Raw genomic sequence first — 72,089 nt, 5'->3', positions numbered from 1 at the left:
GAGTATAGTTCCCTGTGCTATATAGTAGGTCCTTGTTGATTATCTATTTTATATATAGTAGTGTGTATGTGTTAATCCCAAACTCCTAATTTTTCCCTCCCCCCTCCCCTTTGGTAATCATAAGTTTGCTTTCTATGTCTGTGAGTCTATTTCCATTTTGTAAGTAAGTTGATTTGTATCTTTTTTTAAAATTCCACATATAAGCGGTATCATATGATATTTGTCTTTCTCTGTCTGGTTTACTTCACTCATATGAGTTAGGAGGCAATGGCCTTCATTTAGCATCAACACTGTACTAATTATACAGCAATCTTTCTTCGGAATCTTGAAGTCATAAGCTGAACTTCAGTTATCTCTATCTTGTGGAAATATGGAAGTTGAAGTATCTAGTTGATAATATTCTATCAGTTGTGATGAGTAGTGAGTTAACTAATTACAAAGATTTGGTGTGAATTTTCCTTTCTTTCAACTTAATCTTTCCATTACACCCATCAAGCAAACCCAGATGATTCTGGCTGGAGCTGAGATTAGCTTTCCTCATGGATCCAAGCCCAGGTGGCAGATTCCTGAGAAAAATAAATTATTGTTGTTTTAAACCACTAAGTTTTGGGTAGTTGTTACAGAACAGCATTACATTATAATATTTAAATCTAAAATGCAGAATAGCAGGATTGGAAAATATACTCTAGCAGTTATCAAGCTAACCTTTTACGTTTCATGAACGGCATTACTAGGTTCAGAGAAGTTAAGTGACCTGCCTATTATCAAGGTGATAGAACTTACACAACTAAAACATACACGATTTCCATTTCCTTTCCATTATTTAGGAGCTTTTAATTGGCTGTCCCCATTGTTTGTGCCTTCTCTTGTTTTCTGGACTAATTTTAACTTATTTCAAATCTTCTCCTTCCCCAAATAATTCAGGATGTATTTTGCTTCAAGTTAAGCCTTTTTAAAAGGGATAATATACTTGGTATATGTTTTGGGTTTGTTTTTCTTTTTTTAACTTTGGTGACCCATAGTTACAACCTGTTCTGCATCACCTACATCAGAGACAAAACTGGCAGAAGAAAGGGATTTTTCATAGTTTCAAGTCAATATTTTTCACCGTCAAGGCAAAACCACAAAGTTTAATGTTCCCAAGAAAGAATTATGACAGAGGGGAAATACCCTGCCAGAAAGTGAAAAGCAAGGTAAGCCTGCTCTTTCTAGGCTAACTGGGATGTAGAGGAAGATCATGGGAAACATATGTCCCAACTCCCCCTCTTTGTGCCAAAATCCCAATTAGGAAAGGCATTTTATAAAGGCTTAGGGAAAACTGAAAGCAAATGATGCTTCCTTCTGTTCTGCTTTGAACATTCAACATTCCCAAGAGAACCTTGGGAAGAGCTTTCTGGGATGATTGACTCAAAGCCAATACGAAGCACTGCAGTATAAGAGAGTAGCTCAGAGAAATGACTAGAGAAATAAATCTCTTGTTCCTGACAGCCTGCACAGGGCATGTGGAGACAGAGAAGATTCTGGGTGCCTTGAGGATGGAATGAAGAGATGTTGAGGGAACCAGTGTCTGATGAGACCTGGGAATTAGGCCCAAATGACACAGAAAAGTTATTATTGGTAGCAAACAGCCAGGACCACAGCCTTCAGGAATCAGTGTAGAATAAATCCAGACCAACCTCCCCCTAGCAAAGACCCAAGAGGAGCCAGAGGAAACTGCATGAATCCACAGTCTTCTCTCCCCATCATGCACTCAGAGGCCATATTGCCAGAAAAGAGAAAACAGCTAAGAGCCTGAGCATTTAACCAAAAGAAAAAGAATGATTGCAAAGAGATCATTTAAACCAACACTTTTAAAAAAATTAATTAATTTATTTTATTTATTATTTTTGGCTGCGTTGGCTCTTCCTTGCTGCGTGCATGCTTTCTCTAGTTGCAGTGAGCGGGGGCTACTCTTCATTGCGGTGCGTGGGCTTCTCATTGCGGTGGCTTCTCTTGTTGTGGAGCACGGGCTCTAGGCACACAGGCTTCAGTAGTTGTGGCTCACGGGCTCTAGAGCGCAGGCTCAGTAGTTGTGGCGCACGGGCTTTGTTGCTCCACAGCGTGTGGCAAATTCCCAGACTAGGGCTTGAACCCTTGTCCCCTGCATTGAGAGGCTGATTCTTAACCACTGCGCCACCAGGGAGTTACATTTAAATTTACTAAACACTTGACCAAAATAATCAAAAGGGAGTGAATATTGAGTCAATGTATTCTGCTTTCCAATGAAGCATGAATTCATATAGAAGATCAGAGGCTATAGAAGAGCACACTTCAGATTAAGCCTGGCATGTTTATCCTACTGGTTTATTAATTATTCCCCATGGAACGAAAAATCAAACAAACAAAACATTTAAGGAATAAAGAAGGTATATACGCATAAGGACAAGTAAGACCAGGCAAACAACAGCAGATAGGAGATGTCAACAAAATTTTGGAAGCTTGAAAACAGATGGAAATTTGATAGCTGATCTGGAAGACCAAATGAGGTGGAAAACCAGGACTGTAAGGTGGGCGACTAATAAGAACGCACTCCAATTTTCACCACAGAGCTCTAAAAAGTTCAAGGATTGGAGGGAAGTGAACATGCAAGTTGCTGTTGTGAGTGGGTCTAAAAACAAGAGTTGAATTATTCACCCAGACCCGGTCATTCTCCAAGGAATCAGAGCTTTCCTCTCCCAGCATGGGGTCAACTGGAGCTGAAACAGATGAGTCCTGAGTTTGCAGGATCCCCGACTGGGTTGAGAGGCATTTTGTCTAGTGGAAAATAAGGCCATGGTGTGTGGGAACAGACAGGAAGTTGGGAGCAGATGGGAAAGGATAAAAAAAAGGACTGTAGGGAAGCCATAAGGACTGGGAAGAACACAGAAAGAGGGAAGGATGGAGGTTCCTGTGGGACACCCTCCAAAGACCTACTTGACAAGGCCCTGTCCTCTTGTATGGAAAAAAAAAAAGGAATAAGTTAGATATACCAGGCACAATCCTTAGGCTCTTGATTATGTAGTGTTTCAAGATATTAAAATAAATGATTAAGCCTCCACAGGGGTCCACTGATAAATTGTCTTGGGTACATGGAAACAGCCCATTAACCCCCAACTCTGTAGCTGTCACACAGACACTGGCCCACCCCACTGCAAATTAGTAGGAAAGAAATAGGATTGAAAAGCAAACAATACCAAGCCAGAGACCTTGAGTCCAATTCTTTTGACTACCACCATCCCCCAAAGTGACTAACAGCTTCCCCTGCAGATCAGAAAGAGAAGTCTCTGATCCAAAATTTGTACTATTAAAGTTATTATAGTTTTGTAGTTAAAAGTAAGCATGGGGCTTCCCCGGTGGCGCAGTGGTTGAGAGTCCGCCTGCCGATGCAGGGCACACAGGTTCGTGCCCCGGTCCGGGAGGATCCCACATGCCGCGGAGCGGCTGTGCCCGTGAGCCATGGCCACTGAGCCTGCGCGTCCGGAGCCTGTGCTCCGCAACGGGAGAGGCCACAGCAGTGAGAGGCCTGTGTACCGCAAAAAAAAAAAAGTAAGCATGGGGGTTGGAATTCCTAAAACTAGTTTTGAGTCCTGTGTGAGAGGAACTTAGAAAGGGCTGGGGCTTAAATAGCACCAGGACATGCGAGGTGTGACTTAGTACTTATGGAAATCTCTCTGGCAACCGCTGAGATGTTTTTGTTCCTACTGAGTCTTGAGTCTTGAGTTCACACCAATCACTGTAGTTGTCCTTGGTCTCCAGCTACACAGCTCTTTCAAGGCCAGATTACCATTAACTAACTTTGTCCCGCTATGAAACATGGGATTATTCCACTGCCCAAAGTGGGGATTTCAGAAGTGTTGATGCCAAGGATTGGGAAATGGGAAGGAGGAAAAGGTTATCCAATGTGTAGATATTAAAGAACTGATAGATCAAGGTATGGACTGGTTCATTTAGGTGGATCATACAGTTATCATAAATGATGAGAGGACTAGAGGTGGAGAGGGAGATCAGGAGCCAGAGAAGGAGTTTCTTGTCTTCAGGGAAAGAAAGGAGAGAGCAGGAGGCCAGTAGTCAGCAGCAAGGGTACGAATGATGATAGCATAGTTGAACGCACTGAGGTTCCAAGGAGCTGGGTGTTTGTTTCTTTGTTTTCACTGGTTTATTTGTTCTGATGTAGGAAAAAAAAGAAGTGGCCTGGAAGCAGCGTTTGAGAGTCAGGGATACACTTACATCACTTTCTGGCCTTGAGGTTTATGAGATGTGAGAGAGAGAGACTGAGTCCTTGTTTGAGAGAGGAATGAGAGAAACCCTATCCTCACAGAAGAATCAGGTTAAAGGAAAGGCAAGGATGTGGTTCAGAGAACCATTTGAATATAAAGACAACTCAGCACATTGCAGACCAGTGGAGAGAGGAAGCTGGGACTGGGTGAGTTTAGCGGTTGTACAGAGTAGTGAGAGATGAGCTTCCAGTCAATCACAGATGACAGGGAGGCATAGATGTGTGACCTTCCCAGATCACTTAATCCCCTGGAGCCTGAGTGGCTTCTGTGGGGAGTGGGATGAATATATGCACCCCACTCCACACAGAGAGATGTGAAAGTTAAATGGAAGTGCCGGGAAATATTTATATGCCCAAGCCCATGAGGCATGGCAGAGGATCAAATACGGACACCCCCGTCACCCAAATCAAAACAGCCTGAGACAAATGTTACTCCAGAATAAAGTGTCGAGTTAAATCTCAAATGTCCAAGGGCTGTGGAGCTTCAGGGGGAAGAGCAGGCAGGGAAAGCTTTGGTATCTACTGAGTGAGGGTTTGTGTGTGATGTGGAAACTCACCTGGCACTGGAAAATGGGGTGAAATTAGTACAGAGAGAGAAGAGGACATTCCAGATACACTAATCTCAAGTATTTCCCTTCGTTATCACCTCTTATGAATGTTAAACTCTGGGGTCCTCTTACACATGGTTATTTCCTCTGAGTATCTTGCAATAATGCTCTCTTTTATCAATCCCACCTTTTCTCTGGATCTGATTTCCAGATCAAATTTGTTCAGAGCTTCAAAGCCAAAAAGGCTCATCCTTGTGCTCTCTTTGACATCCTAACATCTACCAGGAGAGTTCCCTTTCACACATCATTTTTCTCATCCATATCCCCTCTTTTCATTTATTTCTCTTTAGATATGCATTTTCTTTTTCTAACCATAAAAGAATATATATTTATTGTATATGATTCTATGGAACATAGAGCTAATATTTAAAAGAATGAATTAGATCCAAGTGTATTAATCTAGTCCAAGAGGGCTACACTTGGCGTGTATATTTTTTAAATTGAAATATAGTTGCTTTACAATATTGTTTTAGTTTCAGGTATATAGCAAAGTGATTCCATTATATTTTTTCAGATTCTTTTCCCGTATAGCTTATCACAACATACTGAATATAGTTCCCTGTGCTATACAGTAAATCCTTGTTTATCTATTTTATATATAATAGTGTGTATCTGTTAATCCCAAACTCCTAATTTATCTCTCCCCTCCCTTTCCCCTTTGGTAACCATAAGTGTTTTCTATGTCTGTGAGTCTGTTTCTGTTTTGTAAATCAACTCATTTGCATTATTTTTTATATTCCATATAGAGTTGATATCATATAATATTTGTCTTTCTCCGTCTGACTTACTTCACTTAGTATGATAATCTCTAAGTCCATCCATGTTGCTGCAAATGGCAACATTTCATTCTTTTTACAGCTGAGTAGTATTCCACTGTATACATATACCACATCTTCTTTATCCATTCATCTGTCGATGGACAGATTAGGTTTAGATTTCAGTTGCTACCATGTCCTAGCTATTGTAAATAATTCTGCTATGAACATCGGGGTGCATGTTAGATATACATTTTCTATTAATGCATTAATAGAGTTTGATGCTGTATTTTTTACAGGATATTTGGTTCCAAATTATAAAACAATCAGGGGCTATAAAGGCAGAAGAACGTTTTCAAATATTTCTTTCAAAGCATGAGAATCTCTTCATTTTTCTCTGTAGTTCATGATTAAATTAAAATTAACCACCTCCCATTTAGAGCTCACTATGTGCCAACCACTGGATGAAGCATCTCATCTCATTTAATCTTCACAAACAGGCCATGAGGTAAATGTTACTCTCTTTACAGTTTTGTTGAGAAATAATTATATCACTGTATACGTTTAAGGTATACAGCATGATGGTGTGATTTACATATATTACAAAATAATTACCACAATAATTTCAGTTTACATCCAGCATCTCATATAGAAACTCTTAGTATCCACTCTCTTAACAACTTTCCTCTATAGCATACAGCCATGGTAACTGTAGTCATCATGTTGTACATTATATCTCTAGTACTTATTTATCTTATAACTCAAAATTCATACCTTTTGACCACCTTCATCCAATTCTCCTTTCCCCATATACCCTGCTTCTGGTAATCACAAGTCTGATCTCTTTTTCTGAGTTTGGTGTTTTAGGGCTTTTTGTTGTTGTTGTTGTTTTAGATTCCTCATGTACGTGAGATCATACAGTATTTGTCTTTCTATGTCTGACTTATTTCACCTAGTATGCCTTCAAGTTTCATCCATGTTATCACAAATGGTAGGATTTCCTTATTTTTATGGCTGAATAATATCTCATTGGGTAAATACTCCTCTTATCTCCATTTTCTTAGTTAAGAAATTGAGATTCAGAGAGGTTAAGTAACTTGCCCAAGACCACACAGCTAGGAAGGGGTGAATCTGGGGCTAGAGTCCAGAGCTGACACCTATCCTCTTAACCATGCTATGCTATTTGAGAGTCAGTACGAGTTGTGAAAATACGACCCTCAGTTTGACACCTATGACTGAAAGTGAATATATGTACATACTCTTGAATCCACAGGCAACCAAGATCAATTTTCCAGACCTTCAAGGCTTTGAATAACAGATCACAACAGGTGACTAGAATGATTGAAGGGTTAGTTGAGGAAAGTTAATGGAGAAGCCACTTGGGCTTTCAAATATATGCTGCAAGTTGTCGCCTAAACAATCGCCACCAGGATGAAGAGCATTGGCCTCTTATTTTTCTTTATTTTTTATTTCTTTTTATTGTTTTATTTTTTTTATTTTTATTTTTTGCTTTATAACAAATTTAATCAGTTATACATATACATATGTTCCCATATTCCCTCCCTTTTGCATCTCCCTCCCACCCTCCCTATCCCACCCCTCCAGGCGGTCACAAAGCACCAAGCTGATCTCCCTGTGCTGTGCGGCTGCTTCCCACTAGCTATCTACCTTACGTTTGGTAGTGTATATATGTGCATGCCGCTCTTTCACTTTGTCACAGCTTACCCTTCCCCCTCCCCATATCCTCAAGTCCATTCTCTAGTAGGTCTGTGTCTTTATTCCTGTCTTACCCCTATGTTCTTCATGACATTTTTTTTTCTTAAATTCCATATATATGTGTCAGCATACAGTATTTGTCTTTCTCTTTCTGACTTACTTCACTCTGTATGACAGACTCTAGGTCCATCCACCTCATTACAAATAGCTCAATTTCATTTCTTTTTACGGCTGAGTAATATTCCATTGTATATATGTGCCACATCTTCTTTACCCATTCATCCGATGATGGACACTTAGGTTGTTTCCATCTCCGGGCTATTGTAAATAGGGCTGCTATGAACATTTTGGTACATGTCTCTTTTTGAATTATGGTTTGCTCAGGGTATATGCCCAGTAGTGGGATGGCTGGGTCATATGGTAGTTCTATTTGTAGTTTTTCTAACATGTTCTAAAGCCAGTTGGAAGATAACACCTAAAATAAAATTACAAACAAAATCCTAGGAAGAACATTGTTCTGCATCTGAGATCGTACTTTCAAAGGCATTGCTGTGCCAGCATCAAGTTCATTCTTATTAGAGGAAAAGAAACAGCAATCTGATTGTGATGGGCCCTGAAACTTTTGGATCTCCTACCTGCCAGGCAATTTTGCTTTCTTAAGCATTTTGATAAGTTAACTTTGCTCTCCTGCCAAAAGGCTTCTGCTGAGAACACCTAGTTATTAGTACAAATCTAAGGAACTATTACCCTATCCTATTTTCAATTTAACTTGACCTTGAAGAAATATTAAGTATGACTTGTTTAGAGGGGAGGAGAAGAGAACTACATCATTCTCCTGCCTCTGTCATCTCTTCCTAATGAGAGGAATTGCACACCAAGAGGAACTGGTGACATAATGAATTACTAGTGTGTGAAATCCTCCAGAGGGCATGTACTGTTGCTTTGCGGTGATGGGACTGAAAATGTAGTACTGTAAATAGATTTTCATAAGACCTCCCCTGTCACTTTGCCTAGTGAGATAAAGAAACTTCCCCATCACTGAATCTTTAGGTGGGTCGTGGGAGGAAAGAGGGAAAATGCTTAGATCTTTTTATAAAGGAAGCTTGCTGTTATATTTCACTTTCAACTTGATCTTCAAATCATATGAAATCCATATGACCTACATTTTATAATTTTAAAAAAACCAAGAAGGTGGCAATTTTATTGACCACAGATAGTTCTAAAGTAAAACAAAACAAACAAAAAAACCCCGAGTATTTTCAGTTAGGATTTGTCAAGTCTGTCAAAGTTCCCTGCATGGAGAACTCAATGTTCCTGATCATCTGAATCCTCCCTCCACATTCCACACCAATCAGCCCCACTTCAAACTCACCTATTTAGTTTGTCACCAAAGACAATGTCTGAGAGTCATTGACTCTATTCTCTCCTTTTTCAACACATCTACTCAGTCCCCTGGTCCCCTCATATTTTTTTAAATATGTCCCACACCTACCCTTTCACCTCCATCTCCAACACCACCACCCTTCTCCTGGCGCTGCTCTAGGCAATGACCTTTATTTTTTTATTAATTTTTATTGAAGTATAGTTGCTTTACAATGTTGTGTTAGTTTTTGCTATACAGCAAAGTGAATCAGTTATATGTATACATATATCCACTCTTTTTTAGATTTCCTTCCCATTTAAGTCACCACAGAGCATTGAGTAGAGTTTCCTGGGCTATACAGTAGGTTTTCATTAGTTATCTATTTTATATATAGTAGTGTATATATGTCAATCCCAATCTCTCAATTCACCCCACCCTCCTTCCCCCCTTGGTAACCATCAGTTTGCTTTCAACATCTGTGACTCTATTTCTGCTTTGCAAATAAGTTTATCTGTACCATTTTTCTAGATTCCACATGTAAATGATATTATATGATTTTGTCTTTCTCTTTCTGACTTACTTCACTCTGTGTGACAATCTCTAGGTCCATCCATGTTGCTTCAAATGGCATTATTTCTTTCCTTTTTATGGCTGAGTAATATTCCACTGTATATATGTACCATACATCTTCTTTATCCATTCCTCTGTCGATGGACATTTGGGTTGCTTCCATGTCCTGGCCATTGTAAATAGTGCTGCAGTGAACATCGGGGTGCATGCATCCTTTCAAATTATGGTTTTCTCTGGATATATAGGCAATGACTTTTATGCAAGAGAAATCTTACCCTCAAAGCCTTTAGTGGTTCCCCATTACCATAAGAATAAAGTGCCGATACCTCAAAACAACCCATGCAAGACTCACTTTCAAAAGAATGAGATTTTGATCCTTAAAATAACCCCAAACTCCCAAACCTGCACCAGCAGGAAGCAGGCTGAGAACCCTCTGCAGCCTTCAGGAAGGGCACACTCTCCAGTGCCCACTTCAGATTGCGTCGTGGACAATAAAAGGCAGAAAAGGATTCCCTTGGGCAAAGCCAGAGGTCATAGAAGCCAAGTGACAAGGGACTCCTTCCAGTGGGAAGGATTAGAAGCTACTAGATGGAGCTAATCAATGAATTTACTCTACTGCTGGGGCAGAGAGGCTTCACAATGCCTTCCAGGTTGGATTTGATAAATGCTATGGCTCTGTGATGCAGTATTTTCCATCCCACGCTTTTCCAAATGAGAGCTTTTATGGTGGCTGTTCAGTTCATACCCCCACCATAGCCTATTGTGTGGGGTTGGGAGTGAGGGGTGCACTGGACCACAGAAGCCTCACCCAAACCTGATGGAAAGAATTCCCATCACCCAGAGCTTCTGGGCTCTTCCAAGCCATTAACCAGGTGGGACTTCAGGGTTTTCTTCCTTGGTGGAGGTGGGGAGAGGTGGTGGAGTGTGTTCTGTGAAATGAAGGGTGCAAACTGGTATTTGGGTGGCAGAGAGGTGAGCTTTGGCAGAGACTGCTGTTTGCCCCCATTCTCTCCTTTTCTCTCACAGTGATTAGACTGCATGTTTTAGCCATGGGGGAATATACCCCCTACCCACCCCCAAACAGAATAAAGGCCACTTTTTTCTTAATCTTTGTTGTAATTAGAGGTTGCCATATGACTAAGTCCTGACTAAAGAATTGTGAAAAAAATGATATGTAGGACTTCCAAGTTGTATCCTTAGAGTGGACATGCCCCCTTCTCCTTTCCTGCTTCCTTCTCTCTCGATGTGAAAGCGATGGGAGGATCTGGAACAGCCATGCGGGTCATTTAGATTGGCAGAGCAACAAGGTAGAGGGAGCTTGAGTCCCTGATAAGCACTAATCCCATAACATCACCCAACCACCTTCCAGAGAAATAAACTTCTGACTTGTTTGAACCACTGTTATTTGTAGCTTCTATTTAGATGTTAAGGGAAACATTGTGAAACAAGTGAATGACGTATCTACAGGCCGACATCATGGATAATAGTATTTATCCCCCCGCTATCTCTTACCAAGGACTTCAGAAGACTTGCACTAGTATTCAGGGTTGATATTTTCACTGGTGCCAACAAATAAAATGAAACGACCACCCCCACTTGTGTCATGTGTTCAACGAAACCATTTCATCTTCCTCTTGGGCACATAGGAAGACTCATTTTCCCACACCTTGTTGCAGGTGGGTTGGACCATATGACTCAGTTCTGACCAATAGAAAGTGAGGGGAAGTGACGCATTGCACTTCCTGGCATGATCCATAAAATCTCCCCGCTAGAGTATCCACTCTCATCTCCTCCTTTTGCGGTGACCTTGCAGACTACATGTTGAAGATGGAGATGTCACAGGACAGCCATGAAGGACACTGACCCTGAAGGACTGCATGGAGAAGAATCCATCTGCCCAATGGCATTGAATTGCAGCAAGAACAGGCAATAAATTTTTATTGTGTTCAACTACTGAGATTAGGGGGTTTTTGGTTTTTGGTTTGTTTGGGGGTTTGGGTGTGTGTGGTGTGTGTCATTACTAGAGTATCATGGCCTTTGTTTTAATAAAACATATCAGGAACAATATTTTAAAAGGTTTTAAAATGTGGCTATCACTACATGAGAGCTGATTCATGTCTGTGTTAATCCCTTTAATTTGTGGGACTAACAAACACACATGTGCACACGTACACACACACACACACTTTCATGCATCTATTAATACTTTTTAAAATTTTTTCTTCAATATTATCTCCCATGTTTTTGTTTCTTTCTTAAATGGTCATAATACAGGATTGAGACATTTGCTGTGGTATTGGGTTTCTTGGATAGCATGTCTCTCTACATTTCTGGGGCCCCTGTTGCAATAAGTTATAGTCAGTGGGAAAACCAGCTTTTCTAACTAGACAATGCTGTCTTCTAAGATGAAGGCACAAAGGTCACAACAGAATATTTATTGGTTGTTCCAATTTTTAAAAGGTGACCTTGGGGGACTTACTTTTGTTTAGACAAGGAAATCGGTGATATAACTCCCAGGGATATTTTGAGTTGCTTGGATAACAACCAGTACTATCAAATGTTAAGAAATATTCCTAACCAGTGAGCATTTTAACCTAAATCTTGAAGTTTTAGAAGAGTCCACACAAATCACCATAATGGGCAGATAGAGTTACCAAATTGTACAATTTGGCTGGTCCCTTTAATGTAAGCTTTTCTTAGTTCTGTCAAAGCCTCTCATTTATTACCCACTGTGCCACTGAATCTTTAGATTTAAAATAAACAATGTGAACAAAACCAATATAATTCAGAACATCAGTGCAGCATATTTTCTTTATTGAAAAAACACACTTCAATAACACAGCTGTGGCTTGAAAAGAGAGAGAAATTATTTTAAATGTGAGGATACAGAGAAACTGACAGAGATGAGAAGAGCTAATCCATCTTTCCCCAGTGCAGTAGCCAAATGTGCCCTTTAGTTGAACACACAACTGGGAGAGAGCAAACAAATAGGAAACTAAACATCTTCTGAATATTCTCATAGAGAGTACTTACAAATGCTTTGTACAAGTGAATTTGGCAAATTATGCTTCTAGAAGTTTCCCAAATAAGAGTCAAAATTCTAACCATCTACAGGAAGCAGTAATTGGTGGTTTCAAAGACATTTTTACAACAATAAATTATCAAGAAGCTCAATTGCTATCACAGTAAATAAAAAGCTTAAGCTACTCATTGCCTTCCCATTGCTAAGGATGCCCTTTCCATCTTGGGTCACTGTTTTGTTTTTTTTAATTTTTTTAAACATCTTTGGGTCACTGTTTTTTAATCATCCATGAAGATTGCAAAGTAAGTACTTAACAACATATGTTGCCTACTGATGATTAAACTTCAACAATAACACTTCAGCTGGCCTTGGTCATCTATTTTCTCAAGCTTAAAAAACAAATACACATAACAGACTAAATTTTTTTCAGAATTTCAAAATATGTATTAGAACCTGTCATTTCTTCTCTGAAGCTCTGTGAACAGGTGAAGGGTTTCTTGGCCCCAGAGGATAGCTTCATATTCCTTGTCACAGTCCCCATTATTACCAGGACCCATTCTATCCAGTTCATGAGTACTAGAACATTTGTACCTGCTCTGTATAGACAATAGCATTTTTGAGGGGAAAATCCATTGTTTTTAGCATCTATTCAACTGCTCTTCAAACCTATTCACAGAAGGCACAACTATATGGACAGTGTACAACCTCTGAGCCATACTCTCTGAGGCCAGACTCTCATTTATCTATTTATTCACACATGTCTCAGCAATGGACACTGGGGTGGAGATGGAGAGTTGTTTGACTTTTTTTTATAAAGCATCAACTTTAATGCTTGCCTTTGGTAACTTCAGATAGATGCTAAAGATGAAAACCCAATGAGAAAGAGAAAGTTCCAAAGGGTACTGCCTAACCCAGTTGAACTTATAACCAGAACAGCCTACTGTATTGTGTCCCACTAAGAAATGTGTAAAATTTCCAAGTTAAGAAATTACTGCTAAGCTTTCTGTAAATGAAACAAATTGCCACAAGAGCAAGAAATATGCAATTTTTTCCATTTCAAAGAATTCCATAAATAACACAATTATTACTCATCACAATTTTTTACACATTTTTTGATTGAGAGATTGGCCTATTGTATGCAGGGATACATATGTTTATATAAAGACATATATACATGCATATATATGATCACATAAATAGATGAATGAATGGAAGAAAGAGAAGGAAGGAAAGAAAGAAAGAGAAAGAAAGAAAGAAAGGAAGGAAGGAAGGAAGGAAGGAAGGAAAAGAAAGAAAAGAAAGAAAGAAAGAAAGGAAGAAAGAAAAGGGTTATTTCCTCAGATTCTCCCATGGATGCACAGATACATTGTGTAGCTGTAATGCTATTTGTCATCTTACAATTTGGATAGCATACTGCAAGTCAAAAGCCCCAAAGAGATAACCCAGGCATAGTAGGATTATGCTCCAGTGGATTCAGATTAAAGTTTTATCTCTGCATGAGAACAATATTATCTATCATTCCAACACTTTCCTGTATCATATTCACTAGACAGAGGTAGCTGCCTCTGGAATCAAGGCAGCTATTCCTCTCCAAGCCCATCTTTTTTTTTTTTTTTTTTTTTTTTTGTGGTACGCGGACCTCTCACTGTTGTGGCCTCTCCCATTGCGAAGCACAGGCTCCAGATGCGCAGGCTCAGTGGCCATGGCTCACGGGCCCAGCCGCTCCGCGGCATGTGGGATCCTCCCAGACCGGGGCAGGAACCTGTGTCCCCTGCATCGGCAGGCGGACTCTCAACCACTGCACCACCAGGGAAGCCCTCCAAGCCCATCTTATCCAAATATTTGCCTGCTCCAGATCTTCCTCTCTCACCCTCCCACAAGTGTATTAAGTCCTTGATTCATTCTGCTACTTAATTTACTTGTTCATCTGCCTCTAGATCCTTGATTTCTCTTTCTGTGCCCTGAAAGTCTGGGTCATTTCCTTAGCTTGATTTTCTAACCTTTGCACCTTACAACCATGCCCCCAAAGATGCATATTAAATACACATTGGTGATAACACCTGTTCTAAGGATATGTGATTACCATGTCAGCATATACTTCTTTCTGTGACACTTGGTTAAGGAAATGAGGAGTAAGGTTTGAGGGAAGAAGTCTGACTGTCTAGCATCTCAGTTCAGGGATAATTTTTGAGAAATAAATTATTCTGGGTCTGCTTCTCTTGGTTCCCTTTTTTGACCCCTGCCTGACTCTAGCCCCAAAGCCTTCAGTCTAGCTTCTCCTACATTGATTCAGCCCAAAGAAGGTAGTTCTGGTTGTCTCTGATCTTGCTGAAAAGTCTCAAGCACTTTGCAATTCTCTGGTTTTATCTAAAAATTTGCCACTTTTAACATGTTTTCTCAGGTGTGTGAGTAGGATACACATCACACTATTTACACTGAGATGACTTCGCAGGGAAGGTGATCGGTCATCTTTGCTTTTATACATTTGCTTTTGTGTGATATTGTTCCAATGAGATGGTATTACTATTTAAATTTGCAAACATCAAGTAAAAAACTTTTAAAAATTCTTCTTAGTATTATTTTGTAGTCTCTTTAGGATGAACTGAAATCTTTCTATATTTTTTCTCTCGTTTGACATTTATAACATAAGAGACAAACTTAATTACAGAGGAAATCATTTTCCCCCAACAATTCAACCTGCCACTCAAACTATTTGTAATCTACCCAAGGCTTGTCTGAAAAATAACTGGAATTTATTTCCTTTTTCATTTGGGGAGATTATATAGCCCACCTTCTTATTTAGGATGTAATTACTGCAGACTTTCTAATTTATTTTACCAGATGGCCACAGATTGCTCTGAAAGTTACCCCCAACATATGCCAGACACTTCTACCTACCTTAGCTATGTTTTAGGGTCTCTCTTTTCCTTAGTGATATTCTTTTTGTAGAGTAACAGCCATGCTCAGGATACTTTACAAAACACCCATCTAACTTCCAGTAGATAAAGCAGGTGGAAAAGTTCTGATTCATGAAGGCTTCTCTAGCTCTATCACCAGCTTTCTGTGTTTTCTGGGAAGAGCCTTTGGGGTTCTCTGAGTTTTAAAACCTCCAAGAATGGAACATGGATAAGTTGCCTGACTTCCTAGGGCAAGTGGATTCTTTCATCGATTTGAAAGTTTGGTATGAGTAATAGCTCCCTGGGTTCATGGAATAGACATTTTTCATTCTGGACAATCACAACCTAATTAAACGAACCAAAAAAATAAACAAGATTTACACTCTCTTATCACAATAACCATTGACCTACACATACTTAGAAACTTAGAACCAGGAACCAGGAACAAAGTGACCAGGCCAGAAAAAAAAAAACACCTTTCTTTCTTCTTAGTGTTACAGATCCCAAAATCAGTATGTACTGCATTTCTAAGGTTGATACTTAGTGTGTGACTGGCTCTTCTGGTTTTCTCTGGCTCATTGCTCTTGAGCTAGCTGACTCTCCTCTCATCAGTGAACTTGGAGACAGCCTGATGCACTCCTGTTTCAGAGACATAAGTCTCAGGTTTGCACGCCCAGATACACCACATCTTACAGGGGACACTGTTGTCATTTGTTGCTGCCTTTCTAGTCTGGCTTTATCATTCCCGTTTAAAAATTATTATTATTATTAACAAATTTTTAGGACTGTACATACCTATATCATATTATTTGATTCCCCAAATAATTATTATCTTCATTTCCAAATAAGCAAACCAAGGCTCAAAGAAATTAAATGATTTTCTCAAGGCCATGTTGTCAAAAGTTTAAGAACTGATTCCTTAACTCTGATTGTCTAACCCAAGGACCAATGCTCTTCTTGTTATATCATGGTCCCTCCACATGTCTATTAAGTTTTAAATTTACACCTTCCTTAATTATGAGAGGAGAATATAATACATAATGAGATCATGATGCTTTACTCTCTATCTCTCCTCTTTTAATCTGTCTGGAGACATGTATTTTAATCACCTGCAATGAATGATTGCTTATTATATACTATTATGGCCTAGCTATATACAGGACTAAAACCTACTGAATTGCCCTTGGTAATTATAGCATGTGGGGAAAAAAACCTATCACACTTGCTTACTTTGACCTACTCTTTTTTTTTTTTTTTTTTTTTGCGGTACGTGGGCCTCTCACTGTTGTGGCCTCTCCCGTTGTGGAGCACAGGCTCCGGACGCGCAGGCTCAGCGGCATGGCTCACGGGCCCAGCCGCTCCACGGCACGTGGATCTTCCCAGACCGGGGCACGAACCCGTGTCCCCTGCATTGGCAGGCGGACTCTCAACCACTGCACCACCAGGGAAGCCCTGACCTACTTTAATGAAGTGATAATGTCCGTTATTAGCAGCATACATCCAAATGTTCCCTATCTCCATGCAAGTGTGTCTCAGCCAAAATAAATGCCCAGTTAATCAGAAGTGTTTTAGTTTGCTTCAGTAAAGCTCTAAAAATGCTGGCACTTAATTCTGTGTAGATATTATACAACTGTTCTGCTTCCCATGACACATTTGAAAATAATTGCTTAATTCTAAAACTGTTCTGCATGATTTTACACTCGGGGGAGAATTTACCAAACGTGTCCTCTAGAAGACAATACTCTGACCTTGACAGAGGAAAGGGAGATAGAATAACAAAGAGCTGCTCTTCCAACTCTCCATCAGTGCATTTCCAGCTGTATCATGGACATCTCTGCTAGGGAACCACAGAGTGGTTCCACAGAGCCTCTCCCACCACCAACAAGGCATGGGCCAGAGCTTCCAAAACAGATTGAGGTTGGATGTGGGCAGGTTTCACGATGAGCATTGGTGGAATTTTTCCTGGTCTAAAGGAGCAAAGGGACATGATGGGAGTCATAGGTTGTTCTAAAACAATGAAATCTTTAGATTTATCCTTTCCTACCCTAAAACACGAAAAACATGATCTAGCTGTTAAGGAAAGCACCAGAGCTTGCCTCTAGAATATTTCTGAAAAGAGCATTACCACTTCTGGACTCTCCACTGTCAAGTAATTCTGAATTAAGTCCATCTCCCCACAAACCTCCCTTTTCTTTGCTTCCACAGTTCACATCAACCAGAACAAGCCAGGAGTCAGGGGCAGTCAAAAGAAAAGGCAATGGACGTAAATATTGTGGTTCTAATTCCAGGGCTGTAACAAACTTTTGACCTTGGTCAAGACACGTACCTTTTCTGTGCCTTATCAGCTGAATAGGAATAACACTCATCCTACCCTTTTCATAAGGCATTGGTAATAATCTAGAAAGTACAAAGCACAATGGAAATAGAAAATAGTATTATTAAACAAAATCCTTAGCCTAGTCACTCTGACCAAGTGTGCTTTGTTGTCCCTTTGTTTCCCTTGTCACTATAAGAAAACAAGAGGATATCAAAGCCACTAGAGGATGCTCATGTCATCAGATATCGCTAACCCCTCCTCTCCAAATGTACAGCATGGTGGATGAGAGCTCAGGTTCCAGGGGGTCACACACCTCTGGAGGTAGATCCTGCCCCTGTCTCTTACCTACTGTGTGACCTTCATCAAGTTATTTCATACTTCTGAGCTTCAGTTTCTTCATCTGAAAACAGGGCAATATATTCATCTGGAAATCCCATCTCAAAGTATTATTATAAGGATTAAATAAGGCAATGCATATAAAAATGTTTTATAGAAAACTTGGCAAATAGTGAGTGCCTAGTAAATGTTGTAAATATTTTCTCTTAACATTTCTTCCACTTGATATAAATAGGATCTGCTGGAAATAAAGAGTTCTAAGACTCAATTAAATTTGGAAGATATTGGTTTAAATTTCTTACACGCAGATTTCTCAGAACCATTAATATGTTAATGTACAGGGAACCTCTTCGAAAAGGAGAGGTGGTGTCTAGCATTTGCCCAGAGTATTTGAAGATTAAAACCCTTTATTTTTGCTGTAGCTTTTCAGGACAGGGTTTTCGTGGATCATAGTTTGGGAAATCTTGTTCTCACAAATCAGATATTCATAAAATTGTGGTGAAATCCCAGGATGTTATTTGCTTCAAAATAATGGGGGAAGAGTGAGAGGGAGGTAGTGGATGAGGGTAAACATGGAATAAGATAAGCTAGGTGTTGATCATTGTTGAAACTGGATGATGGCTATATTGGAATTCATTGTACTATTCTTTCTCCTTTGTATATGTTTGAAAAATTCCATAAAAATTTCTTTTTTCCAAAATTCCAAAATTCTTTTTGAAAAGATATTAAGCAAGCCAGAAACACACACACACACACCCCAAAATCCAAGAGGAATGGCTAATCTTCTGAGGTTCACAGACCCATTCGTGCAAAGGTAAATTATCTGCTTCTCTCACTAACTTGGAGATGAAACTCTTCACACACCTGAAAGAACCTGAAGAGGTCACCCATGGAGACAGTAGTCAAGAAGAACCCAATTAGCTTAATTTTTTTGCTCATATGCCTACAAGATACACTATTACAGCCAAAAGCAACCAACCCCACTTTAGCAGAAGGAAAAATAGAATCAGCTGCTGGATTACAGAGAACTGAATATGCCAAACATTCAATTGACCTGATGCAGTAAGAAATAGGCTTGACTTGAAGGGTCGTGTACATTTTTCATTTTAACTAAAGCTGTCTTTTAGGAATGCCAAGGTTTCCAGCTGCCAGGGAAAGGATGTGCAGTTGACCTAGAACCTATTTCACTTGCTAAAGTACCCAATTTATTATATGAACAGAATTCTCTCTACTGATAACAATGAAATCACCACACTACTATCACTTGTTGGCTTTTTGGACAAATTCTCCCTAACTGCTCTCTTGCTCTAAATGTCATTATTTTAAACATACCTCATTATTTTTAATTATGCCCAATTAAAGGTACTTGCATATTTGCATCATGTATTTAATGATTTAAACTCATTTTAGGGCATTAACAAAATTCTATTATTGTTCATTTAATATTTAGAAAGTTCTCAGATAGCTAACCAACCTGCCACCAGGATTTGTGTTCATGCATTAGTCATTTCCCAACTAGACCATTTCAGTCTCCAAGCAGGGCCTTTTTATTCATCTCTTATGTGTTTATAACCCACTCAAAATTTATAAGATACTTAAGTTTGTTTCCATCCTCTAAATTTCCTATCTCCCCTCTCCCTCTGGTCAAGCACTGTGACTTTCTTTTTCAACTAAGAGTTACCTTTGAAATTAAGGTAGACTCTTCTCATTTTGTTCCTATTGTACAGTTCAAAAAGGAAAAAATAAATAAAAAAACAATTCTATTGAGTTATAAGAATAATGGGTCTCTGTTCTCCTCTTTACAAAAAAAAAAAAAAATTGATTCAGGTTGCCCTGGTTTGACTTCTTATTCTCTAAAGACTTCTAATAGGGGACGTTCCCAAGATCCTTAAGGTGGAAAAAAAGAAAAGAAAAAAAGAGGAGGAAGTAATTCGATTGTGAGAATTGGGCAGTTTCTGCACACATGGGACCCACATCTGGCAACCTGCATCTGCAATGACCTCCACATTAACTGTCATGACGGAACCTCTGAGCACAGAAAGCCCACACTATCCTCATGGAAACTGGACTTGACCTGGAAAAAACCCTAGGGAGGTACTCAGATACTACGGTAAAGGCATCAGGACCAAACCTGCCTCCCTAACCTGGAGACCCTTCCCATCAGCAGAAGACCCCTATGCGTTGCTTTGTCAGTTCTAAAATATATTTTCACCAGGGCACACTCATGTCTGCCCAGCACCTCTTCTGTAAGAGAACAAGTCAAATTACAGATGGGGAGTGAAACTGACCCAGAAGGAGACACAGACTGACCTTCTTGAATCAGCTCTGGGTCCAGATGAGCTCTCAAAAGCCCAATTCATTAGAACATCAGCCCCTTATTTATAGATTAAGGTGTGCAGGGGAGGATGGTGAAAGTGTGGGTCTCCAGCATGCTGTAGTTGGTAACTCTGCCATTATCCTAGAATGGGACCACTCAGCTAGTTGACTTCAATGCTCCTAGGGTGCATCATTATTCTGACATTCCTTGTAAGTTACTTTTCTCCTAATAGGGTAAATAGGGTGGGGGTGGGAGGTCAGAGAACCAACATTTGTAAGCTAACATCTCTGTATGTGCCAGACACCATGTGAGCAATTTAGATGCACTCTTCAGAGCCAGGAAGTATGTTATTCCCATTGTAGAGAAGGAAAAGTTGAGTTTCGGGGAGAAGCATACCACCAGGTCAGTGGGAGATTCTAAAACTAAATCCAGACCCTAATCATACCACATATTCACACACACACACACACACACACACACACACCAGAAGGACAGGGGTGGGGATGGACATTGTCATTGAGGACAGCTTCTCCAGTGAATTTCTTTTTCCTTTTCCCACATGTAAGTGGTCCTGCAGATTCAGGCTTTCCAGATGCATCTCATCCTGTTCCCTTCCTGAACATTCAATGGTCACTATTCTAGTTCAGGACTCCCTTCTTCTCTGTTCCACTTGCCTAGTCTCCCAACTCCTGTCCTTGTCTTCTACTCCTGAGATACATTGCCTAGAATGAAATGCAACCTCCTCAGACTGACCTGTAAGACCCTCTAGGATCTGCCCCCTACTCACCTGTACAGCCTAACTTACTCCTACACAGTCTTTGATCCATCCAACGCAAACTGTTTTCTATCCTCTGGTCATGCCCCTCAGGGGCCAGTCCCCCGACCTCCTCCCATACCCAAAAACCTAACCCATGCTTTAAGTTTCTTCTCAAACTACTTCCTCCTTGAAGCCAAACCGTCTATCCATCTATCCCTTGACTCTGCCATTCCTGTCAGAAAACAAGCTCCTGGAGGTTTACATTCATACCTGATTTAACATCACTATCCAGTCATGTGTTGGACCAAGGTCATACAACTAACCAGGGGCAGAAACCAGTTCTGACAACTCCCTTAGCAATATTCTTTCCAATCAGATTGTTGCTTGGGGCTTTGCTGGCATCACACAGGGGCTTGTGCTATTCAGAACAGCCAAAGCCAACAGTATCCTTGAAGTGTTTCCTTCAAATATATGGGAGGGACCTCGGATGACACTTCTGGATTATCTATGACAGATTAGCTTGTGGATTTGTGAAGTTTGAGCATTTCATTTGAGGAATCTGATCAACAGACATGTGGGATGATAAAATTATCAACTAAATAACATTTTCTCCCAGAAATTAAAAAAACGATGATAACGTTGGTTCATAAACAAGTCTTCATTAGCTCTCTAATGGCCAATCTGCCCACAGAACAGACTCCTTTTTTTAACTAAAGTCTTCTTGCCAGGCTCCACATCCCTCACATTTGGCATGACAATTTCAAAAATATACTGTATTATGTATTGGGACCTCCATCGGAATAAATATACATTCCGACCAACCACTCTGGACATTGTTTTGAGTTTCTGGGGAACTAAACTGAGTGTTCATTTTTAGACATTCTGGTTCATTTCCAGAATAAAAAACAAGAAATTAGTGAGCAACTGTCTGAATTATCCTGGGGGAGAAGGCAGGAAGAGGTACAGTTTTAGGTGGGAGAAAAATAGTCTCTATCTCCTTTCAATAACTTAAGTCAGAGTTTTTTTAATCAGGAAGAGCACTTCCTTTTCCTTTGCTACCCATTACCCACAGCCAACGAATCACCAACTCTTACCAATTTTTATTTCCAAACTACATCTATCATCCATCTTTTCCTCTGAAGCCCCCGTACCCCTATTTAGACCCATATCACTTAGATTAGCATTCCCTCTTATTCCTTCTTAAAACTACCCTTCTCAAACCGAGGAACATATAACAACCACCTGGGATGTTTATTTAAATGCAGATATAAATAAACACCACTAGATTTAAACATCACGCAGATTTAAATAGGTACCACTCCACAGAGAGTCTGATGTAGGAGGTGTGGAATGGGGCCTGAGGATTTCCATTTTAAACAAGCATCTCAGGCAACTCTGATAGATGAGCTCCAATTGCCACATTTGGATGAGAATGAGGACTACTCTGCCCTCAAATATATCATCCCAAAATGGAAATCTGGAAACAATCTGCATATACTGAAAACACTTACATAGTTCCCCACAGTCAACTGAAAATAAAGGAAGCTATACTTGTGCTAAATTAAATCAAGACAACACTAAACCAAACCAAGGCATTACACTGCTGAATACGGAGTAAAGTTCTCCCTTACTTCCCTCCAGTATCACAGGTATACTTACAATGCCTATATACATAACCTTCAGAATTGTTCAGTTAATTATGACCAGTAAGGGCATGGCATTGGTACCACCGCCTAGGAAATTTAGGGTGACCAAGGGGTGAGGCAACAGCTAGATATTCTAGTCAGGGTGTTTGTTTTGCTGCTAAATTATGCACACAGTGATTTAACCACTTCTGGTATTTTCTCCAGGAGCTAAATATAAATAAATAATTTTAAAACGAATTTAAAGGAGTCAGGCTCCGGACACGCAGGCTCAACGGCCATGGCTCACGGGCCCAGCCGCTCCGCGACATGTGAGATCTTCCCGGACAGGGGCACGAACCCGTGTCTCAACTCTCAACCACTGTGCCACCAGGGAAGCCCTAAAGGAGTCCTTTTTATATAAACTTTTGCAAGCAAATATTTTTTTGTAGAGTTTGCCTAGAAGAAGTCGTTGCTCTCCTCTGCCACAGAGTCCCCAGTTTATGAGATCCTCCAAGTCACCGTGTCCACCTGCAGGGACTGGACGAGCAACAGCTGCATTAACCCTGCACAAGACAGGAAATTCTCTTGTTCTTCCACTGTCTCATGCACCTCCACTCCCCTCTCATTTCCGCCTTATCCACTCAACCCATTACAGTCCAGGGGCTCTTGATTCTTACCATGAAGACCTCTGAGCCAGCTGCTTCTCACAGCAGTGCTTGCCTGGTCTCCTGGCTCCAGGCTGACCAGACTGCTGATTTCCGGGACTGTCCTGCTCCCAGCCCACACCCTCCATTGCTGGCTCCTCCTTGGTGGCTGCCCAGCTACCTCAGCTAACAATACCAGGAGAAGGCTCAAAAGAGATGGTGTTGTAAGTAGCTCTTTGCAGGAAACCGCCCTCAGCAAGAAGCCCCTTTACATGTCACTTTAGCAAAGCTGTATTGTAACTAACTTTGAAACTAGGCACCCCCATGCTCTACTCATCTCCTGCCCAAGCGCACCTTTCAAATCTTTTAGTCACACAATACCTTGCCTAACTTGTCAGTTCTTTCTGTAGATCAAAGCAGTAGAAATGAAGAATAAGTAATTAACAGATGACCAGATCTCTTCCCTAGCTTCCCCTTCAGTAGTCTCCCAAACAAACTGTGGAACCAAACTGTGTGAACAAGATAACATCTGGAGGCAGATCACGGGGACTCGAAGAGCCTGTACACAAGCCTGCACACAGTAGGGCATGTCGACGACTTTGACCCCCATCTCAATGATTCACTGAGACTACTTCCCTGTTTCCCTTTAAAAGTTTTCATGGACCAACAGAATCATCAGAGGTAGTCTTTGGGGGACGCTGAGTCCACCACCTCCCCAGATTGTCAGAATTCTGATTAAAGGCACCTTTACTTTCTATCAACATTTCTGAGTATGGATTTGGTAAGCAGCAAGCAGCACAACTTGATTTGACAACAAAGGGTAGGGTCTTTTCTCATCTTGGGCATCTTCCCTATCTTAGGACTAGTATCATCTTTAAAGAGTTCTTGGTTCCATCCTCACCCTGAGCTAAGGGCTTTGTTTCTGACCCACAGTCAAGCTCAACGGCAGAATTAGATTATCTTTTGGATGGATGCCCTGCCAATTCCCCAATGGCAGCAAGTTTCTGCAAAACCCTAGCTTGGAGGTATTTGTACTGTGTTCAGGTCTGGTCCTGTATTTGGAGAAGGGTGCCAGTTTCTCCACTCTCCAGGGGTGTTGAGAGTGACTTGGTACTTTCATGCTATTATTCTTCACTTCCTATGCTTTAAAACTTTTTATCAGTTTGGGCTCATCCATGGCTGTGCTTCCTGCATGGATGGAATGTCAAAATGTGTAGCTTCAGATATAATTCTGGGCAGTTTGGATAAATCCCACATGTTGGCTGCTGCTGAATTTGGCTCATTTTTCAAATGGATCAGATGCTTTCCTTTTCCTCTAACAAAATTAGATTTTGTTCACTTGGGTGTGTGTGTAAGTGGATGTAAGTAAGAAAATACTTACAAAAGTGTAAGTCTTGGTATCAAGGGAAATTTCCTTCTCTCTAAACAAGTTAGCTTTGAATAGTAAATCCCCGCTAAAACACCCCTGTAGGCGAGGACTGTGTTGTCTCACCCACCAACCTCATGTTCCCTTCCCCTGGTTTTGTGAGAAGGAGAATCTAGCCAGCTTTGAAAAAATAGCCAAGCTCTTATTCTGAAGACTACGCTGTATGCAACAAGGATTTAGGCCACAATCTACACATCATACATAGACATTAACAGGTTAAAAATCCTAAATAAGCCTTCAAAATGGAATCTTCTCTGCTCTACCTACACTCTCCAGCTAGTAACCTGAGGGCCAGGTAACTATTTGAGAATGCTTATAACTAGTTTGAACCTCAAAGAGGATTTCTGATTCTGCCTCTATTTCCAAAAAGATCCATAGTGGGAAATTATAATGTTCTCACCTCAGTGAAGTATTTTTTTTTTTTTTTTTTTTTTTTTTTTTTTTTTTTTCTTTTTGCGGTATGCGGGCCTCTCACTGTTGTGGCCTCTCCCGTTGCGGAGCACAGGCTCCGGATGCGCAGGCCCAGCGGCCATGGCTCACGGGCCCAGCCGCTCCGCGGCATATGGGATCCTCCCAGACCGGGGCACGAACCCGTATCCCCTGCATCGGCAGGCGGACTCTCAACCACTGCGCCACCAGGGAGGCCCAGTGAAGTATTTTTGAAGGGCTGATCGTCTTGATCCTTCCGTTAGAACTAAATAGACAAGGCACTCCTGCCCCCTTCTCCTTCCAGAAGGGCTCCCACTGGAATGGAGCAAACCTCTACTCTCTTGGTCTAATGCACTACCTGCCGCCTCCAAATGTGGCTTAAACAGGTAAGCATCTTCCCGAGGTGGCAATTCCTAGCACTAGCTGTGTTGATCATAGGAGCTTTCATTTATGGTATAATTTCAGTGGACCAGAACTGTCCTAAGAACCTTACAAACTTAAATCACTCACAACCAATCCTGATGAGGTAAGATTGTCCCTATTTCACAGCTAGAACAAATGAGGCCATTGAGCGATCGAGTCATTTGCCCAGGCCTGTGCAGCTGGTAAATGACAGAACCTGAGTTTGAGATCAGCTCTGGGTGAATGAGCAACCGTGCTCAGTACTTCTAAACAATGCTGTCTCTCTGATGCTCTAATCTTTGTTTGGGCGAAAATGCGGAATTTCCCCAAACCGCCTAGCTGGCCCAATTTTGTTGTAACCTGGGGAAAGAAACATTTGTGAACTTTGCCTTTGCTCAAACCAAGCATTCAAATATCCAGAGATTACAGCAGGTCGTTGCCCCAGGCAAGGAATGAATTCAGCTCTAAAAGACTTGTCAGAAACCCTATAGTTCTCTCCTCATCTGGGGCACAGAGAAGCACCTATGCAAATCCGTTTCCAGGATCTGTCTTGACATTTTGCGTTTTCTCACAGTATGCCATCACAGTAAACCCTACTGGAGTCTGTAGATCCCCATCTAAAAATTTTTACTATTAAAACCATTTATAATGTAGATAGAGGTCACGACTTTGCCAAAACCCCCAAATTCTTAAAGAACTGAAAGCACATCCTCCTCTTTTTTGCATCAAACATTCAGGACAGTGTAGACTACAGGCCCTTTAATAAAAGCTTCCTGAGTTCAAAGCTGAATGAGAGAATGCAGTATTTATTTGCCTATGTAGATTTGGTCAATGTTAAAACCAAATTAAAACAAAACCAACAATAATGCACATATACAGTTTGAATGACTTTTGCTCTCAAATATGTTTCTTGTAATGTATATAATGTCTGTCTGTCTATTCTAGAGCCTGTGATACATGTGAGGGTTATATATATATATGTATATATATATATATATATATATATATATATATAAAATTTATTTCATGATCAGATGATAAAACTGGGAAGACCCCTACATACAATTATACACAATGCTACTGCACACTTAATAGACTACAGTAGAGTGTAAACATAACTTTTATGTGCACGGGGAAATTACAAAATTCGTGTGACCTGCTTTACTGCAATATTCCATTGATTGTGATGGTCTGGAACCGAGCCCACAATATCTTCAAGGTCTGCTTGTATATCTTCACTCTATAAAATGTCCTCTGACATTTCGAAAGTCTTTAAGACATTTTGTTATGCAGGCATCAGTGACCCCTTCAGTATCGTCGTACTCTCAATCTCCTCCTCTCTTCCTTTTCCTCCCTCATTTGCACTAACTTAATGGAGACGCATTCCCATTGGTGGATTTGGGGTTCATATTTCTAAAGCTCATTAGAGCTGGTATTGAGTTTTTCAAGGGAAAACTAAATGAGAAAAAAATTCTAGTTACCACTTCAGTTCTAAATAAGCATCATGCTTGATTCTTGAGACAACAATATTTCTGAGTCAAATAATAGGATTTTACTGCATAATATATTCCTGTTGCCTCACTCTACTTGGAAAAAATCAAAATATATTTGGAATTTACTATGATTCTTGAAATCCAACCTTTCAAGTTAATAGGGCATTTCTTTTCTTAATTCCCATTTCACAGATTCATTTATTCATTCACTCATTAATGAGACAGGTCATATTTAAATGGAGGTCCATAGAAGCAAGTGAATAAGTGAACTTAAAGAATAAATCAGAGATCTAGGATTTTACATTCTCGGTTTAATACACTAGCCCATACTTCCAAATCTTTCCCAAATCTTAATCTGATAGCTACCCTTTTGATGACTGATTTCACCATTCAGTTTCCTAGTGCCCATCCCACATCAGGCACTGGACCAGTCACCAGAACCTAGAGGAGAATAGACATAGTGCCTGCTCAAGATTTCAAAGTCTGTCTTACACACAACCACATCAGCACACAAAAGGTAATGTCTTTCTTTAAGCTAAAGTAAACTTAAATTGGTAGAGGTGTTTGGAGACTACACAGGGCTTTTTCGAATCATTGGAAGACCCTGGGGGAGGGGCAATTACCCACTGACAGCCCGGTGTATACAAGCTCACCCTCAAAGAATCATTCTTTGCTTCCTCCATTCTATGCCAAGGACCAGCTCTGTCCTTCCCTATCGTTACTGGGAACATTTCTGGAGCCTCCCAGATCCCAGAGTACCACACCCAAAAAAGTAAAACTACAACATGGAGGATCACGTTTTACATCGTATTTTCAAATTGGAAGCAGAAGAGAATTTTCGGAACTTCCCTCAAAGCTCCTAGTGTTAAACGCTTCCTCCCCTCGCCCCACACCCCCATCACTCTACTAATCTTTTCTTGTTCCTGCTTTTCAAAGCTGTGTTAAAGACCACATTCCAGTTAACCAGTTAGTAAATGACAGGGTAGGGTCTACCTTCGGGGACTTCCTACGTCAGTGTTAAATTCTACCTTCTAGACAAACCGACACTCATCTGAATGCTCTTTTCTACTTATTCCCTCCATCATTTATTTACATAATCATTCCCTCAAAAACAAAATGAACAAAAACTCCTCCACTTCATTTTCTTCAGGTTTTTTGGAAACGACAATTTCTTCCTTAACATGCTTTTCCTACCTGCTAACTCCCAAACTCTATAATCCCCATATCAACCGGTATGAAATGTAGATTATTTTTAACCACCTATTTTAAATAGCTTGGCCTGTGTTGTGACACTGTGTTCCACACATCCCAAATATAGTTCATTATCTGCCCTCCATCCCACTCTTGCATGCATTTTTCCCTTCTGTACAAACATCATCCTCCCAGTTTCCTAAGCAGACGCCTGTGGGTCATCCCGACTCCTCCATTCTCCAGGCAATCAATTGCCAAGATCTCCTACTTCTTAAAAGATTTTAAACCTATATTCTCCTCTTCATTTTTGTTACCATTCCTTAATCCAGGCCCCCATTAACTGTTGTAATTTCTTTATAAAGCTGCCTAACTTGTCTCCAAATCTCTAATCTTGAACTCCATCCCCACCCAGGACAATCCACCCTCCATATGGCTATCATCAGGCCGGTCTTTCTAAAAATCATAAGCTTGGACTTCCCTGGTGGCGCAGTGGTTAAGAACCCGCCTGCCAATGCAGGGGACATGGGTTCCAACCCTGGTCCAGGAAGTCCCACAAGCTGCGGAGCAACTAAGCCCGTGCGCCACATCTCCTGAGCCTGTGCTCTAGAACCCGTGAGTCACAGCTATTGAGCCTGCGTGCCACAACTACTGAAGCCCTTGCCCCCCTGGAGCCCGTGCTCTGCAACAAGAGAAGCCACTGCAATGAGAAGCCCGCGCACACAATGAAGAGTAGCCCCGGCTCGCCGCAACTAGAGAAAGCCCGTGCACAGCAAGGAAGACCCAACACAGCAAAAAATAAAATAAAAATAAATAAATAAATTTATATTAAAAAATAAAAATCATAAACTTCCTTTCTTCCTTCCCCTGCCTGAATTCCTGCAAGGTCTCTGCATTACCTTGCAGGTAAAACCCACAGAACAGCATAAACAACAAAGGCCTTGCTGACTACAACTTCCAGGCCCACTTCTGACAACCGGCGCCCACCTTAATCATAATTAGAGCAATTGCTAACATGTAAGGGATGCTCCCTCTGTTTCAGGCACGGTGCTAAGTGAATTATATGGATATTTTCTCTTCTGAGCCTCACAATGACCCTGTGAGCAAACTCCTGTTACTATCCCCATTCTACAGGCTCTCCGAAGGGCCCAGAGCTGGGGTGCAGACACAGACAGACTCTCTTCTCTAAACCTGTGTCGCTCTCCACCTGTGGCAGCACACTTTTTCACACCTCTATATTTTCTGCCTATAAGTCCCTGGCCTCTCTATTTTCAGGACAATCCTGCTTCTTTTCTCAAGCGGTCCCAAGCCCCAAGTAGAGTTGTCACTCCTTTTGCTTTCATCATAGAGTGTGTTTTATACACACATCTATTTAGTATTTTTCTTAAACCACTGACACACCCCAACCCATTCCTGGTCCCCCACCCCAATTCTGGAGAAAACTGAAAGACCAAGAAACTGCAGGTGTCCTGTACTGAAGGCTGAACCCTGGAGGAGGGTCCATTCTCGATCCAGTGAAAGGAGTGGGAAGGGGTGGAGAGAGTACTAACGGCCCCTCCCTTCCCTTCCTCACTTCTCTCACCAGCCGTTTTCAGAAAAGCAGGATCAGGATCATGCATTATGTTCCTAGCAGAAGGGGGAGGTAGATGGGAGCTGGGAGCTGGGAGCAGGCGTAACACGTGGTTGGCCTTCAATAGAGAACTGTGGTAGAGATGGCCTCGCATGCTGAATTAGGAGAGAAGATAGACGTTGAGTTGAAGGCCAATTTAGACCTAGTATTTACATGCCTGCTGCCTTTACTGGCTCTTAAAGGGCAGGCATCTGCATCTCTTTACCTGCGGACCTCACAAGGTATTTGTTGGACAAAAAGAAGGAACAAAAGAAAGAACAAAGGTAACAAAGAACAAACGAACAAAAGAAACAGCACTTATACACAGCTATGTTCACTAAATTCGTTTCTTAAATAATTACAGCTAGTAATGCCCTGTCACATCCACTATAGTAGTATTAGAACTTAATGAAAAAATCCACATGAGTAAAATTATCATCAGTGGCAATTACTTTGATCCTCAAATTCTGAGGTACAAGAGAGTTTTCCATTTAGGGATTTAAGGCAAAATTGATTTCCCTAGAGGACTACTTTGGGGCATCACTACCATTAGAGTGTGACCCTCTGTCCGCATGAGAAGAGAGAGGCTGCAAGAATCAGGAGCATCTCCCAGTCAAAGAGCCTGTGGTCCAACACCCTGTCCCCAGGATCACCCACCTAAATGAGCCCCAGAAACGGCCTCCCTGGCCCTACATTAAGAAGTAATAATGATGATGTAATGAAATTAAATATGCCCTAATAAATAAAACTTTTTTTTTTTTTTTTTTTTGGCAGGACGCGGGCCTCTCACTGTTGTGGCCTCTCCCATTGCGGAGCACAGGCTCTGGACGTGCAGGCTCAGCGGCCATGGCTCACGGGCCCAGCCGCTCCACGGCATGTGGGATCTTCCCGGACCGGGGCACGAACCCGTGTCCCCTGCATCGGCAGGCAGACTCTCAACCACTGCACCACCAAGGAAGCCCATAAATAAAACTTTTAAACATTTTTCTTAATACCTCAGACTTCACACTATGTACCATGACAATAGGTTTTAAAATAGAATTAAAAAGAAAAAAATTCCAGGGAGGCTCATTCTAGTAATAATCCTTGAAGCGGTAACCTATCATCTAGTTTCCATTTGGCCACTGGAATTTCCTAGCAAATCTTGGCCTAAAGAAAAAGAGGGAGAGGGTACAAAATATAAAAATATAATATCAAGATAAAAGTGTGGTCACAATCAAACGTTTACAGCAGTGAAGAAGCAAATAAGTGAATAATTGTGTCCATGAGTAATGCCGTGTCCAACTTCATACCTCTTGGTGGATTTCCAACACAGCAGAAGACTTCCGGACTGTGGTTACAGTGTGCAGCCTGGATATAGGAGAAGAAAGATGCAATTTAATATATATATATAATACACTATATATGTACATACACACACAGATATATATACACAAAGATACATATGTATAGCATGTCAAACTTGAGTACCATGAAGATTATATGCACAAAACTTGAATTAGAAAGAGATGGAAATAATAATTCAATTTAGAATATTCAAAGTCAAGAAATTCCTTGGGCAGAGCTTTCCAAAAACAAGCCACTGGTTTAGAGCACATTTCCTGTGCCCTAGTGAGTTTCCTGTCCTCTAGGACAAAATTCTCTGCACACCAACCTACCACTCAGTTGGGCCCTGTGACTCACCCAACTAATGTGGTCAGAGGAGGCTTGATTACAAGCAATGCCAGAGTCTGGGGCTTTGTTCTTCTTTGTTCTTTATCTTTACTAAAATACTAGGAATGTGGAATGCCTCAGGCCTTCACTGTGCACCACCAGCTCTTTTGAACATTTCTATTGCACCTAAGATTGGCCTTGCATCTGAAGTCTGGGTCACCTGTCACTGGTGATGGGTGGCCTCATTGGTCTCTAGGTAGGTGGGGTAAAAGGCCTATGACTCCACGTGCTGCAGTGTCAATGTCTTCCTTTCCCAGACTCTGGTTCACTGGCTTTCAACCATGGCTGTGTATGTGAATCATCTGGGAGAGGTAACCAACCAAACAGCTAATGTTCAGGCCTAATCCAAACCAATTAAATCCAAATTTCTGCAGATGGGGTCCAGAGGACACAGTAGTCATAGCATAAAATGGTAATAAGTGCTAACATTAAAAATGTAGATCTTTTAGAATGTGGTTGAACTCGAATGAATATCAGTTTAAAGCAAGTAGATATAGTTATGGGTCAACATGCTTGAGTTCTGAAACCCAACAGACCTTCACCTTGCTTGAACCTCCATTTCCTCACCTGACAAAGAGAAGGAATATAATATGGGTCTTGCTGTGAAAATAAAGAAACTGACAGAGAGTAAAAACGTCATCTCCCCTTCTCCCCTTCCTTTGCCTGTCCAAATCCTATATCTTAGCTAATGGTAGAAATGTCCCAAACAAGAGAATTTTTTCTGTTGTGAAAACTTAACTTTGGATCAATGCCATGTGGCACAGTAACTCTTGGAGTGAAGTGGATTTGGTTCCAGTAAGGAAGAGTGATACAGGGTGGATGCTCAAATGGGCGTGGCTCCGTATCTTGGCTGCTCTACAATAAAAAGCAGAATCACTTTTCCCACCCTCTACTCCTGTTGTCCAACTCCTATATATCTGATTACTTGATTTCAGGAATTCTGGTGAACAGAAAGTAAAGTCCTCCTAGCACTAATCCTAAGTGATGAGCTCTAACCCTAAGAAGGCAGCATTCCCGGTGGCTTGAACCCCGTGGGATTTTGAAACAAAGAAGGTATCATTCATTTGCAGCTTCAGAAATTTTACCTGAAGTCTTCCAAAGATTTCTTCTTGGTGGCTTTCAAACCACCAGTTTGGCAACAGGCAAACTTGTAATCGATGACCTGGTAAATGATGGGGTTGTACACTGCTGCTGATTTTGCCAGGAGGGTTGGCACCACGGAGAGTTGTATGGGGATGGAGTCTGGCCTTCCAAAAGCGGACCACACGGAGACCACTGCGTAAGGAATCCAGGCGATCAGGAAGCCAGCACAAATCAACATCGCTACCTGGTAAGGGAAAGCGACAGAGAACAAAATCGAGGCACTTGGTGGAAACGACGGGTGTGGGGGGAGGAACAGGCAGCCTATTTACACCCAAGAAACTCTGTCTATCGTGTTTTCATTTATCTTGCCAGTAGGATTCATTTCATATGGATCTCTGAGATGTTCAGCCAGAAGAAGTTATGACAATTCTTATCCCATTCACCACATCTTATCCATTCTCCACTCCAGAATTTGAATGTACCCAAAGACCCGAAGTTTAACCCTATAAAAGGTATCAGATTGTGCCTACATGGAGCAGGAAAATCATGCTAAAAGGACATCTGTGAGCTGGAAATTTCCAGACTTCTCAACCCACATTCACTTAAAAACTAGATGGAGAATATATACACCTTGATGAAATTTTAAATCACCCTTATTTGCCTCAGGAAACTTAGAAACTCTGCTTTTGTTTGAAATTCTAATAGGAAGCTTCTTCAGAGATTTCTATGAAATGTAATTTCCTTTGGCTCAAGTTTTTCTCAAGGTTGAGGCTCAGATGGTGGAAATTCACTAGCTACAAGGCAAAAGAGAGTCATCGAGCTTGAACCAAAGTGACACAGTTGTATAAAACGAGACTTTTCCAGAAAGTGCTTTTCTCTCTCACCAAATTATATTTACCTTTAGAAGCCTCTTAACTTTCAGACCAAAGAATAGTTAGAGATAGGGTTTAAAGCATCCTGACTAGTTTCTCACCATCTGCCATTCAGTCCCTTTAAGAATGTAGTCTGGGACTTCCCTGGTGGCACAGTGGTTAAGAATCTGCCTGCCAAGGCAGGGGACACGGGTTTGAGCCCTGGTCCGGGAAGATCCCACATGTCGTGGAGCAACTAAACCCGTGCACCACAACTACTGAGCCCGCGTGCCACAACTACTGAAGCCCGTGTGCCTAGAGCCTGTGCTCCACAACAAGAGAAGCCACCTCAGTGAGAAGCCCGCACACCTCAACGAAGAGTAGCCCCCACTCGCCGCAACTAGAGAGAGCCCGCGCGCGGCAGCAAAGACCCAACGCAGCCAAAAATCCAACGCAGCCAAAAATAAATAAATAAATAAATTTATTTATTTTTTTAAAAAAAGAATGTAATCTGACCCTATAGATTATCCCACTTGAATTCAACAAATCTTTTTTTAGCAAGTGCTTTGCGTGAGACACTGTGTAAGTGCTCTGGAGACACCCGCACACCTTCGTGCCTGGGTTGTATCCCTCTAGAGCACAAACAACTACGTGACAAAGCTGAATATGGTTTAAGTGCCAGCTCAGAGGAAGACAAAATTACATGCTATGGAGCAAAGTAAGCACAGTCTCATGAGGAACGTGGCATATAACCTACACGCTGGCAAATGGAAATAAAGGCAAGTGAGACCAGCACAAGCAAAGGTAAAGACAGGTATGTGTGAGGTTTGTGTAGGAACTAGTAAGCAATTCACTTTGACATATGAGAAAGCAACCAAGGGAGACGAGCCTGGAAGAAAGATAACATCCACGTATTCAGGGTTCTGTATAACACATTACTTAGCTTGCCCTTAATTCCATATGCCTGAAAGCACGAGTAGGTTTTTGAGCAGGAGACATAGGAGAACCACGTTTAGGAAGATTAACCTGTAGAATAAAATGCAGCTGGGAAAAATCAGAGGCAGAAAAGTCATTGTTTATTCATTCAACCGGCAATCGTGATTGAGCATCTCCTACGTGTTTGTGTTGAGGATAAAAGAATGAACAAAGCGGGCACAATGCCGACACACCTAGACTTTCCATTCTGAGCAGGTTTGTTTAGGCGACTGTATGAACAAGAAACAAGAGGGGTCTTAATTAGAGTACTGAGATTTGCAAAGGAAGTCCAAGCTTCCGGTTTTCTTTTACATGCGAGCTATTTTAAGCCCCGGTTGAGAGAGAGTGAACTAACTTCAAAGCATCCTTAATACCATCATCTACCAGATTATTCTTTCAGGAAGATAAATAATGAAACTGTATTCAAATTTGCCCTCTGTGTGATGGAGATCTGGTGTTGTTTGTTTGTATTTATTTTCCTCTTCCCAGTATACCTTCAGCCTTAGCTTTGCCAGAAACCCTTCTGCCTTGTATAATCTTTTATGGAGTTGGCATCTCAGGAATCACAAGAGCCAAGTCTGACCAGAGGACTGCATGCCCCTGGCTACAATCCTAGGAGCAGGGATGGACACATGACTAGAACAAGCATAATCAGACCCACCTTGGGATTTTATAGGGCAGTTTTAGGAAAAGTCAGCCTTCCTTTTGAGTTACCTAAAGGCCTGGGAGGATGAGAGGCTGGAGATATCTGAGGCCAGGAGCCACTTCCTTTCACAGCCCCCATCCCCTAATTTAAGAAGTAAAATGGGGCTTCCCTGGTGGCGCAGTGGTTGAGAGTCCGCCTGCCAATGTAGGGGACACGGGTTTGTGCTCCAGTCTGGGAAGATCCCACATGCCGCGGAGCGGCTGGGCCCATGAGCCATGACCGCTGGGCCTGCGCATCCGGAGCCTGTGCTCCGCAACGGGAGAGGCCACAAGAGTGAGAGGCCCGCGTACCGCAAAAAAAAAAAAAAAAGGAAGTAAAATGTAAAATAACAGCTCCCAGCATCAAGGTCAGCAGCGTCAAGCTGGTGTGGAGGATCAAGGATGAGGAATGAGACACCAAATATTTTATTAATAGTAGTTAAAGCAACAATATTTGTACATACTTTATTGTTTTTGAACGTCAACTGGAAGAGTTTTTCCCATAACAAAGTCATTTGTGTGCATGTGCATTTCAATATGCTTTTGTGGGAGCAGAGTTATTGCAGGCAGGAAATGATCCGTACCCCTCAGTCTACCTGACCTGTGGAACGGCCTGCCAGTAGGGTGTGCTTGCCCTGGGAACCCCATATGTGTGGGCTGTGTCAAGAAGGAGGCATGAGAAATCTACCTGAAAGTCTCAGATTCTAAAGTTCTACCCAAAAAGTTCAAGGATCATCTTTCAATATTAACTGTAGCAGAGAAAACCCTCAACAGTAACCATTGTGCTCCATTTTGCAAATAGAGAATCTAAATCCCAAAGAGGTGAATCAAATGAGCCCAGATCTCCTGCATGTCCTGAAGTCCCGAGTTAGGGTCCTGAGCTAAAATTCTCACCTGAGCTCAGCAGTTATAGAGCAGGCCTGATGCACACATGCAGCTCTCCTGCTTACTTGCTTTCCATCTTTCCTCAGAGGCTTACCCAGGAGAAACAGCATTTGGTTTGGTCTGTGTGACTTTTGTTTGTAAATGGAGTGGATGCCTCAAAGCTCACAGTGAGGGTCGTATTTTTTTCTAAATCCTCAAATAAACAATAACGATATAAATAAAGCTTGCTCTAGCAGATGTCTGGGAACTTAACATAGCTCCATCCTTTCTCCTTTGGTGAGTCATAAGATAATTTCACAGTATCTCAAAAGCTGTTTTCTGTGTTGCTGCCAAAGTCATTGACAAAAAATAGATTAGCACTTAGTCCATAATATTTTCTACGTTTTACATATTTTCTCTTTTTATGGGGGTGTATAATGGGGAACAGTAAGGACTTAAAACATTTGCATTTTGTTATCCTTTTTAAAAGGACAGAAGAGAATTAAATTATACCAAGGTTTTTAAATACGTAGCAAATGAATCCGAGTGTTTTTTCTGGGATTAGAATAAAGCTAAATACTTCAAATTGAATGACTAGAAATCAAGTTTAAAGCAGAAAGAGGGATAAAAGCTTAGATCTCGAAGTACTGCATAATGTTACTTATGTTTTTGAAGTGAATACAAAGTTAATATGAGGCAGTCATTTTCTACAAGCTTCTCATGTTAAATAAACTCCACAAAATATTAAACTTTGAAATATTAAAGCTATTTTTAAGAGAGACTACAAAACTTTGCAAAACTTTCATGCGACATTCAGTTTTTCCAGAACTTTCTACTCAAGTTGGAGCACGTTTAATCTTCCCATCACTCTGTCCTTCACTTTCCACATTTCTAAGTGTGTCCTCATTTCTATTTTCCAAAATTTCTCTCCCAGACATCCTTAAACCAATTCTAATACAGGCACCTGTACCCATCAATTTCTTCTAAGTTGTTTATTTTTTTAATTGCTTCATTTTTATCACTGCCTTTTGGCTCACTGGAAAAGGAGTAAAACTTCAAATTCTTAAACTAGACAGTTTTTGTGGGAGGAAATTCACAGAATACATGTTTAGCTTCTACAAAAGAATCACACATCTGCAGCCCTGTTGATTTTTAGAATATCTTGCTGCAGAGGACCAAGAAATACATTTCAGCTGCACGGTTCAAGCTGGCATCAAGTGTCACGTAAGCAATACTGCCCACAATGGGTCAATTCCAGTGAATTAACCAATTAAAGCAAGAATAGAATAGGGATGAAGAAGTTCTATAAGGCGCTGCCTCTGGGCCCAATACATCTGAACCATTACAGCAGAGAAGTTTTCCAAAAAGGGAAGTCCTATCTCGTCTGTGTGCAGAGGCAGCGTGTAATAGTGGGGAAGTCTGACATGGAGATATTCAGGTTTGGATTCCAATCTTGGTTCAGTTCTACTGACCACTGTAAGGGAGACAGAATCTCTCTCTAAGATATGCCCCTTCAGTTCCTTCCACCAGACTCCTTTGCCCAGATATTAGTAAGACTTCAGCCAACATTTGAAGCTGCCTGCTACCTTGGATAATGAAATAGATGAGGAGAGGACTGGATGTGGAAGTGAAGGCTTAAAATCAGAGCCAAAGAGATGGAATAAATTCCCCACCAATGACGAGGCTGAATCACACCCCAGAACCAGCTAGACTACTGATAACAAAGATATTTCAGTGGCTGGGATGAGATAAGGGCACAAGGAGAGAGATCACCACATCTGTGCATTGAGAGCCAGGGCAGGAGAGGGTCCCACCTGCCTACAGAGAACGTAGAGTTGGTAGGAACACAGGCAGGATCAGATAGATGTGGTTTTTCTCTCTTGGCTCCAGCCAGCAAGTATATGGATTTGTTCCCAACTAGAGGGGAAAACGGTAATAAAAGATGGCAATGCAATGATAAATGCCAATTGTAAGACTACAACCCTCCACGTGCGGGCAGCCTGTCATTGAGTGATGCTGCCAGTGACAAGGAGGAAGGTGGGGAGCTGGACAACTGTGACCTACCTTCCTCGGCCCTCTGTTTCCTCATCTATATAGAAAGAGGGGTAGTGATATTTCGCTTTCACACCACCTTTAAGAAATTAAGTAATGCGACAACTCCAAACACATCTAGTTTGAGTTTCCTCCTTCCTTCTATTTTACCAGCAGAATGACAACAAAGGCCAACTGTCTCAGACCCACCTTCATACACTGATGAAAAAAGTTCTGAGAGCTTTGGTGCCCTGGTTGTGATCTGACTAAGAAACGTTAATTTATATTTTTTTAAAAAAGGAGTAGGGACCTCCCTGGTGGCACAGTGGTTACGAACCTGCCTGCCAATGCAGGGGACACGGGTTTGAGCCCTGGTCGAGGAAGATCCCACATGCCAAGGAGCAACTAAGCCCGTGCGCCACAACCACTGAGCCTGCACTCTAGAGCCCGCATGCCACAACTACTGAGCCCGAGTGCCACAACTACTGAAGCCCACGCGCCTAGAGCCCATGCCCCACAACAAGAGAAGCCACTGCAATGAGAAGCCTGCGCACCGCAACGAACACCCAACGCAGCCAAAAAATAAGTTAAAAAAATTTTTTTTAAAGGAGTGGAAGAAAGAGAAGAATTCTGCACTTCCCAGTTGCAGTTTTCTCAAATCTTAAAATACCACTACTCCATAAACAAGCGAAAGCTGTGATTGGAAGGAGAGGCTGCAAATTAGGTCATGTCACTCTATGCATCTGTGTTTTGAGTTGTAAGCAACAGAAATGGACTTTAGCTGAGTGAGACAGGAAAGGAATGCACTGGTTAGGACAGAGCATCACTGGGAATGCTCAACTGAGAATTGGGGCCAAGCCAACAGAAATGATACCCCAAACTATGACCTGGACTGGTTCTGATACACAAACTCCTGCTGCTGTAGCCATGTCCTTGGGAGCAATCTCCCTGGCCTTCACCAGGTGTCACTAGTTTCTGAGACAGGCGACCATAGCTGGAGCCTAGGGTCATAGCTGCACTCAGCCACAGGGGAATCTTGGAAAATCAATAACTTGTCTTTGTGTATCTTTTAAGTCAAGAGGCCATCTTTGCACAGAAACATTGTTTCTCCCCTGCTGCTCCCCAGCAAGACATAAAATGCTGACAATTTCTCAACATGGAAATTTCAGACCTGGAAAGGGTTTCAGCCACTGTCAGCCAAAACAAATAATAAATGTCAGCTTTGTGAGATTTCTCAGTGGGCAAGTGGCAAAACTGGCACTGACCCATAATTTGAAATTCTTCCCTTCAACAAATATATCTGTATATGTTTGAGGCATTGTATTAGGTTCTGGGGACACAAAGTGAACAGAAAGATATGGTTGTTACCCCTGTGGGCCTTATTGACTAGTGGTAAAGACAGACATGGAACAAATAATCACAGAAGTAAGTAGGTAATTGTAAATTAACTAAAAATTGTGACAAGTTCTACAAGGAAAATGTTAATAGGAGGACATTTTAATAGGAGGACTTGAATTCAATTTGGAGAATGCTTCTCTGGAAAGTAACATTGAAGCTAAGAACAAGTAAGAAGAACCAGAGGAAAGCAATTAATAAATTGGCTCAAAAAAAAGGAATACAGTTCTGCTTTCCCATTAACTGCCCTCAGAGTCCACATGGGGGTTCTCTGAATCTGAACCCCCAAAGATAAATAACATTCAATGACCGATGCTGGAGGGGAGTCTTTTGAAGGAAGCAGAGATTTACGTTAATGAGTTTTAAAAAGACTTCACAGTCAACAGAACAAAGCAAAACAAAAATGCCTCTGCAGGTATAAAACAGACAGAGGCCCTCAAGCTGGGGGTCAAGGGACCAGTTAACACTGATCAAGGTGATTAGGTTAACATAGTATATTCAATTATGTGTCATCCCAGCAATCCTGATTAAGCATCTAGCAGGTGTCGGGCCCTGGGGAGCCAGAGCAAACAGCACTTGCCCTCATCCAGCTACTATCTTGCAAAAAGAGCCACAAAGATGTGTCATTCAGAAAAGGGGATATGCCAAGTGCTCTGGTGGCCCATAGCAGAGGGACTTCAACAAAGCAGGAGGGATTGGGAAGGTTTCCTGGTAGAAATAAGAGAAATTAAGAGAAACCCAGATGTCCACAGGATCTGGATACTAACTATAGCCCTGGGACATTGTAGGTGAGCTCTGTGTGCTGAATGAATAAATATGAAGTACCAATATGCACAGCATAGTAATATACGGAAAAATTAATAGAAACTTCTGGTATTTCCTTCCTGTTACTCCACCTTCCCCCTCATCATAGCAGCAGCAAGAGTGTCCACTGCATTGGTATGAAGGTTTTCACAAGCAGAAGTGCCGAAGAAGTAAAACATTCGTTTCTCAGCTTCTGAGTTTCAAAATAGAAATTCGAAACTTACAAGAGAGGAAATAGTTGAAATAGAGGGTTTTGAGTGTGACAAAAATGATGTTTGAGTATCTGCAGCCAGAGATGTGCAAGACTAGAGGCATTCAGTGTACAGTGTGGACAAGTTAAAGGGACGTACGTGGATACAAGAGCCCACAGTGCGTCAAGGGCCTACAGCCCAAAGGCAAGGGAGGACATCAGAGGAGCTGGTCACTGACCTTGAGAAGCTGTCCTGAAAATACTCCACTGAGCCGAGCACAGGGGGCCAGGGAAGGGGTTGGGGGAGCAGTAGACTCTCAATGCATTTGCACAAGCAGACAGCTTGTGCCTCACTTCCCAGGGTGCCAGCCAAGGTCTTGACATCCACCCAAGGGGTTGCCAAAGAAAGATGGGGAAGTACCTGGAATATCTAGTGAGCCTAAAGAGGGCTTATAGCTGAAACAAGAAAGATGCACAGTGACCCATGACAATGGATGCCTGAGGCCAGAGGCAACCTTAACTATCTCAGCAATACCAGGGTCAATAAATGACAACAACCAAACCAGATGCCCCCACCCACTGGTCCCGTGCAGTTATAAAGACCTCCCTGAACTTACACAGAGCCTAGGAAGAGGAGGAAAACCCAATTCAACTGAATTTACCCTGATTGTGTCATGTTGTTTGTTTTACAAGGTCAAATGCCGGCATAAAAATGAGATTATACTGAGTCATAGGAATACAAAGAGAAAGGGTTTTTTCTTTCCTTTTTTTTGGTTTCTGTAAGGCTTTTTTGCTTTTGCACACCTCTGCAATTTCTGTAGTCTGTGAAATTTCAGCCTGCTATAAAAAAGTCTAGCAGAACCATTTTTAAATTAATCAGAAGGAAATTACAATGTGGAGAAAGGTTTATAGCTGGAACATCAATTTTTAAGTTGACAAGGTCAGACTGGCAAAATGCAGGCCCAGATAATAACCTACCTAGAAATAATTAGAGTACACAAAGAAATGAATTATTTTGATCCCATAATCCAATGAGGTGGCCTTTAATAAGCTTTTAGACCAGGACATTCTGAAGATCAGAAGCATCAAATGAACAAGCAAAGTGCCAATCCTGAGAGGTAGTTGAATGGAGGACAAGGCTTCTAAGACTATGAAAAGGCCCATGAAGGTTTTTCTACTTATTTTTACTCAGTACAAAAAAAATCAAAATTAACTAGTAATTGAAAATAGTTTAAATTTAGAGCAGAAGGTGCCACAATAGAAAGTTCTGTTTATTTTTCAACGTAGGTTGAATTTTGACTTAAATATTTTTCACAAATGTCAATAATTAGAAGCATTGTATGTTTAGGTTATTTTAATATAGGTTTTATATATACAAATGAAGTTAAGATGTAACATAATATAGATATCATATATAATATAATGAGAATACATGTTAGAAGACATATATAAAGTAAAATCATACACATATATGCCTACACTTTTCCTTTAACATCGCTTTGGTTAATGTGGTCTGGGTGAGCCTGACTATTTGGTAACAGATCAAGTTTGGGATTGACATATACACACTACTGTATTTAAAATAGATAACCAACAAGGACTTACTGTATAGCACAGGGGACTCTGCTCAAAACTCTATAATCTAAATGGGAAAAGAATTTGAAAAAGAATAGATACACTTATATGTATAACTGAATCACTTTGCTCTATACCTGAAACTAACACAACATTGTTAATCAACTATACCCCAATATAAAATAAAATTTTTTAATAAAAACAAACAAAAAAACTACGCATCAAATTAAATGGTATATGCTGAGCTTCCCCATGTATGTGTAATGAGCTTTAGAAGCTCTGACTAATGAGCTGCCCACCCTCAAGAATACACAAAGAACCAGATGCTAGGGTATTGGTAAAAGCTGGCTGTGAGTGGGCTGAGTTGAGGAATTCAACTAACAGGAGAGAGGATGATGAGTGATTGCCTCAGAGAAACGGGAGAAGGGCCTCATGGGTAGGAGGACCCAGACTCACTGCTTAAGACCAGCCAAGCATCTCAAGGCCAGTAACCTTGGGGGATGGGAAGAGGAGAGGACATCATATGACATCTCGGCAGCTTCATGGCATGCCACACTACAGGACTGCAGCTGAGATCCCATACCCATGTGACAGACATCACGTGGTTCCCTGGGCATACTTCCACGAACTATTGAACACAAACACTTTTAGCTCGGTTGCATTCACCTAGTTCCTAGAACAGTACTTGGTACTTGAATAGGATTTGGATGAAATGGAATCCACATTTAACTTGGATTAATTTATTGGCATTAGTTTGTTTTTTACATCACAGACAGGAGCTAAAGGAAGAGCTAGAAATGAAGAACTTAATTCATGATCCTGAATTTATGGAAATATTTTTCCTACATAACAGCCAATTATAAGCTAGAAGTTGATCATGATTCCTGATGCTGCATATTTGTCCAGGTAGAATGGCTCCATTTTTAGGTGATCAGTATAGATTTAGAGTGATGAAAACTTCAAACTTTCTTCTACTCAAATGTGGAGTTTAGGGAGTAAAGGAACCAGAACCTCTAGCTCTCACTGTGCAACCAAGAGGTCCTTGCACAACATCTAAAAATCTGAAATTTGGAGAGAAAACTATTACTAGGACAAAAGTCCTGACTTAGTAGGTAGCCATCTGTGGTCTGGAGGGAACTGTGTTACTCCTGGTCCCTAAGGCCAGTGGTCTCCAGGGTAGGCTGTGAGGACACTTGAAGGTGGATATCAGTCAACATGATGGATTGGGACACCAGAAGAATGATTAGAACTTCAATCTACATTTATTTTTATCTTTCAAATATAAGATGGAAACTAAGGTGTGCTAATATTAAAAACTCAGTTTGAGAGTATGTGCTGAAAAATATTTCCTCGATATAAGGGTGAAACGTGATGGAACTGTAAAGACCACTGCCTTAGACCTTACCAGAAATCCTAAAAGTTAGAAGAGACATGAGGCATTATGATTTCTTTAACATCATCCATGCAGCCGACGACAGCATAAAATGTTTATCTCATTGAATCCCCACCACAACCCAGAGAGACGGATGTTACTCTTCCTGTTACACAGGTGAGGAAGTAGAGATTCAAAGAAGTTAAGTATCTATCTCTGGGTCACAAACCTGGCAAGTGTCGGTGATAAAATCCAAACTCCCATCCGTTTTCAAACGGTCTGCTCTTTTCCTTACACCACAATATCTGAAGAGCTGCCAACTCTGAGACTAGCATTTGCCGAGGGACTCAATGCTGCAGAAATTGCTCTTGTGTGAAGATGGGTTTCCCGTAGGAAAGCAGACATGGTAAGCTCTTACCCTGTTAATAAGGCATGTCCCTAATCGTGCCCATCAAAGTCCATACAGGACAGTAAATACTGTGAGGCATTCTATGAATCATAAAAGTTATTATTCTTATTAGTGAAATAATGTTAAGAAGCAATGATATCCTATTCAATAGAAAGAAAAAGCCCCCAGTAGATCCATTGTATAAATTTGGTAGATATTAGACGTGTGTGTTTGTGTGTGTGTGTGGGGGGGTAAATGAGAGTGAGATAGAGACAGAGGGAAGAGACACTACAAAGGTTTAAATAAATAATAACAAAGTTCATAAGGCCATAAACAGTGGACATTCGGAGTTCTCCCAGCCTCCAACATTCTCTATCCTCTTTGCCCTGTGAAGTTTTAATTGATTAGAAAACATGTTTGTAAATTATGACTGCGGTTACCTTGGTCAGTTTCATTTCCAGCACATGGCTGCTATGGATCCGACTGTCAAAATGAGCTACTTCTTTGGAGGAAGACTTAACCTTAGCAATGATCTTCACATAGGAGAACACGATCACAGCCGTTGGGAGCAAGAGGCAGAAGAAGAGGATGTTCAGGATGAAAATCTGGCCCCCCACTGAGGCCTGGGCCAGCCACCAGTCCAGGGTGCACGAGGTTCCGAAGGGCTCAGGTGCGTAGTCCCCCAGACCTACCAAGGGCATGGTGGTCCAGAAGGAAGCATAGGCCCAGATGATGGCCAGGCAGATGTAGGCGTGCTTTCTTTTCAGCCAAACCCCTGGAGGTGGAAGAAGAGCATTACCAGGATGTAATCTACCCTCCACCCAGATACCTCCCTTCCATAGGTCAAATTCCACATCCAAAGAGTTAATCCATTGGATTCTGGGAGAAGTGGTCAGTAACCAAAGCCGGAGGGAGAGTAGGGTGGAGGGAAGAGAGTTCCAGAGCTTGGGCCCTTTTTCCAAGAGAATAAAACTGGAAGTGATTTCACAGGGAAGGTTTTCTCTAGGCATCTGGGAGCCTTGGGAGGGGGAAGTGACAAAAGCTGGGGAAAGGTGGCAGTAAAAAAGATGAGAGGAGGCTGAAGACAGTGGAAGATCTTGGGAAAACATCCGGCATGACCTTTGAGGTCCTATCCAGGACAAGAGGCCAACTGGTAGAGTATAGAGATGGAGCCCCAAAAAGCATGTGTGAAGGGTTTATCTAAGGTAGAGTCCTTTGTGGGAGAAATGATAAGACACTGCCTGTATCTTTAAAATATGCTTCTTCCTAAAAGCTCGTGTGCCTCTCACCTAAGCACTCATGGAGTGGGTGTTGGTGCCACGGTCATGACTGTGTGGGGTGACGTTATGGGGTGACCCCACTGGGTGAGAGCAGATTTTGAATCTTCCAATGTTATTAATACGACAGTCACATTCACACAGCCATAGATAGAGAAGTGGGGAATCTAGGTAGATCATATCATGTTCTGCAAAAGAAATTCTGTGAAAATATTTCCAGTAAAACAACAACAACAAAAAATGAGCTCTGTGTTTCAGCACTAGTTTCCATTCGCCGAAAGAGAATTCCAAGAGGCAGAAACAGTGCAGTCATTTAAGGAAAGCTGTAAAGCGCTAGTGATCATTTGCAAAAGTTCAATACAACCACCTAAGACAGGTCAGCCTGATCTAGGGCTTCAGCCTGCAGGGGAAATTAACCTCCGTACCGGTTATTGCCTGAAACCCAAAGGGCCAGAGAAGTAACCCCTAACTGCGTTGCTTTTTGGTAGCAGAGAAGAAATATCAAAACGTGCTTAATAAAAGCCAAACGATTTCTTCAGCACAGACTCAAGGCCTGCCTCTGTTTAGTGTCATGTGAGGTCTGGGAAATCAGAAATCATTTCTAGTATTTGACCCTCTTCATGTAACCTTTCCAGACGTCAGTGTTCTGATCAGTAAAATGGAGAAAATAAAGACATACTGCTTACAAATTTTGATACGGCTGAAATGAACAATGCCAGGCCTCCTTTGCAAACTATGAAGAACTACACTAACACGAATATTTACTCCTGTGTTTGTCTTATTTGGCACTAACAAGAAATATAACAGATTGTTTCCTTTGTCTCTATTTTTTCCAATATACGGTACCATAAAATGCAAATTTCACGGACCCACCAGATAGGGGTAACAGTGACGTAGCCACAACATCTGTCATCTCTCAGTTATCCATTATAATGGAGAAAACACTGGCACAAATAATTATATCTATTGATAGGAATGTGCATAGGCATACGTAGAAGCATTTATGGTTAGGGTTACTTAGTGAGGTGTTTTATACTTACATTCGGTTATGGTGAAAGGCTGTCAAGTACAGGAGGGAGTAGATTAGTAGATTGGTTCTGTGATGCTCCAGCAGTCAGAACTAGGACCAATGGGTGGAGGTTACTGGGAGGCAGTTTTGTCTTAATATAAGGAATAACATTGTAACAATGAGAGCAGACCAATCAGAGAATGGGCTGCCTTGTGCAGTAGTAAGCTCCCCGTCACTGGTCACTGGAATTATTCAAGAAGAGGCCAAGTGGCTGTCTGTCAGGGATGCCTTAAAACAGTTTATCACATTACATGGGAAAAAGGTCTACATGTCCCCAAGCGACCTTCTAATTCCAGCATTCCAAGACACTGTGTGGAGTGTTTAATTGTGCGACAAATCAAGTGATGAAACTAGACTATTGAGAATCAACCTTAGAAGAATGTTGATAATTCCATAGGAATTATGCCCTGTGATGATTCTGGGGATGGGTAGCATCATCTCTTTAATTGACCCAAAGCCTAAAGTCAGGAGGATATTCAAAAAGCAGAGACATCGAGGTTTAGTATTCCTCAAATATTCTCAGGAAATTGAACTTTTGCTTTTTTGTCTGTAAAATCTATATTTAAAATCTATTTTGATATGACCAAAAATAAGTTTATAGAAAAATATTGACTCTGAAATCATCCAGAATAGTTATAATTGTATTTTTTGTATTTTATTGGAATTTTTGATTCAAACTATTTCTATTGCAATTTTTAAGCTGTTTAGAAAAAGAGATGCAAAATTTTTTTAAAGGTGAGCCTGGATGGTGCAGACATTGGGCCATGACCCTTCCCCTGCCCTGACCCCCTGCATGTTTTTTGTTTTTTTAATTTAGGACCTTAAACTTTTAAAATATAAAGAGAAATTCCACCCCATTGAGAGTGTCACGTCAACTTGAACCTTCCCATTTCAGGCTCCAGGCCATAGTCTGTCCCCATGGTCACAACAATCAAGCTGATTGAGATGAACAAACAAAACAGTGTGGTGGGAACCAATATTATTCCCTGGTTGCACCTGGTTCTCAGTATTAAATTTAAAGGGCCCAAATCCTTCTCTTTTGGGTTCAATAGATTTCCAGAGCCCCAAGAAGCCAAAGTACGAAAAGTTTATTTTTCACATGTAGAATCGGTTTATCATTAAAGAAAAATCTTTAGCCTCTGAAAATTTGTTTATTGTTGGCTCACCCCTGACCTGTTCTCTTAGCTACTCATCTTTCTACCTACCAAGACCACAAAAAGAATGTTGGGCGGTATTTCTGTATGTGTGTCCTTTCCTGCAGGCACGGCTCTCTAACCTGGAGGAGAATTCCTCTTCTCTGCAGTCATAGGGATCCTGAGTGCTAGAGGAGAACCAGAAACATCTTTCCATACAATTATATTTACTACTTGGGGAACCAGCTAAACATCTTGGACCCAACATCCTTTCAATGTATAAAATGCATACTTTTGCTTGTATGGCATAACACGGTAAAAGCTTACACACTTTAGACAGAAAAATGATACTTTTAAAAGCATCATAGCCAAACACCAGACATGCCTATAGAAGTAGTATTTAAAGAAACCTACATTGACACAGGTTCAAATCTTTAAACATAGGTTAGAACAAGATAAGCTCTAAGTAGAAATACTCCTGGTCTCTGAGGTTATTCATGATCCTTATTACCTCTGCGTAAAACATGTACCGCTTTGACAATCCACCTAGATTTGACTCTCAGGGAATAGAAACCTTCCTACTTACCATACGATAAATAGCAGATTTTCAAGTACCGGTCCAGGCTGACAGCAGTCATGGTGATAAGACTTCCACAGCCGAAGAAAAATCCAGCCCATCCGTACCAGCGGCAGCCAATCCAGCCAAACACCCAGCGGTGACAGAAGCAAGAGATGATGGTGAACGGTTTGCCTACAACTAGAGTGCCAAGCAACTTGTCAAGGGAAGTTCCCTTCAGTTAAAATTTACCTCGCCTACCTCAACTCGCTGTTGAGTTTTATCCCATGCAGACAACAGAGTGCTCTTAGGTCCAGTTTGTTTACAGCCAGACCCAGATTTCTGGGATTTAAACTATTTATTCCTTCAGCTTCATCAGTTCGTTTTGTTTGTTTGTTTTTTTACTTTCTAGAAAGTAATCTTCTACTTTAATTCATGCCCTGCACCCGCCTTATCCAGCTGTGCATTCAATCTTCCCCCTCTTTGAAGGAAATGGCTGAGGAAGCTTTCCAAAATCTGTATCTGATCCATCTATCAAAAGAGGGTTCCCCAACCTTAATGCATTAGAAGAACCAAGTAACTGACATTGGCAGCCTGCAGATGCCAGCCTGCCCCACCCCTCCCAGGTGGGCCCCGTACCTGGTATACTGTTAGTTCAGTCAAATAACACATATTTATTGGGTGCTTTTCTAAGTTAGACACACATCGCCTCTAGTGGTCTACACAGCTGGTCTCATACTCCAACTGGCTAGACTGGGCACCCTCATATCAGAGCTTCCCTGTCCTGTTGGGTCTACACCCCATTGTCAGTGAGGAAACCCAGTGTAAAAGAATTACTTTTTTGTTTAACAAATGAACTATTTAGTGCCCATTATGCAACAAGGTGCCAGAGGACAAAGTGGAGATTAAGATTAACAGATTCATTTTTAATAGATACAGGGAGCAAAAGAAACAAATAATTTGTAATATAAGATACAATATGATGGAATGATGGGTCATGATGAGTTCCGGGAAAAAAAATGAAGCAGAGGAAAGAAATAGACAGAAATGGTTGTTTTATATCAGGAGATCAGGGAAGACCTCTCTGCACATGTGATGTTTAGGTAGATGCTAAATCAGTGGTTGAGGACTCAAGCAAACATCTAGAGGGAAAATATTCTAGGCAGGGGAGACAGCAAACTCAGAGCTTGAATTGAGTGTCTGCTGGGTGGGTGCTAAAGACAGCAAAAAAGACAATTGAATGTGACTCCGATGGAGCAAAATTTGTGTCTGTTGTGCCTGGGATCCATCAGCAAAAGGTATTTTAGGCTTCTTTCTGGAGTGGAGCTTTTGATGAACCTATGGGATGTCATCTAGAACCTTCGGGATGCCAAAGGGTTTTGATGAACCTCTTGGAAAGGTCTCTCCCTCCTCCACTAGGTAGAATGGTTCTAAACCCAGCTGCACATTAAAATCACTGGAGGAGTTTTGTTTTGTTTTGTTTTGCTTTGCTTTGCTTAATTTTAAATATCAGTGTCCAGAGCTCCAACCCCCAGATAATCTGATTTAATTTATCTGGATTTAATTTACCTGACTTCATTTATCTGGCTGGGCCATCATAATATAGTGTTTTTAGCTCCCCAGGTGATTCTTATACATGTACATGATTGAGAGCCATTGATATTTAAACAATAAATATTAGTTGTATAGATGAAATACATCTGGTCTCTAGGATGTGTTTCTTCAAGGTGCTTATAATGGAATATAGTGAAGCAAGAAAAAAATTAAAAAGACATAAAAAATTTTAAGGTTTATTGGAAGGAAAAAATGTATTTAAGAGATAACCAGAGGTTGCAAGAAATGATCTGTGTTGATCAGAGAAAACTAACCCATGGCAGAAAATGCTTTCTGATGAATTACTCTAAAGATATATACAGAGTAATAAGGTGGTTTATGCAATTCTACAGCAGACTTGCTTGGTTGAAAGCATTTTCAATGTATCTGACCAACTAAGGACATTTTTATTCAAGCCTAGTCTAATTCAGCCTTAAGCATCAGTCGGCTATAAGCGAAGGACGTGACTGAAATGGCACGTTTCATTCAAGCATTTTACGTTCAGTACCAGTGAGAGAACCACTAGGGGGCAGCATGGTGAGCTGACCGGAGAGCCATCATTCATGTTGCGACACCGCCATCGCGTGGCCAAAATGAAAATGGCAGTCACTTTGCAGCCTCGCAAATTCTGAGGCATATCGCGACTATTTTCACAGGAAGGGGCCGGATATGTCACTTTCCTCTTAATGTGCATGTGTATTTCCCAAAAGAGGTCATGATATTTCGGTCTGTCCATACTGAGTAAAGTCTTCCCAAATAACCAAGATCATGCAAACTCAGTGAGAGGGCAGCACATCCATTGCTGTGTAATAAACAGTGACTCAGTAAGTAGACACATCACCAAGACTTGTTTTCAGCGAATGGTAGTGGGAGAAAAATCCACTTATGAAGAGAGAAACAAATATCGGGAAACATTTTAGAAGGGATGCTTTGGATGAGACCCTGCTAAAAGATTTCCAGTGGAAAGACGAGTTGATGTGTTCTATTCAAACTCAATTTCCCTAATTCTAGTAACTTAAAACCATACGCTGTGTAGCAGAAAGTGGGGATCCAGAGGCATATTTGAGTGTATCTAAGCAACCCTGGAATTTTATAGATGAATGTAAAGGGAAGTGACTGACCCAAAATTGTTCATATTTGTAAAAATGAATTACAGTTAAAGAGAAATTTTATTCCAATTCCTCCTTGCTGGGATACCAGAGATGCCAAAGAAGCAAGAAATAAACCAGTGGTTCAAAATTTTGGCTGCACAATAAATTTACCTGGAAATTCTAATTTTAAATAACCTGATGCCCAGGTAACATTCTCAACTAATTAAAAGCAAAATTTCTGGGTATGAAACCCAGCCGTGAGTTGTTTTTGTTTTGTTTTTGTTTTTAAGTTCCCCAAGTGACTTTTTTGTGCAGCCAAGGTCAAGAACCACTGAACTAGAAGCTTCCTATACTTGCAGTCAGTCCCTAAGCCACACTTAAATATGTCATTACAAGGGCAACCCTTCCCCCTTCCTTGGCTCACCTTTCTGACCCATCATTTACCCTTAAGACCTTACCCCCTTGATGTTTATTTTAACAGATTTCCCTAAGGGAGTGAGGGATGTAACAGAGCTCAAAACAGTGATCTAAATCCTGTCTGTAAGCTTCTGTTTTCTGAATCATTTAGCCCACTCTACTGTGAGGTATCCAAAGTCTCATGTATCATTTCAAATTGTATCCTCAGCATCTAACATGCCCAGCACATGGAATGGACTCCATCTATGTTAAATGGATGACCTCTTTAGCCAAACAACACTCTGCTGACTTACCACAAACACTGTAAGGATGATTTGTGAAGGGAGGAGCAAAAGAAGCTGGGGGTAGGGTGATCTGTGAGCCAGTGAGGACTTTATAACGGGACTTTCAAACCCCTAAAGAAGAAATGCCATGGCTGTGTTACCTGAAATCCCCAGATCACAGATTGCTAAATTGATAGTCATTATTTCCGCAGGTTTCAGCTTCTTTTTTCGTCTAGAAGACATATAAAGGACATACCCATTTCCAAGTGTGGACAGAATCCCTACAAGGAAAAATATAAATTTCCATTGTTAAAACTAGGATTTAGAGCTCACTCAGATATGAAACACTTCTCAATTTCAAAAAAATGGACACCATAGATTTAGAGGGTAGCGAGAGGATTCTAAATAAAAATCTAAGTTAAGAAGATGAAATAAAAAGCATGAGTTGTGAGTGACAGGCGAGGGATGGTTTACCTCCAAAGGGATAGGAGTCAGGGATTGTCAAACGGCACTTACCCAGGAAAAGAACCACTAATTTCCCAGTGAAGCTCAGTAGGGTGTGGGAATCCCCACGGTCGGTTCTTGGACTAATCCCCAGGATGGAGCATCTCCTCAGCCATTTTTAGAGTATTAGCTTTATAGAACTCCTCCCCTCTGATGAGAAGGGTTAACCCCTTGGCTATCAATAAATTCTGAAGACGAAGTGACCCAAACCAAATGAGGTGCTTTCACTCTTCTTGTGGACTCCTGAGGGGGGGCCAGCATTCAGGAGAAGCAGAGGCCAGATTAGGCTGGCATGACCCCCTGCAAGGACAGGGTCATCTCCTGGACACACATCCAGGACTTTTTTGCATCCTGAGGACATGGACGCTGGATATCTGCCACTGCTACCGGACTTGGTATAAAGGGGAAGTGGGTGACAATTGATAACATGGACTCTCCCACTCCCACCAAAGGGAGAGAAAGTGGCCGTCAACTCACCAACCTACCAACAATGATATAAATGTGTTCCCATTTTTTTATATCCTTTTATTAATGACTGGCTTTGACATTACAATGATACTGTTCAAAAGTTCTTACAAACCCAGTTTAAATCCAAAAAGACCCAATCCCTACTGACTTTAGTTAAGAAAAGAATACACCTACTTCCATAGCTTAACATGTAGAGTAGATTTCTTCAGGAATTCTTGCTTCATAGTGTAGCTGTGTATAAATGAGAATCTGGTACAGCTGCCTTTAGTAGTAAGGAATAAGGAGAGTATTAACAGGAGAAACCCAGATTTTTCTATCTTAACTTCTACTTCTCCACCACAATTCATTTGGGGGGGCAAGGGGGAAAAATGTGTGTTTCAGCTGATGGTATGAAACCACCAGGCACTAACTGCATTGTGCTCTTAGGAAATTCTGAATCCCAGGAGTCAGTGCTGCCTCGTGGTCTATTTAAACCTCTTTAGCTTTCTTAAGACAGAGGAGGAAAAAAATAGAAGAGGTGGTGGAGATTCTAAACCAACTAAAATGAAACCCATGTCGCATTAAAGGAAACCAGCTAACAAGGCACACTGGGAAACTAAAATGTGAAAACATGGCTAGAAAAATTTTAAACACATGCCTTCTACTTCGTATCCAAAAAGATTAGAAAAACAGTAACTATGCATAGGCATTTGATACACAAAGCTCATTTAAACATCCTTTGTCTTTTTACTTCTCTTTTGAGAATATTGATTTTCTTATTTTTCCTTTCCTATATTATCTTTACTAATGATTCATAAGGCTTCACCCAGTGCCCAAAGCTTATCAAAAAATAGTCAACTCTCTGTGAGCTGCATGTTGATTATTCCCACAGGCAATCTCCCGTAGGGGAGTATCAGGAGAATGCAAACTTATTTTTAATGAGAGTTAGAGGAAAAGAAGATTAAGAAGGTAAAAGCTAAAGTGAGGGGGACATTTTTTGATGACCAAAATCTTGACTCTTTCTATGAATACAAAAAATTTAAATCTCGTATATAGACCGTTAATGAGCTACATATTTCTAGTAAAAGAGTAAAGGATGGAAATGGGTCTCTAGTTTATTTCTCCTCTATTCCAAACTCACATTATCTTTTCATCTTCCAGTTTTCCCTAAGACTTCTAGTATTGAACAAAGCTCACCAAGAATATCATTCCACTCTGGTTCCTTAAAAGGAATCTGGGCACATCCCCAGGAGGGAGGGAACCAGACACAGCACCAAGCCCAAGACTGGGTCGAGGATGAGTCCAGCCCCCACCAGCTGACCCTGGCCTCATCTTGAACGAACGACTGCTCTGGAACACACATTTGGCCCCATCCCCGACTCCCTGAGTGATCTGAGGCTCCCTTTGTTCCGGGACTCTTTTTGGACCTCTTTATCTGGTGCCTCTGCAGCACTCCCATTTGAATATGATTGTAGATTTTCCTTTCACCCCTTAATCGTCCTCCCTATTTTGTGTCATCTGGAGAAAGCTGTCAGGTTACAGGTGCTACTTCGTAATTCATTCCTTGCAATTGACTGCGACAAATTCAATTTATAAGACGTCTATTTTTCTGTCTTTTCTGATCATTGAAAGTACTTATGTTTAATAAAAATGCAATGTGGATTTTACTACCAGGTAGTCCCTGTGCGGGGAGAGAGTAGTTTGCCCATTTTGTTCACTTCTGTATTCCCAGCAACTTAAACAGTGGCAAAGAATAGGCACTCGATATATATTTGTGTTTGAAAGGACATGGAGGTCCATTGATAAGAAACAGAATTTAAATCAGTACCATAATAACTAATAACAAAGCCAAGGACCCAGGGAATCCCTTTGCAGTGGAATTTCTGATTCAATTTCATGGATTCCTTTTGCCTCAAGCACTGACCATAGAGGGGTCTCCAGACTTTTCTAATGAGTTTGGCTAATTTCAGGAGGTTAAATGAAAGTCTTAGCCCGTAATAAGTAGATGAGAAAGAGAGAGAGGGAAGGAGGGGGAGAGAAAGAGAGAAGGAGAGAGAGAAAGCTTGACCCAACAACTGAAAAGATTAAAGGCAGACACACCTAAAGACATAACCCACCTGCACACTGGTTACCCAAATTTAAAACAATGATTTTCAATGTAAGAAAAGTACTGTGGTTGAATCTAATTACCTAGACTAGTGCTGTCCAATAGAAATGTCATGGAAACCAGAAATGTGAGCCACATACGTATTTAAATTTTTTCTGGTTGTCATATTAAACAAAGTAAAAATATTACTAAATTAATTTTGAGAGTATATTTATTTAACCTAATAGGCCCCAAATGTTATAGGTTAGACGTGTAGTCGATTGTTTAAAATTATTAATGAGCTATTTTACATTATTTTTTCTGGTCCTATGTTTTCAGTATCTGGTGTCTATTTATACTACAGCACATCTCAATTTGGAAAAGTCACAGTTCAAGGACTCAGGAGCCACACGTGGCCACCACATTGGATACCAGAGTCTGGAAGCAGATGTACCATGCTCTGGATCAGGCAGGAAAACTTTTGACCCTGAACTGACTTCCATTTATTATTCATACATTTTTTTTCAACTCTTATCAAAATCACTTAGTGATGCTATCATGGTGGAACTTGACTTTAGGTGAAGTAAACACAGTGTATCCATCCTGACTACAGCATTGGGACAGAGTTCTCTCCATTGTGAAAAGCAGAGGCTAAACTAAATGAGTTCTAAGGTCCATTCTGAGACTATACTCTTATCCTTATATCAAAAGTATTTTTAAAAAAGTAAAAGCATTCTATTTAAATAAGCTCATGATCATTAATTTTGTCATTCGGTAGACAAGCCTACGATCAAAGCAACCAAAATGAAATATAGTCTCAAGGTAAATTATTTTGCTGTAAAACTTCTTTGGATTATCGAGGGAATATTTATCCCTAATAATAGAGGTAATAGAGCTGTTTCTATGAAACATGTATGAACTCTGTGATGTCACCCCTTCTTCCTGCTTCCCCCCGCTCTCCATCTCAAAATATCCACTCAAGTGTTGGAATCTTTGTGCAAAATTAACATAGCAGCCCATGAATTTTCTAGATGCAGCCTTTGCACTGAAAAGGCAAGGAAACTTACCAATGATTGTTAAGTAAAAGCCAGCCACTAAATCCGCTTCCCAGGAAAGTTTGGAAGCAAAGGGATCTCCCTCCCGACGGTAGTACGGCAGGCGCTCATCCAGGGCCGGAGCCGTGTGGTTCAAAGCCATGCCCTCCTCCAGCGCCAGGATCTGAAAGGCAGATACGTGGAGGTCACAGCAGAACTGAAGAAGCCAGCGCCACCCATCTCATAACCACGCCCCCTGCTTTAAAATGAAAAGCACGTTCCCAGAGTCATGCTTGAGTCTGTAATGAATAACTGGTGAACACCTGAACGTTTTTCTTCCATGATCCAAATATGTCAATATTCAATTCTTCAGTGTGTAGATTAGCCAAGCCTATGTTATCTCATTTCTTTTTTTTTTTTTTTTGGCCACATTGGATCTTAGCTCCCTGAGCGATCGAACCTGTGCCCCCTGCAGCGGAAGCATCTAGTCTTAACCACTGGACAGTCAAGGATGCCCTTTATCTCATTTTTTTTATCATGGCACCCCCTTCGTGACACCTCACACCTCCCTTGGGTGAATAACAAGTTGAAAACCAAACCCCACCCATTTTCCTGCTTCTCGCAATTTTTGTAAAGGTCTGAGCTAAGAGAAGATGTATGGAGATAAATACATTGATGAGAGATTTCATCAATATTTTTAAAATATTACAAATGTATAAAATATTTTTAATTTGCCAGAATATGGTGTTTTTTTAAATTATCCAAATTGCCCAGAAGAGCATCTCTGTCAGTTATATATCCAGTGAGCTTCAGAGTTTTTCTAAAAGAAAAAATAGTCATTAGTTATTAGAGCATTGAATACAAAGGAACATATAATCTTCACTAAATGAAGTTAAGAACTAGGAGATTGTTAAGAACATCTTGAAATGTTGGGCCGTTTAGAAATGAGCTCCATCTTGGATGTAACTCACAAGGCTCAGCCACAGGCCGATTTGGGTTTCAAGTTTCTTAAAGCAGAAAGCAACTCCATTATTTCCCACCACTCCCCCTTCAAATCCATTCTCTAAATCTATTGTTTGCTGTAGAAATACTGCATAACGGTACAAATGCTTCTTTGAAGAGTCTAATATTTCAGGGAAGGTGCCAGAGGGTTGCAAGAGAAGCATCCCATCTAAAAGTGGAGCATAAAATAAATGACTGCTCGAGATCCCCCCTGGATCTATGATTCTACGCAAACATATAAAATAAACCTTTTGGAGGAAATTATATGTGATTAGTCACGTTATTCATGTTAGCATAATCCTTCAAGCAATAAAATATATTCTTGTGCCCTCACATTTGCTAGTTAATGATCTTTTTGACCATGAATAATGCTTCTTGAAACTGTTCTCGTAACAGCTTATCATAGAAAAATCTAAAAACATCCCCACTCCTCACCACCCATAAAAGTTTTAAGTATTTTTTGAGTTACAAGGATTCACTGGAAAAAAATTTTTCTATGATTTCACCATAAAAATTAAGAGGTAACTTGAGGTATAGCCAGACCCAAGGCCTCCTGTCTAAATTGAATGGACTTTCAAATGGCTATTTAGCAGATATGGAAAAGAGAATGGAAAAGCATCACCTCCTAAGATGAAATCAACAGCATCAGTTAGTATCAAGGATGAGAGTCTAATTCTGTTCAACTTTATCCAGTCTTAGAATTATCTTCAAAAAATGTTAGGCAACAAATTTTCCCTCTGACCTGCTAAATTGTCACTGGTTTAGGGCAGGAGTTAGCAAAAAGCATGGGCACTGTAAATAGATAATTTCTTATACAAAGGGTCTGAAAGTGTTCTGCCCAAAAATGAGCTTCCCCACTAGGCTTCTCTGGCCTCTGAAACTTTTACCATATTTTGCCTGAAGGCTTTATCACCCCCAAATTTATTTCTAGGTATATATTATCTGAGAACATAAGATGTGAATCTGTCAGCACCCATGAAAACTTTAACACTGAGGAGTTTATGAAATGAGTTACTTGGTACCCAGCAGCATCCAGTGGAGCTGAAAATAGTGGGATACAGGTAACATCAGTTACGACACAGAGGAGGGTGGAAACATTGTAGCCCATGGGGATCCTTGAAAAAACCTGGAAGGCCATGCAATAGCCAGAAAGTTAACAAAGAAGCACCCAAGAGCTAGGGAAAGGTGGTCCAAAGAAAGAAGAACAGGAAGAATTGAAAACATTCAACCTCTAGAGGTAAAATTTCTTAGCATTAAGCCTGATACAAGGCAAGCAAGGAAATTTTTAAAATTTCACAAGCCCCATGGAGGGCTTATCTAGGTCTTTGTCAAGTGGGTTGACAACTTTGTCAAGTTGGCCCATTTTTACTACTGTCTTCAAGGTTACCCACAATAAGCCTAGAAGAGAAAGGGTCTGCAGTTAGGTTCACTTTGACATCAACTCCAGAAATGTGTGCCTCTCGCTAAGCTGGAGTTTTATGGGGAGAGGCCAACAACTCAGGACCAAACTTCCTGGCACCTCAGCTCCAAAGACCAGCCAGCTGAGGCCCATCATCGTGAGCAGCAAGACCATTACTAAAGACCAGGGGGTGGAGTTTTCTTTGTCTTTGTTCTAGTCTCTCTCCTGTCCTCTTTCAACCTCAGGCTCTGCCTTTCCTGTTGGAGAACCATGGAGCCTCACCCCATCACCCCCACCCCATCCTTTCCTGTCAAATTCTTCTCTAAAAAATGGAGTTGATACATTTTGTTGACACAGGAGGATGTTCACAATATATTTGGTGAGAAAAAAACTATCAAAGAGTTAGGAAACATTTTTTAAGAGAAAAAAAAATGTAGAGAAATATATAGAACGATTTATGTCAAGGGGTTAAAAATTTCCATTATAAATCGTGATAGCCTAGTTATTATGTATAGTGATGTTAAGAGTTATTTTTTTCTTTACTTTTTATTTGGGGCATTTGGTGATATATCCATTTTCTAATTATGTAGCAAGGGTATATTACTTTTATAATATTTATCATCTGTATTTCCATAAAGCAGTTGTTACAGATTATTTATAACATTCGTGGAAATTTTATACCCATCCATTCATTCATTCGTATAAGTATTTACAGACTACAAGTTATGTGGCAGACCTCTGCTGAGTTCCTGAGTTCCTTCCCTTAGGGCTTTGCCACTAATGGGGTGCTTCACAGGAGCTGAGTTAGGAGATCTTTCTGCAAAAGACTCTACTCATAGCCGTGAAATCTCACCACGCATGGTGCAGGTCACATCTGTGCCCCGGATCGTGCACCAAGCACTGCCTTGGATGTGTGTCAGACACAGGGAATTTTCTCTCCCATTCTTGAGCCTCTTCTTGCTCACTGAGTGTTGTGTAAATTCAATAAGCATAAACCGTGCTCTTCATGACGATGTTTTACTGTGTTAGAAGCTGCCAGGGCTTAATGTGCATCAAGCAGTAATAATACTCATGCTAATATGTTGTAAAACAGATCTATATCCTAGTGAAGCGATTTGGATGATTTTGGCTTATATAAGGATATAGTATTTTTCTTTTATACATAAAAATGGATAAAAAACTTTGTTTCAACAAAGTGGCAATCAAGAAAAAAAAATAATTTGGGAGCCCAAATACCTGCAATCTAGGTCTCCAGAGAGGTAACCTTTATCTGCCAGTTAGTGCTAATGAGATCCTTGCCTTCTCTACAGGGGAAATGTTCACAGCCACAAAGAAAACTAGTGCTCAGCTGAGGTTGGCTGTCAAACAGAAATGCACATTAACACCCTTCAGGTTTTTCCGCTGTGGTTCAATATGATGCTAGAGAAGAAAATAAAAGTCCTGTTTTTTTGATCCACTTAACAAGACAGGAAACATGGGGAGGAAGAGAGGGCTGGAAGAAAAGAGAGAGGAAGTGAAGGAGGGAAAAACGAAGGAAAGCATATTTTCTGTTGCAGAACCAAGCCAGCAAGAGAGCAATCAATTCAATTCAGTAGCTTCTAAGCCATGTAAAAAGGGGCTGAACTGTCTCTTGAGAATAATAACCTTCGAGTCAATTTATTCCTAAGCAATTTTGCTTGAAGCAAATTGACAAGTCCCAGGCATAGTAAGCAAGAGAGGTCTGCTTTAATATTGTCTTAAATCGTTCGTGATACTTTTTTTAAGTGTCAACTGTCACGTAACTCCTATTTCAACCATCTCTCCTTCTCTGAACTTCTGAGAAATGAGTTTCAAATTAATTTATCCCACATTCTCTCCAAACCACTTTTCCTAGGCAAAAAAAGATGAGGTACACATTTCATATAATAATTACTATTTTAATTCCCAGCCCTCAGTACTTTTCACTCCTAGAACAAGGGCCCGAGCACTCACCCCAATTCACCTACCAGACAATACTGCCCACCTCTGGCATGGGGCACCTTTTCCTCTTTCTCTCCCAGGGGTCTTCCTGTACCATATACCTTAGGATCCTTTCCTAAGGAAGCAATCAAATAGCCCAAACCTCTGCAGATCATCAAGGTAGCCCCTTGCCTAGAGATTGTCTCAAGAACATATGGGAAAATGCAAACCCCAGAGATGATGCTGGAACCTCAGGACCCCTACCAGCATCATGACAGAACACCAGACCTGCAAACCCTTCTCAAGTTGGAAATACTTTTGTCTGCAACCTCACGGTTGACATTTCATTTTCTCCCCCTGCCCTCAAATTCTAGTGTAAAAAGAAACTTGGGCAAAATAAAATAACTTTGAAAAAAGGGTACGAAATCCCCTACTTCCTTCCCCAATTCACTTCCTGCGGGGCCTGAGCTCCTCCCTCTCTTCAGGTCAGATCGTGTTTCCTGTGATTCCTAGTTATGAAGTTGCCCTCAGTAATAATAATGGCCAACATGAAGCACATGCAGGATCTTCAACAACTGAGTCTATTCATTCCTTTGAGAAGGAATAAACCATACCACATGAGGTTTTAAAAAAAACTGGGAGGAACAAACCGGCTAGACACACAGTTACTTTGGCAGAAAACTCAGAGTACTTCAGACAGATCCCAAACTGCAATTTTACAGTCTCTCATTGTCCTACTGCTGGGTGCCTTCTTGTTTTATTCCTGATCTGAAATTCTGTTTCTGCCATGCCTTTTAAGCATAAGTTGATAAGCATTAGTTGATAGATTTCACCCTAAACTCAACAGGAGGGAAAAAAAAATCCAACTTGCTTCATCAATTACACAGTGGCATTCAGAATAAAGATTCAGACAGAATCTTCAGAAAAATTCAGCTCTAACTTGTTCCTCGTTCTTACAGTCACACAGAAGAGGGGGAAATCCCCTAAAAGTGAATTAAGAACTTCTGTCTCTGTGCCCCACGAATCATGCCTTGGCAATCGTCATCATACCCTTTAACTGACCATTCAACTCAAAGTTCTATTTTCCCGACAATCATCTTAGAATTTGTTGTTTCTTTGTTATTTTGTCCCCTTATTAAAACTCACCAATTTAAGGACCTGCCAGAAAGAAATGTCTTTCCCTGGGCTTCTCAGGCTGGGTTTGCTCAGATCTTTTGATGCCTTCCTATTGGCTCTTCCAAAAGCAACACTAGTTACTCTGTACTTCAGCTGATTTTAAACAGTACCCAGTGAAAGGTGTTCATTTTCTAGACTTTCCTGCTTTCTCCACCCCCCTGCTGAAAGGACCAATCATATCCTTGGAAAAAATAACCTCATCTTATTGAATTATTGAGAAGAGATGCAATTTTTGGAAGCTTAACTTATTGCTGATTAAAAACCCAGCAGCACCTACTGGGCCCTGATATTGATCAGAAACTAGAATACGGTATTTTAAGATACCATATGCTTGCTTTTTTTTTTTTTCCAGATTTTACATCTCAGGTTACTCTTTATGATCGAGAATTAAATCCTAAAGCTTTTTATTAATTGTTTATCTTCTTAGGCTTTTCTTAAATATCAAAACATACTCTCTTCAGTTACCTAACATAACTGCCTGAGAAAGAGCACAAAAATAGAAAGAGAAGCTCACACGTAATTTTTAAAGCATAAATGTTAACATTTTGTCCTAACCTGGTTTACAGCTCTAAATATTTATCAGAATTGAAAATGAGGTTCTTGCTCTTTGGCATTAAGCATCCACAGGATCTAACATCTAGCATTGATCAGATACTCTTCCCATAACTGGCACTATGTTTAACGTTTCACATGCGTTGTTCCATTAAAACCCTATGACAATAATGCTACAAAATAGGTTGTTGTTATTATCACCATTTTGTCAATAAGAATACTGAGATTTAGAGAAATTCAGCAGCTCACATGATGTTACACTACTTAGCTCCTAGTAGAATGTCATTAAAAGCTTGTGGACTAAATCAATGAACAAGCCCTTAACCCACACATAACACTATTTCAAATGTGTTTTCATGGACAAAAGGGGCAAATTGCATTTATTTTAGAGAAGAAAAAATGGTATGTGTCAATAAACACAGTCATTTCAGACAAGCCTCCTAAAAGATAAGATTATTTCAGATCACCCCCAAAAGAAATATTCCCAGATTTTCCTATATGATCTCGATTTTAAATATTCTATCCTATCAACACTATAACTGTGCTTTTCCAATCAAATAATACCATTTTGTAAATTTCAGATTTATTGAGGTATAATTGACGTACAAAGTTTTAAGATATTTAAAGTGTACATCATGGTTATTTGATAAACATATACATTGTTAAAGGATTCCCCTCCACTGAGTTAATTAACACATTCATCACCTCACATATTTATCTTTTTTTTTTTTTTGGTGAGAACATTTAAGTTCTACTCTCTTAGCAAATTTCAATTATACAATACAGTGTTAAGTTTCAATTACAGTCACCATGTTATACATTTGATCCTCAGACCTTATTCATCTTATAGCTGAAAGTTTGTACCCTTTTACCAACCTCTCCCTATTTCCCCCAACTTTCAGCCCTGGCAAACTCTTCTCTACTCTCTGCTTCTATGAGTTTGACTTTTTCCCTTTAATATTCCACATATAAGTGATACCATGCAGTATTTGTCTTTGTCTGGCTTATTTCACTTAGCAGAATGCCCTCAAGGTCCAACCATGTTGTCACAAAAGCACTTCCTTCTTTCTCATGGCCAAATAACATTCTACTGTACACATATACACATCTTTTTTATCCATTCATCTTTTGATGGATACTTAGGTTGTTTCCGTCTCTTGGCTACTGATATGATCTCATTTTTGAAAATCTTCTCACCATAAATCATGCCCCAATTAATCTCCCATCACCCACTTACCCTCCCTCTGGAGATCAGATACCTTGTTTTTCAAAGCCTGGATTTGGAACACAAATTTCTCCTTCCTGGAGGTGTGTGATTTACTTTTTAAAACTTAAAAATCATTATGTCTTTCCAAAGAAAGATGTTGAAATGAGAAAAGTAATGAAAAGATGCTTAAATAGAGGGAGGGGAGAAAGAGTACAAAGAACATTGACTTTTTAAATTTGCATATGGATTCTCTACTAATGCCAGACCATGCCTTGTGCACAGATTCATGCTTGCCACAAAATGAAATCTCTGAGTGCAGATTCATAGACCCAAGTTCCAGGATATGAAAAGATAACTAATGGCCACAGAAATTCAGAGTTAAGTGTCCAAAGAGAGGCTCAAATCCTGGAATTCCAAGAAGGAAGACACCAATGGTTTGGAAGAGGACAACATCATCTATGCAATATAATAGTGTCCATAGGACTATATGGGTAATACTATTTATTTCTTAAAATAAAGAATATCAGTTTTTCTACCATGAGCCAGCAAATCTACTGGGTTCTGGGAATAACAGTAAAATGACAATTTTTTTTTTTACATCTTTATTGGAGTATAATTGCTTTACAATGGTGTATTAGTTTCTGCTTTATAACAAAGTGAATCAGTTATACATATACATATGTTCCCATATCTCTTCCCTCTTGCATCTCCCTCTCTCCCACTCTCCCTATCCCACCCCTCTAGGTGGTCACAAAGCACCGAGCTGATCTCCCTGTGCTATGTGGCTGCTTCCCACTAGCTATCTATTTTACGTTTGGTAGTGTATATATGTCCATGCAAAATGACAAAATTTGTTTCTTCCTTCATAGAGTTTCCATTTTAATGGAGGTGCAAGGTCACAACACAAAATTTATTTAGTTACAATTGAGATAAGTGCTTATCCAATAAGCATGAATAGATATATGGGTAATACTATTTGCCTCAGTGAATGATTGAGCAATGGGAGTATATTTATAATTCTGTGGGTTTAGATCAGTGATTTGAAATTTTAACTGGATATTAGAATTACTTATCAAGCTTGTTAAAATGCATGTGTCTGGGTCTCACTGGAAATTCTGGTTCAGGTCTTGTTATGCATATATAAAACCCCTCTAGTGACTGATGGACATACCTCCACGCTTAAGAGCTCTTGACTTATGACATATGATATGAGACTCTGTTTGTCCTTGATTTATTTTCATATTGATATGAAGAGGTAATGACACAGAGTTCTCCTAAAGTAAAGCATTCCTCAGAAGTGAATGTGTGTGTGTGGTGACAAAACATCAGGAGAATGGGAAATGGGAAAGCCCTAGATCATTCCCTTCCACATCACAACATACCCCCAACCATAGTGCAAGATGCCATCCATGACAGCTCAACATGGCGGCTTGATGTCCTCCAGGTAATCGCTCCAAACAAGATGGAATATAATAAAACACATCTAAACATGAAAGCAGCTACCTGCATTATAAAACATCAGCAAGGGTATATAATAAAATAATGAGAAAAGGACAAATTTGTCATCAAGAGAAAGATTAAACAGTACTCCATGGGGAAATTTGTTTCTATCTAAAGGAAATTTTGTTCACCTGATGACTAAGATGATAGTTAAAAAATAATGGTGATGACGGTAATAATAATAATTCCTACCATTTATTGAATGGCTTCTATATGCCAACCTATACTTATTTGTGAGTGTGAGTGTGTGTGTGTAGAAGGAGGGAAAGACTGAATTTGCCTAAAACAGTGGTGATTCCCTTGTAAGTCTGTGTAAGTAAACAGTCCCAAAAGCTAAGTTTACAAGAATTTTTGATCCTAGACAAACAAATCAATCATGCCAATCACAACAATATTTTAGGTTATTAAAAGTTATTATCCCCTGTTTGAACCCCTTAAAATTTCGTGAACTATCCTGGCTTGTCAGTTGAAGACCCAAATGTGGGGAGTGGTGTTTACATCTTCTGTCCAGCAATCCCAAAGAGGAGCTTCCGAAAGCACTCAAAGAAAGTGAAGTAAAAGTTGCTGGCACACAAATAAGCTGCCTGTCTTCACTCTGCAAATCTTCTTGCCCAAATGAGGCAGTGAGGAAGACAGACAGCCAAACCAGCTGACGTTTTCCTGGGCACACTCCTAAGTGCTAATGCAAGTCCCTGGTAAGTGAGTAAATGCTGAATGTTGTGATTAAATGAAGCATGAAGCATGTTGAAAAGGAGCTGTGTGGGTGTATGTTTGGAAGGGAATTTATAAAAGTTCTCATCAAATTGGCTTTCTGAAGATTTACAGGGAGCAAAGTGGAGAAATACTTTCTTCCCTTCACAGGGTTTCAAAGAAGAAAAAAGTATAAGAGACAGAGGAAATGATCTCTTAAGACATAGTTATTTTGGCACCAACTGAAATTTCCATGTAGACATAATTTGAGAACCCCTCATGTGACACTTTCATGCAGTGAAAAAATACTATGATAGAATTTTTTAAATTTATTAACCCTCAAAGTTTAGTTTAACAGCAAACAAAATTCTCCCGTTCTCTCTCATGTCAATCAGAGGCATAAATAGGACAGCTTGTCAGCTAGTAGCAGTGGGTGTCAAGAACCTCTACATAATGATATCTGAACAATAGATATCATTTACAAATTTTATATAAACTGTTATTGCTGTTCATTACACATTTTCAATCCCATGCAGTTTATGCAAACATTTTTTTGCTTATTCCTGTTTCCTAGTTATATTCTTTATATTGACTGCAATCATGTAGTAATGTATATCATGAATAATAAAAATAGAAAATGGGAATAATCAAGAAAAGTCTCTAAGCACATACATATAGATGTGGGTGTGTGCATCACAGAATTTATTTGATCAGATTCACATATCTATTTACTCTTACTTTAGACACAATTCTAACAAGCTTAGTGACTTGGCTTCCCTGACTACAGAGTGTTGAAAAGAAGAGATTAAAAGTACAGAGGTAGTGGGAGTTCCCTGGCGGTCCAGTGGTTAGGACTTGGCACTTTCACTGCTGTGGCCCAGGTTGGGGAGCTAAGATCCCCGCAAGCCACGTGGTGTGACCAAAAAAAAAACCCAAAAAAACCCCCAAGACAGATATCAACCACAGCAGGCTTCCTGTGTACATACTTAAAAAAAATACAGAGGTAGCATAATTTCCTCAAAGTTCATACATGTTGTAACATAAGACAGAATTTCCTTCTTTTTTAAGGTTGAATAATATCCCCCTGTATGTATATACCACGTTCTCTTTATTCATTCATCCACTAATGGGCATTTAGGTTGTTTCCACCTCTTGGTTGTTGTGAATAATGCTGCAATAAACATGGGAGTGCAAATACCTCTTTGAGATCCTACTGTAAATTCTTTTAGATAAATACTAAAAAGTGGGATTGCTGGATAATATAGTTTTAAGAACAAATACGGCGTGATCATTCATATGAGGATCTAAAGTAGTCAAACTCAAAAAAAGCAGAAAGTACAATGGTGGTTGCCAGGGGCTGGGGGAGGGGAAAGTGAGAAGTTGCTGTTCAACGGATATAGACTGTCAATCATGTGAGATGAAAAGCTCTAGAGATTTTCTGTACAACAATGCACATAGTTAACAGTACTGCTCTGTACACTTAAAATATTGTTAAGAGGGTAATCTCATGTTATGTGTTTTTTACCACAATAAAAAAAAGTACGGAGGAAAACTGGAGATGCCAGGGATAAAAGCAAGAAGTGATTGCAAGAGCCACTTGGGAAGACAGCTTGACAGTTTCTTACAAAACTAAAGATAGTCTTAGCATATGATCCAGCATTCACGCTTTTTGGTATTTACCCAAATGAGTTAAAACTTATGTCCACACAAAAGCCTGCACACGGATGTTTATAGCAGCTTTATTCACAAATGCTGAAACTTAGAAGCAGCCAAGATATTCCTCAGTAGGTGAATGGTTAAATCCAGATAATGGAATATTACTCAGCGCTAAAAAGAAATGAGCTATCTAGCCATGAAAAGACATGGAGGACATTTAAATGCATATTACAGAGTGAAATAAGCCCTTCTTAAAGAAAAATACATACTGAATGATTCCAAATATAGGGCATTCTGGAAAAGGCAAAGCTATGGAGATAGGAAAAAGATTAGCGGTGGTCAGGGGCTAGAGGGGAAGGAGGGGTGAGTAGGCAAAGCACAGAGGATTAAAACTATTCTGTAGAGTACTAAAATGGTGGATAGGTGTCATTATACATTTGTCAAAATCCATAGAATGTACAACAGCAAGAGTGAACCCTAATGTAAACTATGGGCTTTAGCTGTTGCTGATGTGTTAAGGTAGGTTCATCGATTTTAACAAATGGACCTCTCTGGTGAGGGATGTGAATAGTGCTGGAGGTTGGGCACATGTAGGGACAGAAGGTATATAAGAACTAACTCTGTGGGCTTCCCTGGTGGAGCAGTGGTTGAGAGTCCGCCTGCCGATGCAGGGGACACGGGTTCGTGCCCCGGTCCGGGAAGATCCCACATGCCGCGGAGCGGCTGCGCCTGTGAGCCATGGCTGCTGAGCCTGCGTGTCCGGAGCCTGTGCTCTGCAACGGGAGAGGCCACAACAGTGAGAGGCCTGCGTACCGCAAAAAAAAAAAAAAAAAAAAAAAAAAAAGAACTAACTCTGTGATTTCTGCTCAATTTTGCTGTGAACCTGAAACTTCTGTAAAAAATAAAGTTTATGAATTAAAGAAAGAGGTGATTGCAGGCCACCAGCCAGCAAGAGAAAGTCAAATATATATATATATATATATATATATATATACATATATATATGTAAATATAAATATATGAAAATAAAGAATTCATTAAAAAATTAAAATCTAGAGGGCCAAGATAATCAGCTCTGCATATGGTGACAGCACTGGGGGGCATCAATGTTTTCTATCACAATGTAATAATGAATAATCAATATTCATAATTATGACCTTAGTCAATACACAAATATTTATTAAGCTTTTTCCAGGTGACAAACATTGAAGGGAGAGGAGATGTGGTTTATGATGATGTTGGCCATAGATGCTTATGTAACTCTGGGCTTTTCTTCTGGTAGGAGTAGAAAAATTAAGATGTGCAGTGCAGTCATGCACAAAAAGTTAGAAAATTCCAGTGCCATAAGTTAGGTGTATATGGAGCTTGGGAGCTCAGCCTGAGACAGAGACAGTCTGTCTCAAGTGTGGGAAATTGAAGGGTAACTAAGATTGAAATTAAGTGTACTATAGTAATTATGAGCATAGCTTCTGGAGTTCTAATTCCTGGGTTCAAATCCCAGCTCCACTACTTGCTAGTTGTATGCCTTTGGGCAAGTTACTAAAGATTAAATGAGTGAAAACAGGCAAAGTGTTGAGAACAGTGCAAGAAAGATTTGCTGTCAGAAATTAAATAGGAGAGGAATGAGGGGTAATGAGTCCAAAAGATGTGCAGAAAATGAGCAATGTGATCCACGTGGTCAGGCAATAATAAACAACTGCAGTATATATGTGCATCCACCCACCCATGTCAGTAGGCTAAAAATAAGTCTAAGAGTACAGGGGAAAGCTCACAATCTGAATGCTTAGAAACCAAATAGCAGTTGAGAGAATGTTCTTACAGACAAACACATGGGTTCAAGCACCAGGTGTGGCCGAGCCATCTTAAGATACTGAAACTCTCTAAATCTCATTTTTCCAGAAGCAAAATGGAGATACAAATATAATGCCTATGTTAAAGAATTGTTGTGAAAAATAAATGAGATATGGCCTGTAACACACACTTCTTGACAAAATTATTAAGAATTTTTTGGCTAACTAAAGGAAGAAAACTTCTTTGATTGCAACCACTTTATTAAAAAGACTTTTGAACTATATTTATCTGCTTTCAAGTCTTCATAGACTTGTAACCCTCATGGCTTGTTGTCTAGCTAGAAGATGACTTTTGTCAAAGAGATGGTCTTTCTCTGCCTCTTCATATGCTGCCCTGCTTTCTGGAACACTTATCCTCTGTCCTCCAAGATCAGCTAAATGTCACCTGTATGTATCACTCCATTCTCACCATCACACTCCAATACAGAGAACCACTTATTCCTCAGTCACTTCAGTTCCCATATTTCCTTATACTGACCACTATTATACTGCCTATTATAGCACACATCTCATTGTTCCTTAGTTAATCCCCTGTGCCCTTGCCGATCCCCTCTGTGTAATTCTTAAATACAGACTGTGTTTTGTTCATCATCCTTGTACACCTCACACCTTCATCTTGCCTGTCTCATTGTAAACATTTCAAAATGTTTATTACATCCTCAACATGTTGTTTTGGAATGTTTACTACAAGGCAGGCTAGGTGAAGGTGTGAGGTATACAAAGATGATGAACAAAGCACAGTCTCTGTATTTAAGAATTGCACAGAGGGGATCGGCAAAATAGGCACTTCTCCAAAGAAGACATACAGATGGTCAAGAGGCACATGAAAAGATGCTCAACATCACTAATTATAAGAGAAATACAAATCAAAACTACAGTGAGGTATCACCTCACACCAGTCAGAATGGCCATCATCAAAAAACCTACAAACAATAAATGCTGGAGAGGGTGTGGAGAAAAGGGAACCTTCTCACACTGTTGGAGGGAATGTAAATTGATACAGCCACTATGGAGAACAGTATGGAGGTTCCTTAAAAAACTAAAAATAGAACTACCGTATGATCCAGCAATCCCACTACTGGGCATATACCCTGAGAAAACGATAATTCAAAAAGACACATGCACCCCAATATTCACTGCAGCACTATTTATAATAGCCAGGACATGGAAGCAACCTGAATGTCCATTGACAGATGAATGGATAAAGAAGATGTGGTACAGACATACAGTGGAATATTACTCAGCCATAAAAAGGAACAAAACTGGGTCATTTGTAGAGACATGGATGGACCTGGAGACTGTCATACAGAGTGAAGTAAGTCAGAAAGAGAAAAAAAAATATCATATATTAACGCATATATGTGGAATCTAGAAAAATGGTACAGATGAACCTATTTGCAAAGCAGAAATAGAGACATAGAACATAGAGAACAAATGTATGGACACCAAGGGGGGAAAGGAGGGGTGAGATGAGATGGGAGATTGGGATTGACATATATCCATTACTATGTATACAATAGATAACTAATGACAACCTCCTGTACAGCACAGGGAACTCTACTCAGTGCTCTGTGGTGACCTAAATGGGAAGGAAATCCAAAAAAGGAGGGTATATATATACATATAGCTGATTCACTTTGCTGTACAGCAGAAACTAACACAACATTGTAAAGCAACTATACCCCAATTTTTAAAAAAGCACATAGTAAAACAGTAATTGGAACTGAATGTTTCATACTGCGTAAAACACCAGGGTCTTTATTTCTATTTCACCCAATCTGTGAGTCTTCATTACTGACCTCTACATATTGTATGTATATTAGAAATACATGGTCAGAATAAAAACTTCAAGGCCTGGATTGGTTAAGTTTCATTTAAAGAGTTTTACTCTGATTCATTTTTCTGATTCATCAAATGTGCAAAACTGGAAGTTAGCATTTGTTGTCCAACAGCATCTTTAATTTAAAACGCTTAGACCCCTGAGTTAACTATTAGCATGATGTCACGGAGGAAACATTTCTGGAAAGTAATATTACTCATTCTCATCACCGATCTGCATTTAAGGGTTGAAATCTGAAGCTCGTTATTATGTATGTGGGCAATCACCTTGGGAAGTATTGACTGCACTGTCCTCATTCATTCTCAAATAATTCTTTTTTCCTAAAGAAACTTATCAGGGTTTAGAGGGACTTTACACTAAAAACCTAAGATCACATTAGTGACAAATTCCAGTGTGCACACGCATGCATGTGGGGTGTGTGTGTGTGTGTGTAGAGGAGGATTTTCCCCTCAACACCAGCAACAATTCTCCAGACACCAAAAGGGTGTCCTGCAATTCAACTCAAGTCTGACACTATCCATCTGGAGATGGCATCAGATTGCACAGGTCAAGGATAAGACTGTTTATCCTCCACCCGCCACTACAAACACCAGCCAGCTGCAAGCCCAGGTTGTTATCTGTTTCTGATCAATAAGCTACAAACTGCAGGCTCTGGACCCCCTCCAGTTCAGAATGCCAACTGCAAGCCCAGGTTGTTACCTGTACTTCTGACCAACTGCCTATAAAGTAAGATTCCAATTACCCCCCTTTCAGGTTGGATTAATTTGCTAGAGCAGTACTCAGAGCTCAGAGGAACATTTTACTTACTAAATCATGGAAGTGGAAGAGATGCATAGGGTAAGCTTGCCACTCTCCCCAAATCTCCACGTGGTCACCAAACCGAAGCTCTCCAAACCCTGTCCTTTTGGGGGATTTTTATGGAGCCTTCATTACACAGGCATGATTGATTGAATCATTGGCCACTGGCAAGTGATTCAACCTCTAGCCCATCTCCCCTACCCAGAGGTTGGGGGGTGGGACTGAATGGACCAACCATCTAATCACAGGTTGGCTCCACTGGCAACCAGCCCCCATCCTTAGGTGTTTTCCCAAAGTCATTAACGTAACAAAAGGCACTTTTATTGCTCTTACCACTTAGGAAATTCCAAGGGTTTTAGGAGTACTGTACCAGAAATGGGGAAAAAGACCAAATACATATTTCTTAGTATAAATCACAATATCACAAGTCACAATTATCATTTTAATGAGAGTCAAGTTAAATTAAGTGTCTGAGTCTTTTTTAACATCAGCTCTCCTGGTATCTTATTGGCAGTTTTTATTCTTTTGAAACTAAAATATAAATTATTAAAAAGACTATAATATATCCTTACTAAATTTTCTTTGTTTCTAGTTGTTATTCTAAACTATAAAGATCTTTTTTAAATCATTGTTTTGTAAGCTCAGTACCCTACCAAAAAAAGGGGTAACATAAATTCAACAGGAGGTGAATTATTTGTTAAACAATGGTACACCAACATCATGGAAATGCAATACTTCTCTTTAGCTTTAGATGAGTCGTACAGTATAACAGACTCTGCCCAATTAATATTTTGGGTATGTATTGTCTCAAAAGAGTTACCAATTACCTAAAAATATTGGAAATTCACAGCCTAAAAATTTGAACTGATGGCATAGATATTCTCAAATCTTTTATATCTGTCAAAGAAAAATTTCTACCAGATAGGAAAAAATTAGTTTTTTGCCACAGCAGATGGTGCTCTGGTTGCTTTAGATCAAAATCCATATTTATTAGACTTTAAACAAGATACTCATGCTTTCCTCATTACTTCATTCCAGTGTGTGATACATACTGAATATATTTTTGCTCACCTTTCAGAAAGAGTCTCTATGAAAAGTGTCATGCATAGTTATTAAAATTGTTATATGTATAAAAAAAATATATATATATTGCATATATATATGTGCAAATGCTAGAATTCGTCACCAATTCATGGACTTCCTGAAAGAAATAATAAACAGTGAGTTTAATTATCTTGTGTTCTTTGCCAATGTTCATTGGCTGAATTGTGGAAGATTCTTACAAGTATTTATTGTATTGTTAACTCCAATTCAAGAC

At 40.3% G+C, this 72,089-nt stretch overlaps 1 protein-coding gene across 1 annotated transcript; it reads right to left on the bottom strand.

Moving 5' to 3' along the window:
* Window positions 1–27,771: 27,771 nt before the first annotated feature.
* On the bottom strand, window positions 27,772–55,326 carry OPN5 (opsin 5; the record flags this gene model as incomplete). The annotated part of the gene is made up of 10 exons (XM_081247399.1): window positions 27,772–27,907; window positions 29,059–29,146; window positions 29,742–29,884; window positions 30,426–30,457; window positions 31,061–31,118; window positions 32,567–32,808; window positions 44,134–44,468; window positions 47,759–47,929; window positions 51,254–51,373; window positions 55,197–55,326. The coding sequence occupies 10 exons, from the start codon at window positions 55,324–55,326 to the stop codon at window positions 27,772–27,774; spliced, it is 1,455 nt and encodes a 484-aa protein (XP_081103525.1).
* Window positions 55,327–72,089: the final 16,763 nt, after the last annotated feature.

Source organism: Mesoplodon bidens (assembly GCF_964165515.1).
Source record: "Mesoplodon bidens genome assembly, chromosome: 10".
NCBI classification, from domain to species: Eukaryota; Metazoa; Chordata; class Mammalia; order Artiodactyla; family Ziphiidae; genus Mesoplodon; species Mesoplodon bidens.
Note: the sequence above shows the minus strand (reverse complement) of the source record. Positions and strands in the feature narration are given on the sequence as shown.